Source organism: Monodelphis domestica, chromosome 6, assembly GCF_027887165.1.
Source record: "Monodelphis domestica isolate mMonDom1 chromosome 6, mMonDom1.pri, whole genome shotgun sequence".
Lineage (NCBI taxonomy): Eukaryota > Metazoa > Chordata > Mammalia > Didelphimorphia > Didelphidae > Monodelphis > Monodelphis domestica.
In genome coordinates this window covers 211,643,249-211,715,337 of record NC_077232.1, presented here as the reverse complement: position 1 = coordinate 211,715,337, position 72,089 = coordinate 211,643,249, and the positions used below count along the sequence as shown (strand labels likewise).

The 72,089-nt window shown below is 39.3% G+C and overlaps 1 protein-coding gene and 1 pseudogene across 1 annotated transcript; one reads left to right on the top strand and one right to left on the bottom strand.

The window, feature by feature from the left end:
* Positions 1-21,317: 21,317 nt before the first annotated feature.
* LOC100619317 (probable ATP-dependent RNA helicase DDX5) lies at positions 21,318-23,192 on the bottom strand (annotated as a pseudogene).
* Positions 23,193-28,329: 5,137 nt separating this feature from the next.
* LOC103095610 (tripartite motif-containing protein 12A-like) lies at positions 28,330-69,823 on the top strand. The gene is made up of 6 exons (XM_056803815.1): positions 28,330-28,749; positions 29,058-29,153; positions 29,719-29,949; positions 31,124-31,253; positions 32,992-33,180; positions 69,618-69,823. The coding sequence occupies exons 1-6, from the start codon at positions 28,330-28,332 to the stop codon at positions 69,821-69,823; spliced, it is 1,272 nt and encodes a 423-aa protein (XP_056659793.1).
* The last annotated feature ends 2,266 nt before the right edge of the window (positions 69,824-72,089 follow it).

Sequence of the window (72,089 nt, the reverse complement as noted above, 5' to 3'; positions counted from 1 at the left end):
AGTAAGAAAGGGTCTGAAGGTCATATTTGAACTCAGCTCATCCTGACTCCAGGACTGGCACTCTATCCCCCGAGTCACCTAGCTACCCATTTTTAAAAATCTGTTTTGTAAAATATTTCCCATTTACATTTTCATCTGAGCACACTTGGGAGTGTTATAGGCGATCCACTGGTTGTCTCTTCAACACCTCTGGATAGGGAACTACCAGGTGAAGAAACTCCTTTTGCCAATGTAATTAGGTACCTTCTCTGCAACTTGTAGGGTCAGGGATTCTCAGAGAAAGAGATGGTAGCATGCCTTGACATCCGTAGTCAAGTTAGAAACCTTGAGAAGAAAAAGTTCCAAAAAAAAAAAAAAATATATATATATATAAACATATGTGTCTAAGACTGTTTCAAAATGTGCTAAATAGTCAGGTTTTAGATTCTTTTTTTTTTCTTTTTGAAATGGACTTGTGTGGAAAGGAAACAAGACTGACAGTTAGTGGGGGAAGAAACAATATCAGTAGTAGAACAACCCAGAAATGATTTAAAAGACACTCCCCTGGAACAACCCGACATTGAAATGTATACTGATGGTTCAAGCATGATAGTTAACGGAGAAAGGTATAGTGGAGCAGTAGTAGTGACACTAACAGAGACGTTATGGTATGTGTCCTTACCAAAGCACATGAGCGCTCAAGGGGCAGAGCTAGTTGCTTTATTAAATGCTTTGCAAATTGGTAAAGATAATGGGTCAATATTTACACAGATTACCAGTATGCATTTTCAGTAATTCATGCCACTGCAGAAATTTGGAAATATAGAGGATTTTTGACAAGTGCAGGTAAAGAGATCGCATTTGCCAAAGTAATAATACAACTTCTTGAGGCTGTACAACTTCCCAAGGAAGTGGCAATAATCCACTGTAGATCACACACAGGGGCTAATGATTGTGTGTCTTTAGGAAACCATAGAGCTGACATTACAGCAAAATTTGGAGCTAGAGAAGGTCCTTTTCATGTATTGAATTTCTCAATAGTTGAACAGGACAATCTAACTGATGCCTATAATGAGCAGGAAATTCAATCATGGATAAAGAACTTAGGAGCAAAACAAATAAGAGGAATATGGTTTTCACAACTAGGCAAGCCCATCCTGCCTAAAAATGTATTTTATAACGTGTGCAATGCAATACATGCACAAGGACACTGTGGAACCCAAGCTGTGATCGATTCAGTGAGACGATTTTGGACTGCACCAGGAATATCCTCATATGCCATAAGAATTTGTCAAAAATGTAAAATTTGTATGCAGTTCAATCAGGGAGTTTATAAGACTAAAGGCTTAGGAGGTCGTCCCTTAGCATATACTCCATTTGAATGCATACAGATAGATTTTATCAATATGCCAAAAGACAAAGGGTTTAAGTATTGCCTTGTTATCATAGACAGACTGACTAGATGGCCAGAAGTTTTTCCTGCCAAAAAGAACAATGCAGGATTTGTGGTCAAAATCCTATTAAAAGAAATCATACCTAGATTTGGGATTCCCTCAAAATTGGACTCAGACCGTGGAAGTCACTTTACTCATTCAATATTAAATGAAATTTATAAAAATCTAGGAATGCAAGCAACATACCACACACCATATCATCCCCAAAGTTCAGGGCAAGTGGAAAGATTAGATAAAGACATTAAAACATTGATGGGAAAATTTTGTGCAGAAACACACCAAAAATGGACAAACATTCTGCCATTAGTTCTGTTCCATCTTAGAACATGACCCAGTGGAGATTTACACATCTCTCTATTTGAGATGCTATATGGACATGCAATTTGGCAAGGAAGGACTTGTAAACCAGCTTACATTGCCATGATAGGTGGAGACTGTCAATTAACAAAATATATACAAGCTTTACAGACAAGAATAGCAGAATTGCACGAAATGGGCTTGATACAACAAACGGTACCCCTAGATTACAATTTGCACAACATCAAACCAGGAGACATAGTATACTTAAAGAATTTCAATAGAAAATTGGCTACAGACATAAAATGGACTGGACCACATGAAGTATTGCTTACTAGCCCAACTGTTATAAAAATTGCAGGGAAAGACTCATGGTTTCACTGTTCCCACGTGAAACCAGACAAAGTTCAACAACACTGTAACAGATATCAAAGATAATTAGACAACAGATAGAGCTGAGAAATGGAAACAAAACCTGATTAACATTAAAAGTACACCACAAAGAAATAATAGTGACACATAATGTTCAAGACAACTTCCCAGCCCAGAGGAAAAGCAACCCAGAGGAAAAGCATCCCAGAGGAAAAGCATCCCAGAGGAAAAGCAACCCAGAGGAAAAGATTTTAAACCAGGCCAGAGGAAAAGCATCAAGAAAAGCTGCTAGAGAGAAGAAACAAAGAGGAAAACCTGAAATGGACAGCTAAGACTTTGAACTTTGTAAGTTTGTTTATATAAGAAGAGGACATATCAAAAATGAGACTTATGTGTAAGACAGAGTGTGTTGAAATAATAAAACAAAAGTAATTTCACATATTAGGGAAATAGCATGCATCACTACATAACATGGAAGAAAGAAGAGATCCATCAGTCAACATGAGAAGTGGAAATCTGAAGAAACTTGATAAGTATTAATTCAACACAACACTATTAGACACAAAACACAAAATCACAAACTGGCATATTGAGAGACCTTGTTTATATAAACAAATGTCTAAAATTGTATTTATGCAAAATGAAAATATGTATATAGTTAGTTCCATAAGGTCTTAGGGAAATAGAAAGATCAATAGATATTTCTATTTGACTGACATCATGATGTGGAACAATGTATATTGTTGTATTAGATGTAAATAATTTCTGTAAATAATGTATTAGTTTTAGTTAACGTAGAGCAAGTAGTATTAGCACTAAGATTTAATTTATTTGTATAGTTTTGTTCAACATTTATTGTACTGAATTTATTGTAAAACCCCAAAACTACCCTTACCCAAACCTTCCTGCAAAGAATCCTTAGAGTAGATTTAGTAAATTGGTAACTATAATACAAATAAGTGACCTTGGGAAAGCCACAACAAAAAAGGGGACGATTGTGGAAAGGAAACAAGACTGACAGTTAGTGGGGGAAGGGTCAACTGGGAGTGGCAGTGGGGTCTTGTGACTGGCACTTCCTTCCTGCCATGTGGGGACTTGCTTACTGGTGTTGGAGGAGGTAGGAGCTTGTTCAGCCCAGTCTGGAGTGGCATGCTCTTCTTGGTTCAGCTGGGAGATTCAGGCCCAGTCTCTTCTGAAGGTTAGAACTGTTCTTGTTTGCTTTCTGTCTACTGCTAAGATTCTAAAAAGACAAAACTGGACTGATTAGAGTAGACGTGAGTGGGTGAACCCTACGCCAGCCTCTGGGGTCTGGCCTCAGGTCTGAAGCTGAGAAAAACTCCAATCCAAACTGGTTAATTAAACTTTATATTATTTGAATTCTCAGTCAGATAAGTGGACTATCTTTTCTGGTCATAGAGAGAGCTGAACTTCAGTTCAGTCATTCAAAGAGAAACAGACGTCATTGGACCCCTGCTGTTTCCTCTCAGCAGGGGGCATCTCCCTCCCTTGATTCACCAAGCTATCTACCCTCTCTCCCCTTACCTCCTCCATACCCCATACAAACCTTCCATTTATCCAGCTGTTTTCTAATCCCATTTCCATTCCCAATAAATATTACACTTGTGATTTCATTTGGCCCAAGAAATTCCATATGAAGAAATTTCTTCAACTCATAAGGATAAGCATCTGCTTTCCAACTTAAAGTTGGAGAACTGCCTACAAGTAAGGAGAGAAGCAACTTGCTCCCATAAAGAATACAGAGAACCATAGAGGTTCAGAGCCAGCCAGAGGTAAAACTGGAATCTAGCTTCACTGACTCTTGAGACTTAAAAGCCTATAAGTTCTAGGATCTGTGTTGAAAGCCTGTCAAGGAAAAAGCAAAGATTGTTAAAAAGATGAGAAAAGGAGAGATAAACCTTACCAGCAGGTGGCAGGGTTTCTTTGGGATAAAAAAAAATCCAGTTATTTTGGATTTCAGGGAACAAGCTTCACACACAGGAATAATATGACAGCAAATGTTTCATTCAGAGTGATATCATCTAAGAAAGCCAAATATAGTTCACATTTAGTGGAAATGATGGGGAAGAAACCAATGGTTAACCTCATGGCATAGATCTGCATTTTATGATAGAAATTGACCACATCCAATCACATGTCATCTGGTGATTCATTTAAGTCAAAGAATGCAGCATCAGTATCTACAGGTATCCACAGAAGACATCACTATTGTCATTAGTAATAAGGAATGATTGAGCATCTCCTCTGGATGAGGCACCAATTGCCTCTAGAAGTAGCCTCTCCTTCTTTGAAATTCCTCATGAAATACTGTTTCACCTCTCCTCTGTATTTACCATATGCAAAAGTGAAATCTATTATACTTCTTTGCCTTCTCCTCCTATGATATGATAAGCTCCTTTAAGGCAGATTGTTATTTTTTTCCATCTTTTTATTCCTGAGGCATGTTAGTGTCCTTCACAAAGGGTCACTCAATTGAATTTCTGTGCATCAGTGATACAAAGGCATAGTCTTTCAAATGATCATAGCTGAAAAAGCAAGTTCCTGCAATGAGCTACAGTTTTTCAGTTTAAGACAATATTCTAAATCAAGAATACGGGACAGGTCAAGATGGTGGCATAGAGGCAGTGAAAGTTCAGATCTCTGAAAACCTTTCCTCACAAATTAAAAACAAAATGCTTCTGGGGGACTGAAAACCAAATCTAACAACAGGACAGAGCTAAGGAATCCTCCTGCTGGACTCAACTTAAAAGGTACACTCCCCAAAAGCCTGAATTCCAAAACACTCAAGTTTAAGGGGAAGGAAGAAGAAAGGTACTACAGTACTGAGTCTCTAGCAGTGGCTGGAATCTCTGGGCAGGCAAGGGCACTAGTCCCGAGGGAGTACCTTGCGGGCACAACTGTGCCTGGCTCAGAACTTTGAACACCAACTGCAGAGATGAAGCAGGAGGAGAAGCTCAGAGAAGGCAGTCCAATCACAGACATTCCATATTGCCACCCCTTTCTGAGGTTTTGGCTTCAGGGCACATCAAGCTCTACAAGACCAACTCCACCCTGGCTTAATCTTATCAATAGGGCAGATAAGAAGCCTTCAGAGGGCAGGGAAGCTCCAGCTCCAACTCCCCTACCCCACTGACTACATTGAGAACCTGCTGACTAAACTCCAAGGGTGAAGGCTGCAATTACTATACAATGCCTTAATAACAAGGTGGGAAACCCAGTTTATTTTCAACTTCTGCTGGCAGCTGGGGAAGATCTGACATTGGGGCTCAACTTGACCAATCAGCAGAGCAGAAAAAAAGCTCCTTCAGGACAGAATAGCCCAAACCCACAGATCCAGCAAATAATGAGAGAAGCAAGACTACAGGCAACTACAGGGGGGGGAAAGAAGGGGAAAATAGGAGCAAACAACAGAAAATGAAAAAAGAAATTACAATCTACAGCTTCTATCCAGGCAATGAACAAAGAGCAAATGAAACAGAGGAGAACCAAGGACCATCAAACAAAAACAGAGAAACTCCAGCAAATTAGGCACAGGCTTTGGAAGAACTAAAAATACAATGCAAAAAACAATGAAGACAACTGGGAAAATTACTTACAAAGCAAGAGAAGTCATCTAAAAATAGAAGCACTTGAACTAAAATGAGAAAATAGTGTCTTGAAAGCCAAAATTAACCAGCTTGAAAATGAGGCAAAGAAGATGAAAGTTGACCTCCAACGAAAATCAGACCAGAAGGAGAAGGATGACCAAAAGTCCAGGGATGAAATTCAGTCTTTAAAAACCAGAATACAACAATTAGAATCAAGTAACTACACAAGGTAGCAGGAAACTATAAAACAAAGTAAAAATAATGAAAAAAATTAGGAAAATATTTAACATATCATCCATAAAACAGAAGATTTAGAAAACAGGTCTAGGAGAGACAAATTAAGAATCATTGGGAGACATCCGGTCAAGATGGCGGCTTAGACAGAGCTAAAGTTCAGATCTCCGGAAACCCTTCCTTACCGATCTCAAACTGTATGCTCCTAGGGCACCGAAATTCAAAACAAACAACAGGACAGATCCCGGGAACCCTCCTCCTGGACCTGGATCAAAAGATATGGCCTCCCAAAAGCCAGAACCTTAGATCATTCGGATCTAAGGGGTAGGCAGAAGGAAGGTCCCAGGACCCATCCCCCCCAACCCAGAGCACTGAGTCCGAGGCAACAGCGGCAACCTCAGAGCCAACAAAAGGAACTCAGGGCTGGATATACTGAAGGCCACATCCTGAGAACAACCTGAGCCAGTCGCAAGGGTAACACAGACAGCAGGGAAAGAGAGATAGATGGAGGGAAGCCTGTAGCCCCCTTAGAGCTCCGGGAAGCCAAAGCCCCTCCCCCCTCAGAGTGCAGGGTCTTCTGGCCAGCAAAGCCACTGAGATACCTTGTGGACAGTATGGAGCCAGGCTCAAAGCATGGAAGTAAGTCAGCAAAGAAGCATTGGGCGGGAACTGAGAGCAGTAGCACCCCAAAACCTGGGCTTCCCCGGGAAGACAGACTAGCTGCGGAGGATGGACAATTTGCCTAGGGTTAAAGCTTCTGAACATCAGACAGATATAAGAAGAGCTAGTCCTCCTCATTCAGAGATGGCAAACAGCACAGAAAAGCCTCAAAACACCAAGAAAAAACAAGAAGAAGGGGGCGACTTTGGACAAAGCAAAAATACAAAATACAGAGGAGAGAGAAGAGGAAACACAAGCAAATGCTCCAAAACCTTCCAAAGGAAACAGAAACTCTCCACAAACTCGGGAAGAATTTGAATCAGAAATGATCAAAACGATGGAAGCCATCTGGCAGGAAAAGTGGGAATTAATGCAAAAGGAATTCAAGCATCTACAAAACCAGTTTGACCAAACTGAAAAGGAAAACCAGGCTTTAAAGGTCAGAATCAGGCAACTGGAAGACATCGATCTTGTAAAAGAACAAGAATTAATAAAGCAAAGCCAAAACACCAAGAAATTAGAAGAGAACATAAAATATCTCACTGACAAGGTGACAGATTTGGAAAATAGAGGGAGAAGAGATAATTTAAGAAAAATTGGACTTCCAGAAAAGCCAGAAATAAACAGCAAACTCAACATTGTAATACAAGATATAATCAAAGAAAATTGCCCAGAGATTCTAGAACAAGGGGGTTCTGACAGAGCTCACAGAACACCCTCTACAGTAAATCCCCAAAGGACAACTCCCAGGAATGTAATTGCCAAATTCCAAAGCTTGAAAGTAAAAGAAAAAATTATACAAGAAGCCAGAAAAAGACAATTTAGATATAAAGGAATGCCAATCAGGGTCACACAAGACCTTTCAAGTGCCACTCTGAATGATCATAAGGCATGGAACACGATTTTCAGAAAGGTAAGAGAGCTGGGTCTTCAACCAAGAATCAGCTATCCATCAAAACTGACTATATACTTCCAAGGGAAAGTATGGGCATTCAACAAAATAGAAAATTTCCAAGTTTTTGCCAAGAAAAGACCAGAGCTCTGTGGAAAGTTCGATATCGAAAAACAAAGAGCATGAAATACTTGAAAAGGTAAATATGAAGGAAAGGGAAAAGGAGAAAAATGTTATCTTTTTCTTTTATTCAAACTCTCTTCTATAAGGACTACATTGATACATATATATATATATATATATATATATATATATATATATATATATATATATATATATATGTGTGTGGGCAAAATGTAATGTGTAAATAGGGGGAAAAGAAAAATCAAATAGAATAAACTTTCTCACACAAAGATTCACACAGGAATGGGAGGGGAAGAAAACTCCTATAAGAAGGAGAGGAAGAGAGTTCTTACTTAAACCTTAACCTCAGGGAAATCAACTCTAAGTGGGAAGAACATCCAGATCCATTGGGATCTAGAATTTTATTAACCCAACAAGGGTAGGGAGAAGGGAAAACCAAGGGGGGAAGGGGGGGAGGGAACACAAAAAAGGGATGGAAGGAGACGGGGGAGGGGGAGGAAACAAAAAGGGAGGGGCTAGAAAGAGAAACATATCAAGGGAGGGGACAAGGGGGACTGATTTAAAGTAAATCACTGGATTAAAAGGTTAGAGCTGAAGAAGAAAAGTTAGAATTAGGGAAGGATATCAAAATGCCAGGGAGTCCACAAGTGACTGTCATAACTTTGAACGTGAATGGGATGAACTCACCCATAAAACACAGACAAATAGAAGAATGGATTAGAATCCAAAACCCTACCATATGTTGTCTTCAAGAAACACACATGAGGTGGGTTGACACCCACAAGGTCACAATTAAAGGATGGAGTAAGACTTTCTGGGCCTCAACTGACAGAAAGAAGGCAGGAGTTTCAATCATTATATCTGATAAAGCCAAAGCAAAAATAGACCTGATTAAAAGGAATAGGAAAGGTAATTATATTTTGTTAAAAGGGACTTTAGATAATGAGGAAATATCACTAATCAACATGGATGAACCAAATAATATAGCACCCAAATTCCTAATGAAGAAACTAGGAGAATTGAAGGAAGAAATAGACAGTAAAAACCATATTAGTGGGAGACTTGAACCAACCATTATCAAATTTAGATAAATCAAATCAAAAAAATAAATAAGACAGAGGTAAAAGAAGTGAATGAAATCTTTGAAAAATTAGAATTAATAGACATATGGAGAAAAATAAATAGGGACAAAAAGGAATACACCTTCTTCTCAGCACCACATGGCACATTCACAAAGATTGACCATACACTAGGTCACAGAAATATGGCATACAAATGCAGAAAAGCAGAAATAATAAATGCAGCCTTTTCAGATCACAAGGCATATAAAACAATAATCAGTAATAGTACATGGAAAACCAAATAAAAATTAATTGGAAATTAAATAATAGGATACTCCAAAATCATTTAGTTAGAGAAGAAGTCATAGAAAGAATTCATAATTTCATCGAGGAAAATGACAATGGCAAGACATCCTTTCAAACCTTTTGGGATGCAGCCAAAGCGATAATCAGAGGTAAATTCATATCCCTTAGTGCATATATTAACAAACTAGGGAGAGCAGAGATCAATGAATTGGAAATGCAAATAAAAAATCTCAAAAGCAACCAAATTAAAACCCCCCAGCAGAAAACCAAACTAGAAATCCTAAAAATTAAGGGAGAAATTTAAAAAATCGAAAGTGATAGAACTATTGATTTAATAAATAAGACTAAAAGCTGGTACTTTGAAAAAAAAAAAAATAGACAAAGTACTGGTCAATCTAATTAAAAAAGGAGAGAAGAAAAGCAAATTAACAGCATCAAAGATGAAAAGGGGGACATACCTTCGATGAAGAGGAAATTAAGGCAATCATTAAAAATTACTTTGCCCAATTATATGGCAATAAATACACCAATTTAGGTGATATGGATGAATATATATACAAAAATACAAACTGCCTAGACTAACAGAAGAAGAAATAGAATTCTTAAATAACCCCATATCAGAAAATGAAATCCAACAGGCCATCAAAGAACTCCCTAAGAATAAATCCCCAAGGCCCGACAGATTCACAAGTGAATTCTATCAAACATTCAGAGAATAGTTAATCCCAATACTATACAAACTCTTTAACATAATGAGCAAAGAAGGAGTTCTACCAAACTCCTTTTATGACACAAACATGGTACTGATTCCAAAAACAGGGAGGTCAAAAACAGAGAAAGAAAATTATAGACCAATCTCCCTAATGAATATAGATGCAAAAATCTTAAATAGGATACTAGCAAAAAGACTCTAGCAAGTGATCAGAAGGGTCAGCCACCATGATCAAGTAGGATTTATACCAGGGATGCAGGGCTGGTTCAATATTAGGAAAACCATCCACATAATTGACCACATCAACAAGCAAACCAACAAGAACCACATGATTATCTCAATAGACGCAGAAAAAGCCTTTGATAAAATACAACACCCATTCCTATTAAAAACACTAGAAAACATAGGAATAGAAGGGCCATTCCTAAAAATAACGAACATTATATATATCTAAAACCATCAGCTAATATCATCTGCAATGGGGATAAACTAGATGCATTCCCAATAAGATCAGGAGTGAAACAAAGATGCCCATTATCACCTCTACTATTTGACATTGTACTAGAAACACTAGCAGTAGCAATTAGAGAAGAAAAAGAAATTGAAGGCATCAAAATAGGCAAGGAAGAGACCAAGTTATCGCTCTTTGCAGATGACATGCTGGTCTACTTAAAGAATCCTAGAGATTGAACCAAAAATCTAATTGAAATAGTCAACAACTTTAGCAAAGTTGCAGGATACAAAATAAACCCACATCAGTCATCAGCATTTCTATATAATTCCAACACAGCTCAGCAGCAAGAACTAGAAAGAGAAATCCCATTCAAAATCACCTTAGACAAAATAAAATACCTAGGAATCTATCTCCCAAGACAAACACAGGAACTATATCAACACAACTACAAAACACTCTCCACACAACTAAAACTAGGCTTGAACAATTGGAAAAACATTAGCTGCTCATGGATAGGATGAGCCAATATAATAAAAATGAATATCCTACCCAAACTTATTCATCTATTTAGTGCCATACCCATTTAACTGCCAAAAAATTTCGTTATTGATTTAGAAAAATCCATAACAAAGTTCATTTGGAAGAACAAAGGATAAAGGATATCCAGAGAAATAATGAAAAAAAAAATACAAAGGAAAGGGGCCTTGCAGTCCCAGATCTCAAACTATATTACAAAGCAGCAGTTATTAAAACCATTTGGTACTGGCTAAGAGACAGAAAGGAGGATCAGTGGAATAGACTTGGTGCAAGTGACCTCAGCAAGACAGTATATGATAAACCTAAAGATCCCGGCTTTTGGGACAAAAATCCACTATTCGATAAAAACTGCTGGGAAAATTGGAAGACAGTGTGGGAGAGATTAGGTCTGGATCAACACCTCACACCCTTCACAAAGATAAATTCAAAATGGATGAATGACTTGAACATAAGGAAGGAAACCATAAGTAAATTAGGGAAACACAGAATAGTATACTTGTCAGACCTTTGGGAAGGGAAAGACTTTAAAACCAAGCAAGACATAGAAAGAATAGAGGGGATGTGGCAAAGAAGGGACATTAATTCATTGCTGGTGGAGTTGTGAACTAATCCAACCATTCTGGAGTGCAATTTGGAACTATGCCCAAAGGGTGATAAGAGACTGTCTGCCCTTTGATCCAGCTATAGCACTGCTGGGTCTGTACCCCAAAGAGATAATGGACAAAAAGACTTGTACAAAAATATTCATAGCTGCTCTCTTTGTGGTGGCCAAAAACTGGAAAACGAGGGGATGCCCATCAATTGGGGAATGACTGAACAAATTGTGGTATATGTTGGTGATGGAATATTATTGTGCTAAAAGGAATAATAAAGTGGAGGAATTCCATGGAGACTGGAACAACTTCCAGGAAGTGATGCAGAACGAGAGGAGCAGAACCAGGAGAACATTGTACACAGAGACTAATACACGGTGGTATAATCGAACGTAATGGACTTCTCCATTAGTGGCGGTGTAATGTCCCTGAACAATTTGCAGGAATCTAGGAGAAAAAAAACACTATTCATAAGCAAAGGATAAACTATGGGAGTGGAAACACCGAGGAAAAGCAACTGCCTGAATACAGTGTTTGAGAGGAAAGTGTTAATTTTAAACCCCATAGAAATTGAGGAAACTTGGGGCAGCTGGGTAGCTCAGTGGATTGAGAATCAGACCTAGAGACTGAAGGCCCTAGGTTCAAATCTGACCTCAGACATTTCCCAGCTCTGTGACGTTGGGCAAGTCATTTAACCCCCATTTCCTAGCCCTTACCACTCTTCTGCCTTGGAGCCAATACACAATATTGGTTCCAAGACAGAAGGTAAGGTTGAAAAAAGAAATTGAGGAAATTGAGACCCAAAGAAAGTAAATAATCTACCCAAGGTCACAAAGCTATCTGAAGTATCAGAGCTAGGATTCAAATACACATACCTGACTCCAAAGCCATTGCTCTGCCATGCCTGGATTTGATTCCCTCGATGAGGGAGATCCATATAGAAACAGTGATGGCAAACCTATGGTGCATATGCCAAAAAGGGCACACAGAGCCCTCTTTGTGGGTACACTTGAAGTCACCTGCCAGAGTTTGTTACTAGGAAGCCAGAGGGACTCAGGGTGAGCTGTTCCCCTCCCCCTCTCCATGCACCTGAGAACATTCCTCACTTTACCCACCTCTCTGCCCAGCAGCCAATGGGAGCACTTCCTCCCTCCCCATCTGAACTTCAGGGGATACTGTGGGGCAAGGTGGAGGCAGGGTCCAGCACTCTGTCTCTAAAAGGTTCACCATCACTACTCTAGGCCAACCCTTTCCCTTTGGAATTAAAGAAATATACTAACAAATTAATAAACCCTATTGTGAACTTTATGGACCATTATTATAAAAAAAAGGAAAAGTTGAAAATATTCTTTTTTTTTTTAATATATTTTATTTGATCATTTCCAAGCATTATTCGTTAAAGACATAGATCATTTTCTTTTTCTCCCCCCCTCCCACCCCCCATAGCCGACGCGTAAGTCCACTGGGCATTAGATGTTTTCTTGATTTGAACCCATTGCTTTGTTGATAGTATTTGCATTAGCGTGTTCATTTAGAGTCTATCCTCTGTCATGTCCCCTCAACCTCTGTATTCAGGCAGTTGCTTTTTCTCGGTGTTTCCACTCCCATAGTTTATCCTTTGCTTATGAATGGTGTTTTTTTCTCCTGGGTCCCTGCAAGTTGTTCAGGGACATTACACCACCACCAATGGAGAAGTCCATTACGTTCGATTATACCACAGTGTGTTTGTCTCTGTGTACAATGTTCTCCTGGTTCTGCTCCTCTCGCTCTGCATCACTTCCTGGAGGTTGTTCCAGTCTCCATGGAACTTCTCCACTTTATTATTCCTTTTAGCACAATAGTACTCCATCACCAACATATACCACAGTTTGTTCAGCCATTCCCCAATTGATGGGCATCCCCTCGTTTTCCAGTTTTGGGCCACCACAAAGAGCGCGGCTATGAATATTTTTGTACAAGTCTTTGTGTCCATTATCTCTTTGGGGTACAGACCCAGCAGTGCTATGGCTGGGTCAAAGGGTAGATATTCTTTTAGCACCCTTTGGGCATAGTTCCAAATTGCCCTCCAGAATGGTTGGATCAGTTCACAGCTCCACCAGCATTGAATTAATGTCCCTATTTTGCCACATCCCCTCCAGCATTCATTACTTTCCTTTGCTGTTATGTTAGCCAATCTGCTAGGTGTGAGGTGATACCTCAGAGTTGTTTTGATTTGCATCTCTCTGATTATAAGAGATGTAGAACACTTCTTCATGTGCTTGTTAATAGTTTTGATTTCTTTATCTGAGAACTGCCTATCCATTTCCCTTGCCCATTTATCAATTGGAGAATGGCTTGATTTTTTGTACAATTGATTTAGCTCTTTATAAATATGAGTAATTAAACCTTTGTCAGAGGTTTCTATGAAGATTTTTTCCCAATTTGTTGTTTCCCTTCTGATTTTAGTTATATTGGTTTTGTTTGTACAAAAGCTTTTTAGTTTGATGTAGTCAAAATTATTTATTTTACATTTTGTGATTCTTTCTATATCTTGCTTGGTTTTAAAGCCTTTCCCCTCCCAAAGGTCTGACATGTATACTATTCTGTGTTTACCCAATTTACTTATGGTTTCCTTCTTTATGTTTAAGTCACTCACCCATTTTGAATTTATCTTGGTGTAGGGTGTGAGGTGTTGATCTATTCCTATTCTCTCCCACACTGTCTTCCAATTTTCCCAGCAGTTTTTATCGAATAGTGGATTTTTGTCCCAAAAGCTGGGATCTTTGGGTTTATCGTATACTGTCTTGCTGAGGTCGCTTTCCCCCAGTCTATTCCACTGATCTTCCTTTCTGTTTCTTAGCCAGTACCAAATTGTTTTGATGACTGCTGCTTTGTAATATAGTTTTAGGTCAGGGACTGCAAGGCCCCCATCATATGTGTTTTTTTTTCATTATTTCCCTGGATATCCTTGATCTTTTGTTCTTCCAAATGAAGTTTGTTATGGTTTTTTCTAAATCAGTGAAGAAGTATTTTGGTAGTTCAATGGGTATGGCACTAAATAGATAAATAAGTTTGGGTAGGATGGTCATTTTTATTATATTGGCTCGTCCTATCCATGAGCAGTTAATGTTTTTCCATTTGTTCAAGTCTAGTTTTAGTTGTGTGGCGAGTGTTTTGTAGTTGTGTTGATATAGTTCCTGTGTTTGTCTTGGGAGGTAGATTCCTAGGTATTTTATTTTGTCTAAGGTGATTTTGAATGGGATTTCTCTTTCTAGTTCTTGCTGCTGAGCTGTGTTGGAGATATATAGAAAAGCTGATGATTTATGTGGGTTTATTTTGTATCCTGCAACTTTGCTAAAGTTGTTGATTATTTCAATTAGCTTTTTGGTTGAATCTCTAGGATTCTTTAAGTAGACCATCATGTCATCCGCAAAGAGTGATAACTTGGTCTCCTCCTTGCCTATTTTGATGCCTTCAATTCCTTTATCTTCTCTAATTGCTACTGCTAGTGTTTCTAGTACAATGTCAAATAGTATAGGTGATAATGGGCATCCTTGTTTCACTCCTGATCTTAGACAATAAAACCATATTAGTGGGAGACTTAAACCAACCATTATCAAATTTAGATAAATCAAATCAAAAAATAAATAAGAAAGAGGTAAAAGAAGTGAATGAAATCTTAGAAAAATTAGAATTAATAGACATATGGAGAAAAATAAATAGGGATAAAAAGGAATACACCTTCTTCTCAGCACCACATGGCACATTCACAAAAATTGACCATACATTAGGTCACAGAAACATAGCACACAAATGCAGAAAAGCAGAAATAATGAATGCAGCCTTCTCAGATCACAAGGCAATAAAAATAATGATTAGTAATGGTACATGGAAAACCAAATCTAAAACCAATTGGAAATTAAACAATATGATACTCCAAAACCGTTTAGTTAAAGAAGAAATCATAGAAACAATTAATAATTTCATCGAGGAAAATGACAATGGCGAAACATCCTTTCAAACCTTTTGGGATGCAGCCAAAGCAGTAATCAGAGGTAAATTCATATCCCTGAATGCTTATATTAACAAACAAGGGAGAGCAGAGATCAATCAATTGGAAATGCAAATGAAAAAACTGGAAAGCGATCAAATTAAAAACCCCCAGCAGAAAACCAAATTAGAAATCCTAAAAACTAAGGGAGAAATTAATAAAATCGAAAGTGATAGAACTATTGATTTAATAAATGAGACAAGAAGCTGGTACTTTGAAAAAACAAACAAAATAGACAAGGTACTGGTCAATCTAGTTAAAAAAAGGAAGGAAGAAAAGCAAATTCACAGCATTAAAGATGAAAAGGGGGACAGCACCTCCAATGAGGAGGAAATTAAGGCAATCATTAGAAATTACTTTGCCCAATTATATGGCAATAAATACACCAATTTAGGAGAAATGGATGAATATATACAAAAATACAAACTGCCTAGACTAACAGAAGAGGAAATAGAATCCCTAAATAATCCCATATCAGAAATTGAAATCCAACAAGCCATCAAAGAACTTCCTAAGAAAAAGTCCCCAGGGCCTGATGGATTCACCTGTGAATTCTATCAAACATTCAGAGAACAGAAAATATTCTTATCGATTCTGCATATCTCCCTATTCAGAACCATTTCTTCATGCCTTTCAATGGGGACTAAGACTCCATGAGTGATGATATCACATTTCTAATAGAGACTTATGAGCAGACATTAGGTATTTCCTGTAGCATTGCCATTGAAACACAGATGTGGTTATTCTTTGGTACTGGCAATTCTTCAGTATTCAGTGTCTCTATTATCCTATTAATGTTCCTGTGAGGACACATTGGAATGTTCATCTCATGACACCGTCTTCTAATTCTTTGGTTTTCTTTGGTGCCTTTTTTTTTTTTAAGCCTTAGCTAGTAGAAGGAAGCTGGACTCAGCCAAAGTAGTTCATTCCTTCCTTTTACTCTTAAAAATAGTGATGTCTAGATTGATTTTATAGAACAAGGAGTCAATATGGAGGGTGAGATTGAATATTCATAAGAAATTGTGTGTGTGTTTTGTTTTTTTTTAATTTGGCAATGATTGAACAAGCAAACCATTTGAGAGCAAGTCTAGCAGAAAGGTCAACGGCAGACAAAGAAAGAAGCATTATCTTTCTTTTTGAGAATGAAGGATTGGAAGACATGCTAGGGAAAGAATGGAGGATGTTTAACAGAATATTGGGCTAGAATTGATAGAATTGCTTCTCAGCTCTCTGTTGCTCCTTAGTACTAACGTGAAAAATACCACATTGTTCTCCTATTGCTTAGGCAAACTGTTTGTCTAGCCCCACTGTCCCTGTCTCTCTGCAGCAACATCAATCTCTCAGTCTTATGTAGTGACAGAATTACTATAATGGCCTACTAAATTTTCTTTTTGTTTCTAATTTATCCCTATTTCAATCCATCCTTCCTAAGACTTGCTGATGTACCTTTGATCTGATTCTGATTTCATCATGTTTATTCGCTATGGAATAATTCTTCCCAGTGATCTTCTCATAGTCCATAAAATACAAAAATTGTGAAAGCATCCAAAATGGCAAATGTAATCCTTTACTATCTCTCTTCCTCTTTCTCTCAGCTTCTTTTTACTTTTTCTTCCAGCAATTTCTTTCTTCCTACCTTTCTTCATTTGCTTCCTTTTCTTTCTTTCTTTTTTCCTTTATTTCTTTCTTCTCTTTTTGCCTCCCTCATTTTTCTATTCTTCCTTTCCTTTCTTTCTTTCCTTTCTTTCTTTCCCCTTTTCTTCTTTTTTCTTTTTCTTCTTTCCTTTTTCCCTCTTAGATTTATTTATTTATTTAGATTTATCTCTTAGATTTTTCTCTCTTTTTGAAGTGTACTTTGTTTACTCTTGGTCTCATTTAAATGTGTAATAATTTTACTTTTATTAAGCAGTACATGTCTCAAGTCCCCTCTGATAGATTAGAAGCTCCGTGAAGATAAGGATCTGTTGAAGAACAGAGTAAAGTGTATCCCTTTTGGGGAAATCCCTTGTGAAGAGTGAGTATCAAAAAAAGCTAGTTGCAACAACAATTGAATCTTTGCACTACCACCTGTGTTAGTATACAGTGCAAATGCATTATACCAATATTGGCACCTCTCATACACACTACATACATAACAATGTCTCTGCATTTTTCAAGACCTAACATTCTGCTTGTCTATGGGAAGGTCCCTGAACAATAGCTATGAATTATTCAATGTATGAATGAATGAATGCAGAATTCATGGGGAATACCTTAAAATAGGAATCATGATTGATAAATGACAAGGGACATGAAAAGACAATTTTCAGATAAAGAAATCAAAATTATCAATAAACACATACAAAAATGTTCTAAATCTCTCATAATTAGAGAAATGCAAATCAAAACAATTCTGAGGTACCACTTCACACCTAGCAAATTGGCCAATATGACAGCAAAGGAAAATAATAAATGTTGGAGGGGATGTGGCAAAATTGGTACACTAATGCTCTGCTGGTGGAGTTGTGAATTGGTCCAACCATTCTTCAGGGCAATTTGGAACTATACCCAAAGGACTTTAGAAGACTGCCTGCCCTTTGATCCTGAAATACCACTAGTGGATTTGAACCCCAAAGAGACAACAGGGAAAAATACATGGATAAAAATATTTATAGCTATGCCCTTTGTAGTGGCAAAAAATTGGAAAATAAGGGAGTGTTCATCGATTGGGGAATGGCTGAACAAATTATGGTATTTTATGGTGATGGAATACTATTGAGCTGAAAGGAATGATGAACTGGAGGAATTCCATGTCAACTGGAAAGACCTCCAGGAATTGATGCAGAACAAAAGGAGTAAAACAGGAGAACATTATACACAGAGAATGGTACACTGTGGCACAATAAAACATAATAGACTTCTCTATTAGTAGCAATGCAGTTATCGAGGACAATCCAGAGGAACTTATGAGAAAGAACACTATCCATGTTGAGAGAAAGAACTCTGGGAGTAGAAATGCTGAAGAAAAACACATGATCCATCAGGTGGTTCAATGGCTATATGATTGGGGATTTTGACTTTAAATGATCATTCTATTGTAAATATTAATAACATGGAAATAGTTTTTGAACAATGATACATATATAACCCAGTGGAATTGCTTGTCAGCTCAGGGAGAGGGGAAGGAAAAGGGGAGGGAAAGAACATGAATCATGCAAACTTGGAAAAATATTCTTAATTAATTAAGAAATAGGAATCATGTCACAAATTGGAAGACTCCTCAGAGATCGTCTTGGCAAATATCACCTTTGTCACTGTACCTACGATGAAACTGTTCCAAAGGAAAAATAGGTCACTTATTGACATGAATTTTACAGCTAGGTGAGTCCCTTAGAGAGTTTTTATATAATCCCAATTTAGAGTAAAAATAGTGTCTCATGCCACGAGGTTCTCCCACTTTTCTTTGATATTAATCTCAAGGCTTTGGACCCTACATTTAATTGCCCCTCTTCCTTTTTCTATTGGTGGTATGCCTGAAATCTGCAACAGTAAATCCCTATCTCATTGTGTCTGATGATTTGAAGAGTGGTAAGTCTTTTCCTGCCATGTAGGTCCTGCTTGGAAGCCAAGAGAGATTTGCCTTTTTCTCTCACAGTGGATAACCAGAACTTCACCTAAGGAAAATATTCCTGCGAAGTGGAGGTAGAAGATAAGATAGGGTGATATGGAACATCTATACAGAATCAGTGAGCTAGAAGGGAAACCTCTTCAATTTATCTGAGGATGTATGTCCCCAAAAGAGATTTCAAAGTTGGAAATTATTTCCAATAGCCAAAGCAATTGAATATCACCTAGAAATCCTTTTTTTTTCTGTTTAAGATAAAAACATGCCTATTTCTACATTTTAAAAGTTATTTTGAATCATGTGTGACTCTTCATTGTCCCTTCTTTAGGGCTTTCTTGGTAAAGATACTGGAGCTATTTGGCATTTTGTTCTCCAGCTCATTTTACAGATGATGAAACTGATGCAAACAGGGTTGGGTGACTTGCCCAGGGTCACATGGCTAGCAAGTATGTGAGGGTAGATTTAAACTCAGATATTCTTAACTCCATGCCAGGCATGTTATCTACTATACCACCTAGATGCTCTTGTATATACATAGTCCATGTAAATATTTATATTGAAGTGTATATATATAAAAATGGTCATATTCACAAATATATACTACAAATATAATATAGAATAACACATTGATTCATCACAGAAGACTCTATCCATACACCACCAACTTTCTGATACAGAAAATTGTGAGATTTTATATTTAGCAGCTTTATTTACAAAGAGGTGGAAAGAGTAAAAGTAGGAAAATGTAGAGAAAGAGACAGATTCTAATAAGCCTGCCAGCCCTTCTTCTGAGAAGCCAGGCTCAGCCCCACCAGTGCTTCCCCAAGACTCTGTCTCCACATGGATTCCCTGCTAATCCTCAGCCAGAAGTCCTGGTGGTGTCTTTAGCCAGGGTTCCACCAACACAGCCTCCTCCAAAGCCATGGCAAGATTCTCCAGAAGCAATCTCTTCAGAAGTCAGTAAAGGAATGCCCAGAACCAATCTTTCCAAAAGCCAAAAGGGAAGGCCAGCTACTTACCCAACAAGCCAATGCAGGATCCAGGGAAAGAGACTCCTCCTCCAGTCCAGCTCGCCAATGCAGAACAAGTGACTGAATCCTGTAATAGATGATATTTTGAGGGTATATTTGATGGATATTAGATAACTAATAGATCAGGTAGTTATCTTCCTTTGCTTACCCTTCTTCCTCTATATCTCCCTTCCTCTCCTCTGCTTCCCCTCCCCTTTTCTTTTTCAGCCTCCTTCTAACCTCCTTTTAAGTCACTCAGGGAGAGCTATGAAGTTTCAGAGGAAATACTCTTTTCTCTTCTTTATCTCAAGTAAGGGTTTATTGGGGGAAAACAGGGAAGATGGAGGATAAGGTAAGGGGGATAGGGTTCTCCCTATTATCTACAATGAGTGTTAGGTTGGAGGATATTGAGAGAAATGGCAATTCAGTCACTAGCATGAAACAGAGCCAGTCAGGAGAGAGATATATAAGAACTATTGTCCTTCTTCTGCCTTCACATCAGCCAGGCCACCTCCAATTTGATTATCCCAAGTTCCAGAGATAAAACCAGCTTCTTCCTTCAGGTCAGCCAGAAAGCCACAAAGACCCAGAAAAGTCCAACAGTTAGCTTGGCTTCAAACTGCTTTTCCCAGTCACATTCCAAAAGGAATCTTCATTTGACTGACAGCTGATCCATCTCTAGCTTCTGTCCTTTGCATGCATTTTCTTGTAATTTCTCTCTTCTCCACAATCCTTGAGCTGGCCTTTCATTTTTTTTTTCAGTCTTCAAATATCTTTATTGGAAGGCCAGGCATTGCCTTCATTTACTGTATTTCAAACACTATATATTTACTTTAGTGAAAACACTGCCTGCATTTTCTAGTCCAAAAAAAAAAAAAACTTAAAAATTGTTTCAGGAATGTAGAGAAACATCCAACTTAAATAGTGAAAAAGTGCACCATAATTACTGCTGCACTCCAGTCATTTGTGCATCTCCTATGTTTCTTAAATAACTAGCCTGTCTGATAACACACAATATAAAGAGCAATTATGAAAAACCGAGACATTTACATATACTTCTTTTTTTGACATTGTTTTTTTTTATTTGGTCAATTTCAAACATTATTACTTGGTTACAAAAATAATTTTCTATTTCTCCCACTCCTTCCCCCACCCCTCCCATAACCAAGGTACAATTCCACTGGGTATTACATGTGTCATTAATCAAAACCTATTTCCATGTTGTTGGTGTTTGCACTAGGATGTTCATTTAGAGTCTACATCCCCATTCATATCCCTTCGACCCATGTAACCAAGCAGTTGTTTTTCTTCTGTGTTTATACTTCCACAGTTTTCCTCTGAATGTGGATAGTGTTCTTTCACATAAATCCCTCCAAGTTGTTCAGGATCATTGTGTTGCCACTAATACATATATTTCTAAAGTCTTATTGTGAATATCCTGTTGGCATTGGATAACCTATCATAGGTCCAGCTACAGTAGCAGGATATGCATATGCGTATTGGTTCATGCCATTGTGCATATTTGGGACATTATTTCCATATGACTGTGTACTGTCATAACCATTCTGGTAAGTCCCTATTGGATTACCAGTCCTAAAACTAGTCTATAAAGCAGGCACAAAATTACTTCCAAAACTCCCATGGCTATAGCTTGCAGCACTGTAGGCACCATTCTGAGTTTTTGCCCCCAAAACTCTCTTAAGCAGACTAGAATAACCTGTCATAATTTTCCCTGTCCCTAAAGGTATTAAATCCACCCCTTTTGCCCACAGAGTATCTGTCATGTCAATCGTCCTTCATGCCTCCTCTACCCCTGGAAAGTCCTGAACCTGTCTTCAATCAACTGAAGCAATTTGGGATTGATTGCTTGATTAGCCTTCTGAAGCACAGAGATGAGGTCACCTACTTGTTTTATGTTATTAGGTGTAAAGAATGTCTATGCTGTGCCTGTTTTGGTCCAAGGTGCAGTTCCTCCAATTCGGTGGATGTAATCCTCTGAAGAGTTGGGGTAGTCATAATTGATGACAAATTTCACATCTTCCACATCTAGCCCTCTAGATGCAACATCTGTGGCAATCAGAAGAGGAGCTTTTCCATCTTTGAATTCATTTAGAACCCAGTCTCCCTCCTCCTGACTCTTGGCACCATGGACACCCATTGCAGGCCACCCACCTCTCCTCATTTTTGTGGTAAGTTCATCACATCTTCTTTTGGTTTCCACAAAAACAATCCTCTTATTTTCCCCTTCACTCATGATCTCCTCCATCAATGGGATAAGTTTCTCATCCTTTTCTCCATCATGACAGACATCCACAATTTGAAGAATATTGCGGTTGGCACTCAGTTCCAGAGCACCAATGTTGATCTGAATATAACCTTTCAAAAAGTCTTCAGCAAGCTGCCTCACTTCTTTTGGCCACGTAGCACTCCACAGTAGGGTTTGTCTACCAGGTCTTATTTGACCCACAATTTTCCTGATTTGAGGCTCAAAGCCCATATCAAGCATTCTGTCTGCTTCATCAAGTACAAGGTAAGTAGTTCTCAAATTTGTTTTCCTGCACTCTAAAGAGTCTATCAGTCTTCCAGGTGTGGCCATGCACATTTCTGCCCCTCTTTCCAGGTCCCGTCTTTGTGGTCCCTTTGGAGCACCACCATAAATGCAGGTGGATTTTAGACCACAGGCTCTACTGTATGCAGCAGCTACTCCTTGTACCAGTTGGGCCAGTTCACGAGTTGGCGCCAGCACCAAACAAATAGGCCCATCACCTCTCTCTAGGAATGGCTGGTGATTTACGTGCACGATGGCAGGCAGCAAATAAGACAGCCTTTTCCCTGATCCAGTCTGTGCTACTCCACCAGATGCAGCCCTCTTAGAGCAACAGGACACCCCTGGGCTTGGATAGCAAGAGGTTGGGCAAAGTTCTGTCTTGCAATTACATCCAGGACGTTTGCAGGAAAGTTGGCTTCATAGAAATTTGGAACTGGTTTTGGGGACTTGTGACCTCGAACTGTAATTTCTTTGCTTCTTCGATATGTCTTAACCTCTTGTGCTGTGCTCATCGCCAAATCAGGTGTTCCTGATAGAAATTCTTCTCAAGCTCCTCGGGGTTCCATTTCTTGTGAAGGAGTTTCTCCCCAGCATTTCCAAACTTCTTTCCAGATGGACGTCCTCCTCTACTTCCGCCAAACCGCGGGGCCCCAAAGCCTCGATCCCTGCCGCGCTCTCTGCCACTCTGATGTCCAGACATGGTGTCTGTCAGTGGTTGTGGTTAGAGGGAAGCAATGGGGGACAAGTGGGAAGTCGCAGGGGCAGGGGAAAAGCGGCTTTGGCGGTGGCCAGGCCGAGGGGGGTGGGGGGGGCTCTGGACCCGGGACCCGGGGCTGAGAAGGTGGCTGCAGCTGAAGCCGGTGGAAATCAACCAGGAGGTGATGCTGGGGCCGGGGGCTGGGAAGGGACTGCATCTGAAGCGGGTGGAAATCAAGGAGGAGGTGCTGGCCTTTTAAAAGCAGTTTTCTCCAGTCTTTCAAGTCACTGCCCGAGGTGGAGGGAGTCATCTTTAAGTTATCATGACTAGTAAGTGACTTGGGAACTCTCCTACTTAAAGGTAAGAAGGAGTACTTTGACTTCTTGATTTGATTGGCTCAAAATAGACTCGGGGAGAGTTCATTTGTCTCACAAACATCTTTCAAATCACTGAGAGCTGAAGGCTTAGCCAGCTTGACACTGACCTGAAAACTATGACGTTCCATTCCTTAGAGCCTGAGTCAAGACTTGTCTCTCCTTTCCTGAAAGGAGCTCACTAATAAGAGCGGAAGGAGGTATGCAGGACTAATGCTTTCTTACAGCCCAATTCTTCACATTTCTTTATTTTTTCTTTCCCTGCTGTGGGCATTCCCTCCAAAGTTGCAGATGACAATGCATGACCTTTGTATGTGGTTCTTGTCCATATCTTCCCCATTTCCAATGGAGTGTTTCACCTATCATTCTGGGGGAATTCTTCCAATTCTGTTGAATTTTCAAGGGGGTTACTTTATAATTTATCTTCTTTTTCATACCTGTACTTGCTTGAATCCAGGTTCTCTTTCATAAGTCCTTTTTTTAGGTGTTATGCTTATAGAATGCACACAATGTACTTTTCTATGGTCTCTAGACCTGAATAATTTTCCTTTTAAAATGTATTTTTATTTTTAAATTTTTTTCATGCTTACATGATTCATTTTTTTCTCCTTCCCCTTGTCCTTTCCTCTTCCTGGAGCTGACAAGTTATCACTTGATATTTATTTCTAGATTATTCATTATTGTAACACAGTAAACTTTTAAAACCAAAACCCTAAATCATGTATCCATATATACAAGTGAATGTATTTTTCTTCTGCATTTCTGTTCCCAAAGTTCTTTACCTCAGTGTGGATAGCATTCTTTTTCTAAGTCCCTGGGGATTGTCCTGGATCATTGCATTGCTACTAGTAGCAAAGTCTTTCACACTATTTCAGTTACTATGTACAATGTTCTTTTGGTTCTGCTCATTTCACTCCACATCAGTTCAGGGAGGTTCTTCCAGTACATTTAGAAATCAAGCAGTTCATCATTCCTTATAGCACAATAGTTCCATCATCATCATATACCTCAATTTGTTTAGCCATTTCCCAAATCAAGGAACCTTCCCTCATTTTCCACTTTTTTGCCACCACAAAAAGCATGGCTATGAGTATTTTTGTACAACCCTTTTTTATTATCTCTTTGAGATACAAATCTAATAGTGGTATTGTTGGATCAAAGGACAGGCATTCTTTTAAAGTCATTTGTGCATAATCCCAAATTACCTGTCAGAATTAGACCTTATTATTTTTTAAGGTTACATGCATATTTCCTAGGCATACCCTTGACAAAAGAAAGCATATGGTGGAGGTTCAGGGAAGAGTACCTGGTGACAGAAAATTCCCCAAATGGTGATGTCTCCTTAATGATACAGGATGTCAATGATGAGTTTTTTTAAGCCCTGGAATACTACAGGACTGTTATAACAATATCCTAACAACCGAAATCATTTTACTATGACAATTCATGTGGAAAAAAAAAAGTGAATAAGGAATATGTATTTGGGATAATATATATGCTTATATTGATCAATAGCTATCACTCTATTATCACCTCCTGTTCCCTTTCATTATTCCTCCATTATACTCCTGGATCACGATCCCACATTCCTCCTCTTCTATCCTGTTCTCCATTACTTTCCCTGTTCCTTCCTTTTCCCTTTTCCTCTTCCTTCTCCCTTTTAGAAATTCCTCTTTGCTCTTCCTCAGTCTTTTTTTAATTATCTCTCTTCCCTACATAATACATTTCCTCCTTACCTCTCTTCCCCCTTCTTCTCTGTTTCTGTTCTGAATCTCTGAAGATAGGCTAAATGTCCATAGATCCACATATAAATAAAATGCAAATGAATTTTTCCAGGGAGTTCAGGACAGGCGGAAGGGTCCCAACTGGCAGCAGGAATAAAGCTGGATATTTTTGCTGCTCTCCTGGTTCTATCCTTCCCAGAGAGAAACACATGTTCAACCAGGCCATAGTAAGCCCAAGGCTATCTTCTTTCTAGGCCCCATACTGGAAGAGAATGCCTATAAGTGCAAACACAGATTCTTGGGTTCAATAGATTAGTCTTAGCCTATCCAGAAGGAATGGCTGCCCACGTCCCAGTAAACAATCCAGCAGACAATAGCTGATAGATGACTAGATAACCAGACAGAAACATTAGACAGATAAATAAAAGAATAATAGTTAGAAGAAAAGAGAGTCCAATGATTAAGAAAAGAAATGGTACAGGCTGCTATTTTTTTCCAAAGATACTTTATTTTCCCAATTACAAATAAAAATTTTCAACATGCATTTTTTAAAAGTAAAAGATTCAAATTGTCTCCCTCCCTCTCTTCCTCTACCCCCCTTCAGAAATGATAAGCAATTTGATCTGGGTTATATATGCATTATCATGTAGAACACACTTCCATATTGATCATCGTTGAAGAGAATAATCGTTATAAAACAAATGTGAACACCCCAGATATAAAAAAATCATATTCTCTGATCTGTATTGTCAATCCCAGAGTTCTATCCCTGGAGGAGAATAGCTTTCTTTGTCATAAATCCTGCAGAATTCTCCTGCATCAGCATTTTGCTGAGAGTAGTCAGCTTTCACAGTGGAGCTCCATACAATAGTTCTGTTCCTAGGTACAATGTTCCCATGTTTCTCCTTCCTTCACTCTTCATCAGCTTGTGTAAGTCTTTCCACTGGCTGCTGTTCTCATCCCCAGCTCCAGATCATCTGAGCTGGGGCCAGGACAGGACTGTGATGAAAGGGAGAGCTGGCATTTCTCCCTCTAAATCACTGCAGCCCAAGCTGGGATTAATACTTTTCCTTTTCTTTCCCCAGAGTTGACTGGTCCCAGGACCAAGCCAGGAGCTGCCCATCACTAGACTAGTTCCTTCAGTTTAGAAAACGTCACCATTAGAAAAGCTGATCTGAGATCATCAGGCACTTAGACCACACAATTGAATTAAGACTGTAATGGCTTCCACTCCAAAGGATGTCCTAAGATCCCTTTTAGATCAAAGTACTGCTGGGCCTGAAGTGAGATATTCGCCTACAAGAGGACCACACTGGCCACAAGGATGTTCCACTAAACCAGGTAAAACATTTACCCAAAGCCACTGTGTTAATAAATAGGCTATATTAAATATGGGATGTGCAAGCAAGGAACCAGGAAAATGCCGAGGAAGGAGAGGTAGGAGACTGAGGCATGACAGCTCCCAAGAGGAATTTTATTGACAACTTCTCTTTTTAGACTCCTGTTCTCCTTGTGTAGATCTTTCCTCTCCTTTCCAGGGAGCCATTCAAACAAAGAAGGCATCTAAAAACAAGATTAAATTTCTCAAAATATTCAAAATGAAATTGAACCATTTCTGCCAAGTTCCCAATGACCTGGTGAACTTGGAGCCAAGACAGCTTTGGCCTTGGGTGCCTGAGTGTGAACACCATTGTGAATAATAGCTCATTACTCTAAAAAACAGGTCAGAGGTGAGAACTCAGGCCCATGGCAGAAACTGGAAGCACTGTGAACACAGAGCACTGCTCACCTTTTGTGGGGAGACTAAAGGAAAACCCTTTCCCAGCAGATTTCCCAAAGATTCCAAACAACCCAGTCAAAAAAGTGTGTCTGGTGGAGTTCCAGTGGAAAAGCTAATATTGTCTCTCCCAAGAGGAATATCTGAGAAGGAAGAAATGAGAAGAAAGTTTCCATTTGAACTTAGAGTCCTGAACTTGAGTTTGGAAGAATCTAGGTGTGAACACCACAGTTCTGTGTCAAATTCTGTGTCAAAAGGTGAGAACTCACCCCTAGGGTAGAGAGGTGAAGAACTTACTGAAACACAGGAGTTGTCACCTTTTGTGGGTGGAGTCCAGGAAGGGGCTCATCAAAGGAACTCCTATATAAAAAAAAAAAAAGAAAAACTCAGTTCTTACAACAGCTTAGTTCTAAAATCTTTTGGTGTTGGAGCTCAAGGGAAAGAACAAGCATAATTTACCCTGAGAGGCATACCAGAGGACAGAATCAGAGGCAAATTGCTTTTGGAAAAAAATATCTTTTTCTCTATCTCTAAAAATGGCTTTCTTAGTCTAGTAAATAAATCAGAAATTAAAGAGGCTGAAGGAAAAAAAAATAGCTGAGTTAAGTTCTGAGTTAGGAAGCAAATTGAGGGGTACAGAAATAATGACTTCAGGTTTTCCTTGTCTTACAGCCTTGTTAGACAACCAAAAATGTGATTACACTGAGCCTTTGAAATAAAATCAGTTATTCTTACATTATGGAATAAAGTAAAAAGGTTGGCCAAGCCAGGGACATTTAGTAGTATTTGAGAGGAAGTAAAGATATTTTCTTCAAAAGATGATAACCTTAATTGTGGGAGAAGAGAAGAATAAGGTGAGAGTGAGAAGAAATGAAACAGAGCCCCCATCATCTGCTTCCCTGGAGGAGAGTGCTCAAGTTCAGTCCTGGGGACAAGTTCAGTCCTGGCCCTAGTCAAGAACACATTTCTTTAGTCATTTCAAGATCACCAGGGAGGACACCCTCTGGTAAGATAGGACTCTCCCTTAGCTCACAAAGGATGAGGTCCAGGAATCTTGTTTCCTCTTTTTGTTTAAAGGCAGTCCTGACACTTGGGTTCCCCATGTTCTCTATTGAGGACGTGTGGTAGATATGGGACCATCTCTGTTGAAGTCTCTCCATTCCCTTTGAATCTCTGGAATACACAAAAGTTCTGACATGTCTTGGATGGCACAGGAATCCTCTGGTCTAACTTTTCACTGACTCTTTCTCTCCAGGCTTAGGAACATGGAGGCCAAAGAATTGATTGAAAACCTCAAGGCAGAACTCACTTGCTCCATCTGTCTGGGCTACTTCACAGACCCAGTGACTGCCCTCAAATGTGGGCATACTTTTTGCAAAGACTGTCTCCTCCAGTGCGATGAGCAAGCCGATGCTACACTAACTTGTCCTGAGTGCAAAGCTGTCACTAGATTCAGTGACACTGTGCCCATCAAGAACCTGCAGGATTTTTCCATCACTGGCAAAACTCTCATACAGAAATTATTGTTCAGCCTGCCACTTCTGACCACCTGTGATCAACATGGAGAAAAAGAAAAGCTCTTTTGTGAGCAAGACCAAAAACTAATCTGTGGTTCCTGCTTATTAACCCAAGAGCACAAGGATCACCAGGACCTTCCTTTGCAAATGGCTGCTGACAAGTGCAAGGTAAGATTGTACCAATCCTGGAGTCAAATGGCTTCTGTTCATGGACTTCTTTGGGACCACTTGGGGCCACTGGCATATGGACCCACAGCTTAACCTACAGGGCACAAGGATTATGTAGGGGCCTCACATCTAGGACTTCACTGACACTTACACAACCGATTTATTTTCACTGGTCTTTGCAGATCCTTCTTGGTCTCAGTGTTCTCATTTTAAAATGCTAATAATAAGAAGAGCCCCAATAATCATATAACATGTGGGCCTCTTGACTCCAAAACAGCTTTGACCAAGCCTTTTTTTTTCTCTTGCAGAAGAAACTCCAGGAGACACTGAATGTATTACAGAAAAAGGATGGGGAATTGAAAGCAGAAAACAACGATATGGGAAAACAAGAGGAAAATGCTAAGGTCAGAATCTGCTTTTCTTGGTAAATTATGAGTTAATTGTCCTTTGAAGGTTCATCTCAGTAGTAATATTTGATGATAAAAATAGCAGGAAAAGGGGGAAAAAAAGATCTCTTTTGCAAAGGATTAGATTCATGTTATTGATCAAAGAATGAAAAGTTTTACACTCTTATGATAAAGTAATTCCATGCCTGATGCTAATAAAATAACTCTTTGCATATAAGTTGTTAAAATATACGTATGATCAAACATTTTCTACAAAGGAATTGGGTATTTTGAGAGAAAATTATCTCTCTTTTTGAGGACGTTTCCTTTATAAATGATCACTCTATGATTTCCATCCTTAACTACTTGTTTCACAAAATGACCTGCAAGAAAAAATATTCCTCAAAAACCCTGAAATGGAAAATTTTGGCCCAGCAGCCAGAAAAGCTAGGTCTCGTTTCAGAATTCATGAATCTTCTTAGATGGCAAAAATATGTCATAAAGAGCACAAATGTTGAGTATGCACCTCATTCCATTGTAAAATTTTTGCTTCTTTCCTTTATCCTAATTTCTCTTCGGACAGAAGCATGCAGACCTTTACAAAAAGCTAATTAGATGTGAATACAAAAAAATGCATGAGATTTTATACGATGAAGAAAATGAACACCTGCAAAAACTGAACCAGGACTTAGAGGACAATCTGGCAAAAGTCCAAACAAATAAGGCCATACTGTCCGAACAAATTCAACTCTTCCAACAAATGATACTAGAAATCGAAGAGAGTTTGAATGCGTCCCCTTTCAAAATGCTCCAGGTGAGTGTGTGAAAGTGCCCTGTACTATTGCTATAGAAATGAGGAGCAGGAGGTTCAGGCCCTTTCCAAAGAACATGAAGAAAAGGGTTTCAGAAATATTTGCAAAAATGGACCAGTTCAGATTTTCATCTGATTCCTGAAGTGCCCTTGCTTGTTGAGGAGCAGGGCTGGGGAGTAGTCATATGTAGCACAGAGCTTCTCAAGTGCTCTGTATTTCCCTACCTGCCTCAGGTTGGTTTGAATTTATTCTTGCTTGAATCTACCAATTCTCCCAGAGTGATGACATACCTCATTCCTTGGGAAAAAGTGGGTGGGATACTTCATCCCTTGGAGGCTCTTTTCAGAAGCAATAGTTAATGATTCTATAAAATGAGGATGTGCCTCTTCAGTCTCAGACCCACATGTCCAAGGACTAACCATCAACAAGCTTGGCAACCAGTCTCCCAGACCACCAAATGCTTTCCAACTTCCTCATTTGCTTCTCTCCTTCAGACAAAGCAAAATTTCACTCTGATAGATGAGTTTTCTGTGTGAAGGAAGGAGAGAAGGGCACAATGTTGCTCTTCTCACAATGGAGTTATTTCTCCAAGCTCAGGAGCCAACCAGAAGTATGAGGCCAATCAAAGAGCAACCAGAGATCACTCTCACCAATTCTGCACCAACGTGAATTGTGCCCATATTTTAATGTCCCTGGAAAAGAACTCAAAGGGAGTGACAGAAAAGTGAGGACGTGTGTCTGGGCTCTCTGAGAAAGATAATCTTAAAGAATCAGACCAAGGAGCAAAACACTAACTCTATTTTCTTTCCCCAGGATATGAAAGGCATCCTGGAAAGGTAAGGCTCCCTTCTTTGGTCTACTAAGTCAGAAAATCAAATCTGTGAAGGAGTCTGGCTCTTTGAAGGGGGTAACTAGGGTCCAATGTGCTGGAACATAATGAAGAATTTGATGCAGGAAGTATTTTGGAGACCTTTGTAGAACAAATGTAACTGAGTGCATCCTGTTTCTTAGGAATGAGGAGCTGCGACTTCAAGAAACGCAGACTGTTAACCTCACTTTTACAAGTTCCAGATAAATGGTTTAATAGAACTTCTCAGGAGCTATCAAAGTCAGTCAAAGTATACCTTTCTCAGTTGACATTCAGGCAACTGCCAGAAGCCCCCATATTGTTTCCAGTGTATTTCTGAAGTGTCTGCTATGAGCCAGCCCAAACGACCCCTTCTGCTACACCATAAAGATCATTTCTCCCCTCACATGACTACTGAAGAAGTGATTTCCAGTTTCCCCCTTTGTTATCTCAACAGGCGTGAGTGATCCTCCTTTTTCACTTATTTACTCATTCATTTACCATTTATTGTTGAGAATGTGCATTTGGGGTCACTTTTTAACTTTCTGCTGGTGAAGGGTATTTTGGAAACCTGGAGTGCTCATTCCTTGCTATGAGAATTCTGTAGTACAGTCTCTTTTCCATTCTATTCATTTTCCTATTAGGAAGCTTGTGAACCTTTCTGGAAAAGAACCAACTTTTGGTTCTTGAGCTTTCTCTGATGCTTTATTTCAAGTTCTGAGACCATTCAGGAAAGCCAGGCTGAGTCAAACTTTCACCTACCTGAATTTCCTCTGCAGACTCAGTGGGGAAATAAATGTGTAGGAAAAGGAGCCATTGTGGAAGAATATTCCTGAGAAGAGGCATATTTGCCTCTGAGAATCATAGAAAAAAAGTTTCTTTGATAGAAAGGATTATATTAAAAACAAAAAAACCTCACTCTCAGGCAAGGAAGAAATCCCAGCTTCCTCTGAGACTGAGACTGAATAGATGCAAGAGATGACAGGGGAGGAAAGGGAAATCTTTCACTGGGTATTCCTATGGCGTAATTCCATGACATTTCTTCAACACTAAGATACTTCTCACAAGTATGTCAGTGAGAAATATCCTATTGCTTCCCTATTGGTCAGCTTGTGGCTGAGTCTTGTTCCAGTTCCAGAAGTTCCATCGCCCTCCACCAATACCCCGTCTCCCAAACTGGCATAGTAATTGAACATCTATAATATGTTCCTAAATGTGCTTTGTGTATCTAAGTTGTTCCTGTTCTAATCCATCCTTCCCGAGGATTAATGATGAACCTTGGATCTTATTCCGATGTCACAGGTCATTCTAATGTCCAAAGCCCACACAATGAAGTCTAAACATTTTCACCAAGTCATGCTACCCAGATGCCTTCTTTCCTTGTCACCATTCTCCAACTTCTTGCCTCCAACTCCATTTCTGGGATTTTCAAGTAATCATCCAGTTCTTCATTGACTCCTTCCCTGCCTCCTTTTCTCCCTTCCTCCAGTTCATCTTCCCTCTCACTTTCTTCCTTTGTTTCCTTCCATATTTATCTCCTTCCTATAAATCTTCTTTTATCCAAATTTGTAACTTTTTAATGTGTTTACTAATCTATCTTGATTATGTATCTATGTAGGTCTCAAGTAGCTTCCATTCATCTCTTTGAGGACAGGGATCTCTGGAAGAACTGAAAAGAGTGAATCCCTCTTTTAGCTGATCTTTGTAAAAAGTGATTTGTACAAAAATGTCCTTTTCACCAAGGACCCAATGCTTATATTTCCCATCTGTGTTAGTCCATACTGTCAATGACAATCCCGATACAATAACTCCTTCAGATACTACATATCTTCCAAGGCATGACTTTCTACGCAAACATAGTAACTGCTTAATTAAAAAGTCATTCTATAGTATTTAAAGAATACCTCAAAATATAGATAATTGGTTTTTTAAATGAACTTAGTATTTATTTCATTGTATTCTACCTTCATTTTAATTAGGAAACCAAGGTATTAGATAACTAAGATATTTTTGCCCATAAATGTCAGAGGCAAAGGCAGGACAGTCCCCTCAAGATTTCTTATATAATTGCAAATGGATTTAATGTCCCAAAGTTTGAGATCGTTCAGGATTAGGGATTTTTTTGGGGGTGGGGGAGATGCTTTTAACTCCCAACATCTGACATCCAAGGCTAATAATTCCTTTTCTTTTTTTATAGAGGCTATAACAATGGATCCTGAAACAGACACATTTCAACTTATTATACCTGAAGATTATAAGAGTATAAAGTATCATTTTGACACACTCAAACAGCCTGACAACAAAGAAACACGTGACTATTTTGTTACTGTGTTGGGAACTGAGAGCTTTTCCAGTGGCCAACACTACTGGGAAGTAGATGTGGAAGGTCAGACAGAATGGGTACTTGGAATCTGTGAGGATTCAGTCAGCAAAAATGAGAATGTCTCTATGTTATATGAAGATGTAAAAGCCATAATAGGCTTAAAAGTTAATCAAACACTCTTCTGGAGTTCAGAAAGTTGCTTTTTGTTGATACCTCCATGCAAGTTGGGTATTTTCCTTGACTATGAAAAGGGCAACATTACTTTTTATAATGTTAATGAAAAGAATGTTATCTTTAGTTTTCTAAATTCAACTTTTCGAGGGCCTGTTCGCCCTTTCAGCTCTACTTAGTGTGAGCCCAAACAAATAAAAATGAAATAGAATAACATATCTGAATACCATTAACGGCTATATTAACAAAAAGCTCATGTCAAAATGAGTGTGTGTCTCTGTCTCCATCTCTGCTTTTCTATATATACTTGAAGAAGCATCAAAATGGTTCCTTACTCTCTTCCTTATCACCCTCCTGCCTTCTTTCTTCAACCCTCCTACTCTTCTCTGCATTTCTTCTTGCCACCTAACTTTCTACTTCCTCTTTCCCCTCCCTTTTCATCTTTCCACTCCTCTTCCTAACTGCTGCCCTTCCTACTCCTGCCTCTATCCTGAAGTTACTAAGCAAAGTCAAACACCCCAAAATCTGAATTCAGAATCCTCCCTTCTCCAAGATAAAAACGGAATACAACTAGCTTTTCTCAGAGAAACACGGCTTGGGATGGGGAGGAGCATGAGCTACCCAGCCAGAGGGGAAATCCAGCCTCCTTTTTTCAAGGTCAGAAATATGTATTCAACAAAGCATTAGTGAGCCTCTGGTTATGTTCCTCCTCTGTCCAGCTTTGGAAGACAGTACCTGCAGGTGTGAACACAAATTCCTGATGGACAACAAAATAGTCCTGAGTTCTTCAAAAGGAGGGATCTAATGGGGCACGGACACAATTAAGTTCTAACTGTGTCAGCGAGCAGCCAGACAAAGCTAAATGAAGATCATTCAGGCTTTGAAAAGAATTCCTAAACCAGAGAAGATATTTACAAAGACAACCCTTTTGGTGACTAGATCTTACTAAACCAGAAAATCTCCAAGCAAGGTAATAGGAAAGTACAAAAGAAGGAGACATGTGAGATTTCAGAAAGATGTTTTTCAAAATAAATTTTGGATGGGGCTGACCATTTTTCTTGCTTCTCCAATCCTTCTTTCCTTTCTAGAAAGAAATATTCAGCCTAGCCATGAGGAACATCAATCTGATCTTCTAGGCACCCCAGCCCTCAAAGAGGGGTGCAATAGATTGTTGTCTAATGTCTAATAGAACCAACCTATTTGGTCTTGGCCAGTGAAGGTGAACCCATGGCACAAATTCCATAAAGGGTCCACAAAGTCCTCTGTTTGCCTACCAGAGTTTGTTATTAGAAAGCCAGGACTTGGAGCAGAGCTCCCCCTTTCCAGGTGCCTGAGGACATTCCTCCTGTCAAATGTCCCCCTACTCAGCAGCCCAAGGTGAGGTCTTTCTCCTTCCCTCTCTGGAATAAGGGGGGAGAGAAAGGTCGGGGGGAGGCAGGGCAAGGCATTTGGTCTGACATGGCACTCAATCTCTAAAAGGTTTACCATCACTGAAAGAGAACAATTGATATGACCTCAGGCAAATCATTTCTTTCTCTGGATCTCAGTTTTCTCATCCTTTAAATAAGAAGAGGGTACTCATGCTTTCCAAATTTAAATCTTATGTGAGGTTTACTTTACTCTTCCAAGTTGGATCGTGGTTAAATGTTCTTACTAGTAAATTGTTGAAAATTTACTTGGAAATTATTGAAAATTTATTATTTTTAATAAAAACAATAAGCACTATTTTATTTCTGTGTTAATAGGTGTACACTTATTCAGTTATGCCTCTCTTAAAAAAATTGATATAATTTTTCCATTACTTATACTTCCCCATATGCCTGTATAATCTATTCCTTATATAACTAACAATGATAACAAATAGTTGCATTATATGGTCTTTTAAGGTCTGCAAAGCACTTGACCCCATTTGATCCTTACAACAACCCTGTAAAATAGGTGCTATTATTGTTCCCAGTCTGCAGATGAGGAAACAAGCTGGCAGATGTTAATTGAGTTGCCCAGGATCACACAGCTTTGAAAGGTCTGAAGTAGGATTTGAGTTCAGGTCTTCCTGAGTCTAAGCCCCAAATTCTTTCCACTGTGTCATTTAGTTGTTAGTAAAAAAGGAAAAAAAATTGAGCAAAAGTAACCTGCAATAAAGGGGAGGAAGTATGCTCTTTGATCCTTAGGTGGGAGGGAGAGGACTATTTATTCATTATACTCCTAACATTCAGTTTCAATGACTTTGCTCTTACTCATTCCTTGCATAGTCAGAGTCATTGCATGTATTGCTTTCCTTTTTTCTACTTGCTTCACTTGCCACCATACTAGTTCATATAAGTCATCCTCTGGTTCTCTGTATTTCTTATATCTATTTCTTAAAGCACATACATGTACCATGACTCATTTTGCCATTCCTTCCATTGAACGGCACCTACTCTGTTTCCAGTTCTTTGTCACTACAAAAAGTAGTGTTAGAAATTTTGGGCATATATGGGGGTAGTTGACCTCATTGGTGTATATGCCTAGCAGTGGGATCTGTTGATCAAAAAACATTTTTGTCACTTTCTTCATATAATTCCAATTGTTTTCCTGAACAGTTGGATGACTTCACATCTCCACAAATAACATATAGTATATCTGTCTTTCCACAATCTCTCTATGGATTAAGAAGGCTCTGTTTTCTTCTTGTCTTGAATGACTTAAGGGAATTCACTTTCCTCCTAAGTGAAAAGGAGAGGGTTGGGGGTAGGTAGGTGGCTCAGTGGGCACTTCCCAACTATGCCACAACCCCAGTTGGCTAGCCCTTCTCACTCTTCTGCCTTGGAATTAATACTTACAATTAATTCTTTAATTTTTTTTCATGCAATTAACTCATGATTTCCAAGAGTTGGGACTAAAGGAATCCATTGAATATCTCTCTTTAAAAAAAATTAATTTATTTATTCAAATAAGAACATTATTCCTTGGTTACAATAATCACATTATTTCCCTCCCTCTCTTCCACCCACCATTCCAGCAGTCGATGCACAATTTCATTGGGTATTACTTGTGTCCTTGATCAGAACCTATTTCCATGTTGTTGGTGTTTGCACTAGGATGTTGTTCATTTAGAGTTTACATCCCCAGCCATATCCCTTTGACCCATGTAACCAAGCAGTTGTTTTTCTTTGGTGTTTCTACTCTGACAGTTTTCGTCTGAATGTGGATAGTGTTCTTTCTCATAGATCCTTTCGGGTTGTACAGGATCACTGCATTGCCACTAATAGAAAAGTCCATTATGTTTCATTGTACCACAGTGTATCAGTCTCTGTGTACAATGACCTCCTGGTTCTGCTCCTCTCACTCTGCAAAATTTGTAACTTTATTGATTAAAAACCTATTAAAAGTTTCTAAATGATTTCTATAGGATGATGTATTTTTTTTTACTAAATATTCCCCACATCTCCTTGGTAAGTAGGAGCCCCTTTTTTATCCAGATCTCTCCTTTTATTGTTTTTTTATTATTCTTTTTAAAAAACCCTTATTTTCTAAGACTTGTACAAGAATATTAATAGCTATGTTCTTTGTGATGGCAAAAAAAAGGGGCTCCTACTTACCAAGGAGATGTGGGGAATATTTAGTAAAAAAAAATATCACTGCATTGCCACTAATAGAAAAGTCCATTATGTTTCATTGTACCACAGTGTATCAGTCTCTGTGTACAATGACCTCCTGGTTCTGCTCCTCTCACTCTGCATTAATTCCTGGAGGTTGTTCCAGTCCCCATGGAATTCCTCCAGTTTATTATTCCTTTGAGCACAATAGTATTCCATCACCAACATATACCACATTTTATTCAGCCATTCCCCAACTAAAGGGCGTCCCCTCATTTTCCAATTTTTTTTTGCCATCACAAAGAACATAGCTATTAATATTCTTGTACAAGTCTTAGAAAATAAGGGTTTTTTAAAAAGAATAATAAAAAAACAATAAAAGGAGAGATCTGGATAAAAAAGGGGCTCCTACTTACCAAGGAGATGTGGGGAATATTTAGTAAAAAAAAATACATCATCCTATAGAAATCATTTAGAAACTTTTAATAGGTTTTTAATCAATAAAGTTACAAATTTTGGATATACCTTTTGAGAAAAAAATGAATCTTTTATTTCTCATGGGCACATGCAGGGTAACTGGAATTCATTTCCTTTAATATTGCATAGGAGATAGGGGAAGATTTGCCAAGAAGCCAAGGAGTATAGGAAACAAAAAAGATCTAGTCTGCAAATTATGATCTATAAACCAAATCCAGTCCCAGTCTGTTTTTGTACAGCTGGTGACCTAAGTCTCTACAAATTTATTTAAATACAGTTTTACTTAAAAGTGTACAACTTTATTTACAAATGTAAAGACTGTTAACTCTCAGGCCTCCTAAAAAAAATAGACAGCACATAGTATTTGCCCTGCTGGCCATAGATTGCTAACTGTTGGTCTAGATGACCTACAAATTCTCTTTGAGCTCTAATATTTTATTGTTAGAAATAGAACAGGATGTCAGGATGAGGATAAATTACACAGTAGTAGAAAGACCCAAGGAAGATTCAGAAAAGAAGAATCATTTGAGTTGAGCCTTGAAGATTTTGGGCAAATAAATAAGTGTGAGGTATTACAGGTTTAAATAGAAACAAGAGGCTGGAAAATAATGCACAGATGAAAGACAGTCTTTCTGATTTCTCCTTTTAAATGTTGTTTTTCCAATGGGTTCACGACTGTTCCACGCCTTGCCCATCAGACACATATCCATAAATTGCATGACCTCTCCTTACCATCATATATTGGGTGTGCTATGTACTTAAAGGAGAAGGAAAAGCAAATAAACACATGGCATCCTAGAGTCATTCATTCTCCACATGTATCCAGTTATTTGGAACTTTATAGCATCAAGTATTGTTTCATTCGGGTAGGCTGACTGCATTCCCAAACATCTTTGGTCATTCTCTTTTGCCATCTAATATTAATTATGACTCATGGGTGAAGCTATTGAAATTGTGCCAGAAGCTTGCTGAGGTAACATATCTAGGTTTTACAGCCACAAAGAAGGTTAGTCACTACCATTTCTCTGTAAATCTTTGCACAGTCCTGGAGTGCAGAATCTTCACACTCATTTGACAGCCAGGTTCCCAAAGATATAGATGGGCCTTTTCAATTCACTTTTCATCTTCCTGAATCACGTGACAGCACACACTGTCTTAGGTAGAAGATTTCAGTGGTGTCCTAAAGTATTTCCATGAAAAATATAATGAATGGGGTTGGTGTCTCTGGTGAATCAAAACACATGAACTTCTGGTCAAGATGGCGGCTTAGAGGCAGCGAAAGTTCAGACCTCTGAAAACCCTTCCTTACCAATCACAAACTGAATGCTCCCAGGACACCAAAATTCAAACTGAACAACAAGACAGACCCAGGGAACCCTCCTCCTGGACCTGGATCAAAAGGTATGGCCCCCCAAAAGCCAGAAACCTAGATCAATAGGATCTAAGGGGTAGGCAGAAGAAAGTTCCCCGGACCCATCCCCCCCTAACCCAGAGTGCTAAGCCCACAACCCAGCAAAAGGGCCTCAGGGCTGGCTATTCTGAAGGACTCACCATGAAAGCAACCTGAGCCAGACTCCGGGGAGCCCACCACATATGGCAAGGAAACAGAGAGAGAAGGGGGAAGCCTGTAGCCCCCTGGCTGGGTCCTTCCATCTGAGTCTCAAGGGAGGTTTCAACTTTAGGGTACCATCTGAACCCAATCCCGTCAGGACCCCTCAGAGCTTCTGAAAGGACAGAAACCTCAGGGCCAGCAAAGGGGTTACACCGAAGGGCTTAACTTGAGAGCAACCTGGGCCAGTCTCTGGGCATTCAACACAGATTGTGGAGGAGGAGGTGTTTTGGTTCGGGGATCATTTGGCCCACACCAGCTGAACTTAATCCCATCAGGAGCCCTCAGAGTCCAGGGAGACCATGACGCCTCCCCCCCCCCCTAAAGAGCAGGGTCTTCTATAAGAACAGAAAACTAGAGGAAGAGTCAAGATGGCAGCCCAGAAGTATTATAGACCTGGCAGCCTGGCCAGAACTTTGGAGATCCTCCATATTTGCTCCAGCCTTCTAAGAAGTTTAAAACTCAGAGTAAACCCAGCCCAACCAAGCTGAACTCAATCCCATCAAAAGTCTCCAGAATGCAGGGAAGCCCAGGCTCCCCATCCATCCTCATTGACTGCTGGACTTTAAGCCAATCAAAAGCCTCCAGAGAACAGGGAAGCTCAAACCCCCAACAACCCTCCCCCAGAGGCTACACCAACAGATCTTCTGTTAAAGCTCCAAGAGGGGAGACTGATAGAAGTCCCCAAAAAACAAAAAAAATGAGAGGAACAAGAGCACAGACAAATAAGGGGAGTAAAGAAGTGGTGAATTTAAGGAAACAACAAAAAAAGAAAAAAGAAACTACAATAGATAGCTACTACTCAGCAAATGGAACAGAGGGGGAGAGATCAGCAAACGATAAACCAGAAATCCCAGCAAATTAGATACAGGCTGTGGAAGAACTCAAAACACATCTAAGAGAGGCTGAAGACAATTGGGAAAAGAACTTAAAAATTAAGATAAGTTATCTGGAAACAGAGGCACTTGAAGTAAAACGAGAAAATAGTGCTTTGAAAGCCAAAACCAACCAGTTGGAAGACGAGGCAAAGAGGATGAAAGAAAGACAAGGCAAAAAGGATGAAAGAAAGATGAGGCAAAGAGGATGAAAGAAAGATGAGGCAAAAAGGATGAAAGAAAGATGAGGCAAAGAGGATGAAAGAAAGACGAGGCAAAGAGGATGAAAGAAAGACGAGGCAAAGAGGATGAAAGAAAGATGAGGCAAAGAGGATGAAAGAAGATCTTCAAAGAAAATCAGGCCAGACCAGAAGGAAAAGGATGACCAAAAAGCCAGAGATGAAATCCAATCTTTAAGAACCAGAACACAACAGCTGGAATTAAGTGAACTCAGAAGGAAGTAGGACACTATAAAAACAAAAAGAATGAAAAAATTAAGGAAAATGTGAAGCATCTCATTAACAAAACAGATGATTTAGAAAATCGTTCAAGAAGAGACAATTTAAGAATAATTGGACTACCAGAAGACCATGACAAAAGAAAAAGCCTGGACATAATACTAGAGGAAATTATCCAGGAAAACTGTCCCGAGATCCTAGAACAAGAGGGGAAAGTGGAGATTGAAAGAATCCACAGATCACCCCCTGTATTTAATCCCCAACTGACAAGACCAAGAAATGTTATAGCCAAATTCAAAAACAATCAGATGAAAGAAAAGATATTACAAGCTGACAAGAAGAAGCCATTCAGATACCATGGAAACACGGTGAGGTTAACACAGGATCTGGCTGCATCCACACTGAAGGACCAAAAGGCATGGAATACTATATTCCGGAAAGCAAGGGAACTAGGTCTACAACCAAGAATAAAATACCCATCAAACCTGACTATATTCTTACAGGGGAAAGTATGGTCATTCTACACAACAGAAGAGTTCCAAGCATTCATAAATAAAAGACCAGACCTGAACAGAAAATTTGAAGTCCAACCACAGAACTCAAAAGAATCATTAAAAGGTAATTTAAAAAGAAGGGAAAAAAACAAACAAAACAACAACAAAAATTTTGTAAGAGACTCAATAAGTTAAAATATGTATCCCTATAAGAAAAAAGGTCATTGGTAACTCTTAAAAACTGTTGCTGTCACCTGAACAGCTAGAAGAACTACACTCAGAGGGAACAGTGACAAACTGTATAGGATGAAAGGACAAGACATAAATAGGTATGTAGATATATGCATGCATAAATGCATATACATGTGTAGGTATATATATACACACACACATGACTAGAGCTAAAAAAAGAGGTTATGATTAAAAGAAATGGGAAGAGAAACAAATGGGGGTACATTTATATGTCAAAAAGAAGCTCATGGCGGGAGGGGGGAGAACATTGATACACTGGAAGGGTAAAGAGTTTGGAGATAGGAAATACTCAACTCTTACGTACTTTGAAACTGACCCAAAGAGGGAAGAACAACCCAATCCATTGGGGAAGAGAATAGATTTGCATCCTATAGGGGAGTAAAAAGTAAGAAATGGACTGGTGGGGAGGGAAGCAGTACAAGGGAGGGAGAGGGTGTGGGGGGGGATTTTAAAAAGACTACAGATGAAAATAAGGGAGGGAATAAGAAGGGAGGGTGTAGAAAGGGAAGTAAAATAATGGGGGGGGGGGGCCTAGGGGGACTGACTAAACAAACATTGGTGTAGAAGGAAATAGTGAAAGAAGAAAAGGCAGGAGCAGGAGTAGAAATCAAAATGCTGGGAAATACACAGCTAGTAATCATAACTCTGAATGTGAATGGAATGAACTCACCCATAAAATTCAAGTGAATAACAGAGTGGATTAGACTCCAAAACCCTACCATATGCTGTCTGCAAAAAACACACATGAAGATAGATACGCATGGGGTGAAAGTAAGAGGATGGAGCCAAATCTATTGGGCATCAAATGATAAAATGAAGGCAGGAGTAGCAATCTGATATTGGACAACGCCAAAGTAAAAATAAATCTAGTTAAAAGAAATAGGGAAAGTAATTACATCCTGAGAAAAGGCAGTATAGACAACGAAGAAATATCTGTACTCAATATGGATGCACCAAATGGCAGAGCATCAAAATTTTTAAAGGAGAAACAAGAGGAGCTCAAGGATGAAATAGATAGAAAAACTATACTAGTGGGAGATTTTAACCTTCCCCTATCCGAACCAGATAAATCAAATAAAAAAATAAATAAGAGGTAAGAGAAGCAAATGAAATCTTAGAAAAATTAGAGTTAGTAGACATATGGAGAAAAATAAATAGGGATAAAAAGGAATACACCTTCTTTTCAGCAGAACATGGTACATTCACAAAAATTGACCATGTAACAGGGCACAAAATCATTGCAAACAACTGCAAAAGGGTAGAAATAATAAATGCAACCTTCTCAGACCACAATGATAAAAATAATAATTAGTGAGGGTACATGGAGAGATAAATCAAAAATTAATTGGAAATTAAACAATATGATTCTCCAAAACCAGCTAGTTAAAGAACAAATTGTAGAAACTATTAATAACTTCATTGAAGAAAATGACAATGGTGAGACATCTTTTCAAAACCTATGGTATGCAGCCAAAGCAGTACTGAGGGGGAAATTTATATCCTTGAGTTCATATATAAACAAATTAAGAAGGGCAAAGGTCAATGAATTGGGCATGCAAATTAAAAAAACTAGAAAGTGAACAAATTAAGAATCCTCAGATGAAGACTAAATTAGAAATTCTAAAAATCAAAGGAGAAATTAATAAAATGGAAAGTCAAAGAACTATTGATTTAATAAATACGACTAGAAGCTGGTACTTTGAAAAAACAAATAAAATTGACAAAGTACTAGTCAGTCTAATTAAAAAAAGGAAAGAAAAAAAAACAAAATTGGCAGTATCCCAGATGAAAAGGGAGACCTCACCTCTAATGAAGAGGAAATCAAGGCAATCAATAAAAACTACTATGCCCAATTAAATGGCAAAAAATATGGCAATCTAAGTGATATGGATGAATACTTACAAAAATATAAATTGCCTAGACTAAAAGAAGAAGAAATAAATTACCTAAACAATCCCATATCAGAAAAAGAAATTGAACAAGCCATCAAAGAACTCCCTAAGAAAAAATCCCCAGGTCTAGATAGATTCAAAAATGAATTCTATCAAACATTCAAAAAATAGATAACCCCAGTACTATACAAACTATTTGACAGAATAAGCCAAGAAGGGATTCTACCAAATTCTTTTTATGATACAAACATGGTACTGATCCCAAAGCCAGGTAGGTTAAAACAGAGAAAGAAAACTATAGGCCAATCTCCCTAATGAATATAGATGCAAAAATCTTAAATAGGATACTAGCAAAAAGACTCCAGCAAGTCATCACAAGGGTTATCCAGTACGATCAGGTAGGATTCATACCAGGAATGCAAAGATGGTTCAATATTAGGAAAGCTGTCCACATAATTGACCATATAAACAAGCAAACTGACAAAAATCACATGATTATCTCAATAGATGCAGAAAAAGCCTTTGACAAAATACAACACCCATTCCTATTGAAAACACTAGAAAGTATAGGAATAGAAGGGCCTTTCCTAAAAATAATAAACAATATATATCTTAAACCATCAGCAAACATCATCTGCAATGGGAAAAAACTCAAAGCCTTCCCAATAAGATCAGGAGTCAAACAAGCATGCCCATTATCACCTTTCTTATTTAATATTGTACTAGAAACACTAGCAGTAGCAATTAGAGAAGAAAAAGAAATTGAAGGAATTAAAATTGGCAATGAGGAGACCAAGCTGTCACTCTTTGTGGATGATACGATGATTTACTTAAAGAATCCTAGGGAATCAACCAAAAAGCTAATCGAAATAATCAACAACTTTAGCAAAGTTGCAGGATACAAAATAAACCCACAGAAGTCATCAGCATTTCTGTATATCTCGAACCCAGTTCAGCAGCAAGAATTAGAAAGAGAAATTCCATTTAAAGTCACCCAAGCCAATATAAAATACTTAGGAATCTATCTCCCAAGACAAACACAGGAACTACATGAACACAACTACAAAACACTCTCCACACAATTAAAACTAGATCTAAACAATTGGAAAAACATTGATTGCTCATGGGTGGGACGAGCTAACATAATAAAAATGACCATCCTACCCAAACTCATCTATCTATTTAGCACCATACCCATCGAACTACCAAAAAACATTTTACTGAATTAGAGAAAACCATAACAAAGTTCATTTGGAAGAATAAAGGATCAAGGATATCCAGGGAAATAATGAAAAAAATATATACAAAGGAAGGTGGCCTTGCAATCCCAGATCTCAAAATATATTACAAAGCAGTGGTCATCAAAACAATTTGGTACTGGCTAAGAGACAGAAAGGAGGATCAGTGGAATAGACTTGGGGTAAATAACTTCAGCAAGACAGTCTATGACAAACCCAAAGACCCCAGCTTTTGGGACAAAAATCCAGTATTTGATAAAAACTGCTGGGAAAATTGGAAGACAGTGTGGGAGAGATTAGGTTTGGTTCAACACCTCACACCCTACACCAAGATAAACTCAGAATGGGTGAATGACTTGAATATAAAGAAGGAAACTATAAGTAAATTAGGTGAACACAGAATAGTATACATGTCAGACCTTTGGGAAGGGAAAGATTTTAAAACCAAGAAAGACTTAGAAAGAGTCACAAACTGCAAAATAAATAATTTTGACTACATCAAATTAAAAAGGTTTTGTACAAACAAAACCAATGTAACTAAAATTAGAAGGAAAGCAGCAAATTGGGAAATAATCTTCATAACAAAAACCTCTGACAAAGGTCTAATTACTCAAATCTATAAAGAGCTAAACCAGTTGTACAAAAAAATCAAGCCATTCTCCAATTGATAAATCGGCAAGGGACATGAATAGGCAATTTTCAGTTAAAGAAATCAAAATTATTAATAAGCACATGAAAAAGTGTTCTAAATCTCTTATAATCAGAGAGATGCAAATCAAAACAACTATGAGGTATCACCTCACACCTAGCAGATTGGCTAACATGACAGCAAAGGAAAGTAATGAATGCTGGAGGGGATGTGGCAAAGTAGGGACATTAATGCATTGCTGGTAGAGTTGTGGATTGATCCAACCATTCTGGAGGGCAATTTGGAACTATGCCCAAGGGCAAAAAAAGACTGTCTGCCCTTTGATCCAGCTATAGCACTGCTGAGTTTGTACCCCAAAGAGACAATAAGTAAAAAGACTTGTACAAGAATATTCATAGCTGCACTCTTTGTGGTGGCCAAAAATTGGAAAATGAGGGGATGCCCTTCAATTGGGGAATGGCTGAACAAATTGTGGTATATGTTGGTGATGGAATACTATTGTGCTCAAAGGAATAATAAAGTGGAGGAATTCCATGGAGACTGGAACAACCTCCAGGAAGTGATGCAGAGATGAGAGGAGCAGAACCAGGAGAACATTGTACACAGAGACTGACACATTGTGGTACAATCGAACGTAAAGGACTTCTCCAGTAATGGCTTTACAATGTCCCTGAACAATCTGCAGGGATCTACGAGAAAAAAACTATCCTCAAGCAGAGGACAAACTGAGGGAGTAAAAACACAGAGGAAAAGCAACTGCTTGACTACAGAGGTTGAGGGGACATGATCAAGGAGAGACGCTAAATGAACACCCTAATGCAAATACCAACGACAAGGAAATGGGTTCAGAGCAAGGACACATGTGATACCCAGACATATCGAGTGTTGGCTAGGGAAGGGGTGGCGGGGGGTTTGGGGAGGAGGAAAAGAAAACGATCTGTTTCCAATGAATAATGTATGAAAATGATCAAATAAAATAATGTTTTAAGAACTAAAAAAAAAAACACATGGCCTCCATCTTTTTCAGACATCTCAGCAGCCTAGACAGTGTAATATCGTTCAAATTCAAATTCTAACCATATAGCTCAATGGCACAATATTAGCGATGGGCAGGACTTCATACGACATCTATTCCAAACCTATACCCAAGACAGAATTCTGCTGCAACACCAAAAAGTGATCACCAAAAGAGAAACTCACTGTTCCCTCATGTAAACCCGTCTACACTTGGACAGCTCTAGTTATTAAGAAGTTGTTTTGTTTACACCAAACATAGGTCTGCTCTAATACTTGGTACATAGTCGATTTATGCTCCTCATCAACATTCTTATTCTAGAGTGTCTGTCTTTAAAACAACTTCATGTGCTACAAATCATAAATTGTGTCTCATGTGTCTCATCTCTCCTGGGTGTCTCTCCTTTTTGAAGCAGAATAATCAGAAATGAACATAATATATGGATTCTTCCCTTCTGACTAGTCAAAGAAACACAGCAAAGGAGAACACTGGAAGATTCTTGTTTTCAGCTCCTTATTCTTCTGGCCATGCTTCATTAAGACATCCTCAGTCACAAAATACAATCCTCTGCTGAGAAAAAGAACTTTATGAAAAATATCCCCAAGAGATAGTTTCCTGTTGTGTCTTCTTGCCCTGTCCTTTGTACATTCTCTGAAAACATTGGAACTTACTGGAAATAAAAGGGAGCATTTTGAGAGTCCAGTGCACACTGGGAAAAATAGGAATGAAAGAATACAGAAGCAAAGAGGAATAAAAATGAACCATGCCAACTGTATACATATTCATTTGCTTTTCTTTGAGGAGAGAAATACAGATCCACGAGACTGAAGAATGGTTCTGCTATATAAGAAACTTCTATAATGGAGGTTGGAGGAGGGGAGGGAGAATAGAAATGGGAGGCAAAACAGGAGAAAAACATAAACAAAGGAGAATAAAATAGAATTTGCCCAAGGAGAAAGAATAGCTATTACTCAGCATCATCCCCTTTTTCATGAGGCAGCTATATAAAAGAACCAGGGCTCTTATATCAAAAAAGACAGTGTCCTCTCTCTGAGAAGTTTCCTGAATTTAAGCCATGTGTTATAAAACTTCAAGTCTCTCTAAAAGAAATATTATTTATTATATTTAACCAGCAATTCTATGGGTACCATTTAAATCTAAGAGGAATACAAACAATGAATGAACAACCTATGCTAAAGAGCTTGGCTTCACGTTAAAAGCAAACAAAATGGGTTGGTCCTTTGTTCTAGTTTATTTTACCAGTTCATTGCAAATGTTAGCCCCTTTTTAAATCCTCATTCTCCACTGAAGCTGATGGTGAATACATAGGGAGAGAGAGAAGACAGGTTAAAGATTGATTATGACGGATGGGATTGAATTTCTGGAGTGATATTTCATGCCAGCAAGTCCAAGTTTTCATGTTCCATCCCTCCTTCTTGATATTCTAATAACATCTACAATAGAGATTATTACAGACATATATGCTGACCCTTGTGTTCATACATGCACACACACATACCAAACAGAGAGCACTCATATCAGTAAAGAGTATACCAGAAAATAGCTGCTCATGAATGGCAGCCCCAATCATACTGATGTGCAGACCATCACACGTGGGATCCTACTTTCCCCTCTTTTTATTCCATTGCAGTTGTTCCCAACAATCCCTAAGAATTTTTTTTCTCTCTCTCATATAGAGTCCCAAGTCCCTTTAACAACCATCTAGGGATTTCTCCAGCCCTTTCTGCATACAGTTGAGGAGAACCCTTTAAATCAAGAGTTCTTGTCCTTTTCTATGCCATAGACCTTGTTACCAGGGCGGCTTTGCTCACCCAGCATGTGAAGACTGCTTTGGCTGAACAGACGGAAGAAACCAACAAGAAGGTTCAACAGCTGAGATGGCGACACAGCAAAGCACTGTGGAGTGCTTAGGGCGTGTTGGAGCACAAAGGACAACAGGGCCATCCAATGCAGCTGAGGAAGTCTCCAGGTGTAACGACCTTTCGTGCCACTGGACCCAGATCCAATGCCGAGAGAGTGGGACTGTCTCTGTGCATCGACTCTTCCACACAAGTGTCTTTGTGCACACTCATTTATCCATAGATGAAAACGCACAAAGACAATTGTCATTCTCGATTACCGAGAGACTACTACTAACTAGACCTTGTTAGCAGTCTGGTAAAACCTATGGAACTCCTTCTCTGAATACAACTTTTAAATGCATAAAGAAAAATAAATGAGATTACAAAGCAAACCAATTATATGGATCTATTTCTAAAATTATCATTATTATTTGCTAGTTTGTTTATTTTACTATTTAATTACTTATTTTTGAATTATTTTTTACCAAGTTCATAGATGTCCCTATTAAGAACCTCAAGCTTTGCATGCTCATTCTGGCAACAGGTGTCCATATAACCTTCCATCTTTTGGGCCTCTCCTTAAGAGTATAGCCAGCAGCATGTGTTATATACAATGCAGCCCCATGAACTAAGCTGAAGTCCTTACTGGGTTCTTTGGGATGCCCATGGATAACTACCAAAAAGTGCATTTTGTTGGAATGAAAGTCAGGCTTTTGATACTCAGAAATGATGGATTTCTGGTATGGACCCAGAGGTTAGAGAGAGAGAGAGAGAGAGTGAGAAAGGGGAGAGAAGGGAATAGGGCTTAAATACCCCCTCTGTTTAGGCTGGGCCAAAGGCCCAAGCCCTTAGATAGCTGACACAAAGAAAAGAGATCAGTCCCTATCATTCACATGACCAAAATGGAGAAACAGTCTCAGGGGCCTCCACCTCCAGCCTCCTTCAGAGCAAGCCCTCCTCTCAGACCTCTCCAGGAGCTCTCCCTCCAGGACCTCTCTCCTCTCAGACTCCTTCAGAGCAAAACCTCTCAGAGCAAAACCTCTCAGAGCAAAAAACTCCTCCCCTCCTCAGACCCTGCTATCTTTAAGGACACCAACTAAGTCCCCTCCCATCAGTTCTCACATCTACCAATCACTGTCGATGTCTCCCCTGTGCCAATGGTGGCTCTAGCTTAACCCAGGACAGCCCAGAGGTTTGTTTCCTTTGCACATGTCTGTTGAAGGTCATATTCTTAAATAATTAAATCTTGATCTTTGCTGCAGCCCTTCCTAAATCCTGTTAGACTGAGTAGGTTGGAGATTGTAAGTTCCAAGACCTGGTTCTGTCATTCCAAGTATCTCTATTGTATCAAATCTAAAATCAATCATGATTCAAAGAACTTCCTGTTCTATGCTTAAGCATAGGTCAAAGCCCTTTCCATTGTTTAGCAAAAGGTTTCTGTCCTAAAGTAGTCTTAGGTAGGGAGGAGAAGGACCCTCCCATACCAAGGGTTTTCACATTCCAATAGAGTTCTTACTATCAGTAGGAATTTTTTCAAGTATGAAATTTCCCAATGGGGAAATTTCCAACATTCATAAGTGTAAGAAATTTTAAGGTTCACAGCTCTCACAGACTCGGTCCATACCTAAGGACTTATCCCCAAAAGGGCCATTATCTCTCCTTGGCATTTTGCCTACATGTGGAGTTTCTCCAGGAAAATCTCTAAATATAACTTAGGTCTGGCTCACATCTAGGTTTTCCCAATTGTGGATAACAAAGTCTAAGCTTACAGGGACTCAATGTAGCAGTGCATATGGGTAGGACAGATTTTCTCTTACCCCACTGAAAACGCAGGAAGTGTGAAAGACTCACAGGAGCCTGTATTCAGAGACACCTAGAGAACTCAAATGGTCCACTGGCTCCCCTCACAAGGGTCCTGAACTTGGGGTTGTCATTGGGAAATCATTTTGATATTCTTATCTTTAGACTTCCTATGGAGTCCTACATAGTTTCTGCCACACTAGCACAACCGCCCTGTAGTCTGGTTTCCTCCAGAAGGCAAACATACTTCACTAAAACCCTTTCTTCTCAAACTTGTGCTGTACAAATAACTCAGCAGATTTTTTTTCTCCAAGGAAGATGCTATACAAGTACTTGGGGAGCAGATTTCTAATTTCTCCAAGGAGCATACATAAAGAATTAGGAAATGTCCTTCTCTCTGTAAAAGGCTTCATTCCCAAAGTCTCAAATTTGGGAAATTGAGGTTGTCTACCAGCATCCCCTAGTGCTGGGACTTTCCTCTGTGAAAGAGAATTCTTTACTCTATTGTCTATCCTGAGTTAACACTAACTTAAGTACCTCACTAGAGAGTGAAGACAGGATTAACTCTCCTTTGTCTTCCTTTTGATTGAATCAACACAAGCTTGAACTAGGTGGAGGAGCTCAGGAAAACCAATTAGTGAATTCACACCCTACTTAGTGCTAGGTGAGAAGCCAGAAAGATACTTGAAGAGCTCCACCCTTTTTTTCTAACTCAGACAGAAACTTTTGAAATGTTTTCAGAGTTCACACCCTCAGAAACTGTGAACCCTTTCAATGAGTATTCACCCCCTCCAGAAGGTGTGAACTGATTTCCACAAACATGGCCCCATAGGCAGTGTTAGACTATTTGGAAGCTGTGATTGGCCCCTGTAAAGAGGGGCAGAGACAAGGAGTCACCATAAAAGCAAACCCTGAACTCAGTGGGGGAAGGGGAGGGAGATGGTGTTGGAGAAGATTGTCTGAAGAGATTACCTTCTGCAGATAGTCTTCTAACTGGGAGAGTCTTCAAGGGAGCTTGCTGGAGACTGCAGCTTGGATAGTGGGCTTGGAGCTTTGCTTTCACTTAGACTCTGACTCCTGGACTACTTCATTGGGTGAGTGAAAGGCTAACTACTTTTCTAGTTTCCTAAGAGACTAGCTACCATCTTGGAGGAGGCCTTGTAGTTACTCACTATCGGCCCTCCTGGCTGAGAATGAGTATATGTATTTTCTCTAACCTCCTTCACATTTCTCTACTTCATTGTTTCCCCTCTATTTTGTTAAATAAATTTCTGAGTCAAGATATAATAAATATTGGCAACTACATAATTTCATAAAATGATTGTCCAACCATTAAATTTAGCCCTTACACCTCTCAGGCTAAGTGGGTATACTCATGTCTGATTTTTGCCACATGCTTCTGAAGGAAATTGTTTGACACCCTAGCTGCTACCCTTTCACAAGCTGGAAAAGTCCACTGTTAAGGTCTCTTCTATCTCATACCATTTTCAAGTATATCTATCTCCCACAGACCTCTGCAATGAGGCAATCATTTCTAGTTCTGGGGTAAAGGAGACCATTCATGTGTACAGATCTTCATCTTCCCAAAACACAGGTCAGCTCTGCATTCTAGTCTGTCTCCTAAATAGAGGAAAGCAAAAAGGAAGTCCAGAAGAAGGAATGAGCTGGTCTGTCAGCTCCCTTTTATAGACCACATTGAGGGATGACTTCTCAGACAAGGGTCCATTTCCTTGAATGTCAGGCCATCAATCATCTAAGAGGCAGTCTTAGTCACTGGGAACCAAACAGGAATTCCATGTCTTTTCAGCAAAGTGTTGTTCCAATCCATCTTCCATTCAGTTACTAAAGGGATTTTCCTAAAACACAGGTTCAATCATGCTATTATTCCCCCACTTCCACACCCACACATACTCAAAAAACTCTAATGGCTTCCTATTGCCTCCAGGAGCAAATGCAAAATATTCTGGTTAGCATTCAAAGTCCTCCCCTACCTTGTCCTCTCCTAAAATTCCATTTCTTATTATACCTTATTCCCCAACATGTCCTCTTTGATCCAATGACACTGACCTCCTGGATGTTCCATTTATCTCTAGGCATTTCCTCTGACTGACATTCTATGCCTTGAACATTGTCCCTCCTCTGATCCAAATGTAACCTCCCTGGCTTTCTTTAGGTCCTAATGAAAATTTCCCCTTCTACAGGAAGCCTTCCTCGATCCTTAATTCCAGTGCCTCCTCTCTTTTAATTACATCTTATCTACCTTTGTCTATATTTGTTGGCATGTTGTCTCATCCATTAGATTGTAAGCTCCTTGAGGATAGGGACTGTCTTTTGCTTTGTTTGTGATCCCAACACTTAGCACAGGGTCTGGAACATAGTTGTTTTTTCAGTCATGTGCAATTCATCGTAACTCCATTTGGGGTTTATTTGGCAAAGATACTGGAGTGGTTTGCCATTTTCATCCCCAGTTCATTTTATAGATGAGGAAACTGAGACAAAGAGAGTTAAATAACTTGCTTAGAGTCACACAGCTAGTATAAGAGGCCGAAGCAGAATTTGAACTTGTCTTCCTGACTCTAAGCCTGGAGCTCTATTCACTGTACCACCTGAATATTAATTGATAATCTCATCTCATCAAATTCATATGGGATTGTCTCACCCCTACTAATGGTACAATGCTAGGTCTAGGTACAGGGAAAAGCTAAGACAAGAAAAAAAGTATCCAGAAGAAAACAGTCAATAGGCACAAGCAGCAAGGTCAAGAAGGATGCTAAGGAAAGACTACTAGACTTAGCAATTACAGGGTCATTGGTGACCTTTCAGAGTGAAATTTCATGAGAGTAATAGGGTCATCAATCAGACTAGAAGAAACTGAGGAGGGAATGAGTGGTAAAAAAAAGTAGAAGGGAGAAGTGAGCAGGGAGAGCCACCACAAAGGTGCAGAGATGGATAATAGAGCATAAATGTATAAAGAAAAGCAAATCGGCCAGTGGAACTAGAACCTAGTGTGTGTAGAAGAGAATAAGTACCAGAAAACTAGAAAGCAAACAGATTGTGAGGAGCTTTAAGTGCTAAAGGGAGGAGTTTCTATTTGATCTTAGAAGTAATAGGGAGCCACTAGAATTTATTGAGTAGGGAGGTAGCATTAGGAAAATCACTTTGGCAGCTGAGTGGAGGATAGATTAAAGTGGAAAGAGAATTGTGGCTTGTAGATCAAATAAGAGGCTATTGCAATAATTCAGGCAAACAATAATGAGAGCCTGAAGTCAAGTTGTGTCAGAGATATATTCAAGAGAGTTTATGGAGTAGAAATGACAAACTTTCACAACTGACTGGATATGTGAGATAAGTAGGAGGAATTGAGGATGATCATAAAGTTGTAAATCTGGGTGTTTAGAAGAATGGTGATGTTGCTGGACAACAATTGGAAAGTTTAAAGGAGAGATGAATTAAGGAGAAAAGGTAATGAGTTCTCTTGGACATGTTAAGTTTGAGATGTCTATGAAAAATCCAGTTGGAAATGTTCACTAGCATATCAATTGCTTGCCTTTTCAAGAAGGAGGTGAGAGAAGGAAAAACTATGGAACTGATTGTTGTTTTCAAAAGAATGTTTAAAAATGCTTACATGTAATTGAGAGAAAAATAAAATAAAAAGTTAATGTAAAAAAAATTCCATGGGGTAATCTTTTGCAAAAAAAGATTGGTGAGAAAAATTCATTTTGCTGGCAACTATAATTTCCCTGTGCTGAAATCCATAGCTTTAGAATGTATATAAATTCCATCCCCACTTCCTCTTTTGCCTTTTGAATTCAGTATCTATTATACTCTGGTTTGACCTATCATGGTCATGACTTGGACCATTCCCCCTCCCCAGTCTCTTATATCCAGGAGGGTAATTAAAGGAAGCCAAAGGGAAAATGCATACATCATTCCTATTTCCTCCAGGGTGCATCATCTCTTTAAGATGATGGTGCCTTCCCCTACACACACACACACACACACACACACACACATTCACACAGAAATTTCTAAGAAATATGAACTAATACCGAGTGAGATGAGCAGAACTAGGAGAACAAACCACATGACAACAGTACCACAAAGACAACCCCCAAAGTCTGATCAGTTCAGGACTAATCATACCTCCAGGAGACCCATGATGAAGCATGCTACCAACCTGCTTACAGAAAGGGACTGTGTATGGAGAGAAAAAAATTAATTTGTTCTTCTCGGGGTGGGATTCCATTAGAGAAGGAAAACCTGTTTAGAAATTCAGAACAACAACTCAAGAACATTTTGTTATTGCCATAGTTGCAGTGGGTTGAGAGATCTCTCATTTCAAAGAAAGCAAACCATTAGGCTATCCTACTTCCTTATCTCCCCTGACCTTTAGAAGTCAGAAGAGCCACTCCAAAGGATAGAACTACCTCCCATTGAAAATCGTGATGAAGCCCATGCTGTGATGGGGTTCCTGCTGTGTAACCTATCATTTTCTAATTGACTAGACTTTCCAACCTAGATTGTAAGTTCGGACCCCAGACAATTGTGAATTTTAGATTTAGTCTGTTTAGTCTTTAGTGTTTAGTGTTTAGACTATTTAGACTTTAGAATTTTAGCAACCAGGAATGTATACACCCCCACTTAAGGATTAAGTGCAGGAGAGGATGGTCTGTAACCTGCATGTGCTAGCAAGTGACAAATCGGAGACTACTAACTGACCCCCTGGGCTGTCCTAAGCCAAGTTTAAGCCACCATTGGTACATGTGAGACACAGGAAGTGATGTAAAAAACTGCCTTTATATTTTGCATCACTTTCTGTGAGAGGAACTTGGGCGGCTTTTGCGGTGGTTCTTGACTTGGAGGGCTGGAGCATGGAGACCTGAGACTGCTTCTCTTAGGCAACCACGTGGTGAGTGTTAAGGCTGAATCCTCTTTCCCTGGTTTTCTGAAGGCACCAGCTTCCAAGGAGGCCCCTCATCTTGGAGGAAGCCTGGTGGCTAGAATCCAAGTTAGATTTAATCTTCTGGGAAGGCCCCTTGACTGAGGCTTCTGAACTATGCCTGGCTAAGGTCAGGCTAAAGTAGATCCTCTACCCTTTTCTCTCTTTCTCCCTCATTTTTAATTTCTTCCTTCTATTGAAAATAAACCCCCATAAATTTCTATTCTGACGTGAGTATTTCATTGGGATTTAGAATTTAAATCCCTGGTGACCATTAAATAATATATTCAGTCTCAACCCTAAAAATTTACCCTTAACATCATGGGGTATCAAACAGAGTGGGTGGGGGTTTGTGTCAGGAATCTATAAAATGCTCATATGTTTACCCATATGCTTTCAGCGTCGCCATTAGGGCATGACCCCTTCTCATGAGAAAGATTAAACCCTGCTTCTGTTTACTTAAATGGTCTCTATTTTTTTAAAGCCATATCCTCTCATATAGAGTGGTCCCAAGATGTAGTGAGAGACACACATTTTTGGACATGGCCATCATGTTGCTGTTTTCTTGAATATGCTGATGTAGCTCTCGAGAGTTCTGAGGAGTCTTATCCCAACCCCTACTCTCATAGATGAGTCAGGGCTCTAGATTCAGAGCAAAGCCACAAACGATAGACTTTTGAATCCATTCTAAACACAGGACTCTATAAAGAAAAATAACAGCTTATCTTTGAATAGAACTTCAGGGTTTTCAGAATTTTTCCCTCCCAACACTCCAAAGAAGCAGGTAAAGATTGCAAAAGTTATTATCCTCATTTTGCTATGAAGTTGCTGAAGCAAAGATTAAGTGACTGTATTTAAGGTCACAAAACCAGTAAATGTCAGAGCTGAGATCTGGTCTTCTATCATCAAACCCAGTGCTCTCTTTCTATTACATCACACTGCTTCAGTTTATAAGTCAGTGAACTTAATGAGGTGGGGTCAAGGATGTAAAATAATATATTCTTCATTTTTTATTGTCACAGATGGATTTGGCTTTTTCTTTTCTTTTTTTTTTTTTGGTTGCAGAAGTCACATCACTGAAACTTCATACATCATTTTTAATTTTTTTAAATTTCCACTGGTAAATAAGTCATAGAAGAAGGGTCACTGACTAATTTGCTTTCTCATAAAAACTCTGCACCCTAGTCTTTTCATAAATAAAGTGTCACGACAAATTATAGGATGTTTCTAAAATTGTTTGGCAGGTCTGGCACATTTCTTTATAATAAATTAAACTATATTTATTAGTCTTGATTTCCCCTCATTCACAATATGGGCTTCACTGATCCAAGTTAATGCATTAAATCCATCCTCAAATGAATTATTTGGCCAATTTCTATCAATAACATCAAAACCAAATTGTACTGAAGGTCATGCACCCTGCTTGGTTTGCCATTCATTTGCATATATGGGAGTAATTGATTGTGTCTTAGATTTGTTTCTGTGGTGACATTACTTGATTCTTACTAAATGCAACCTCCTTATCTAAAAGCCATATCAATACCAATTTATTTAATTAAGGTGCCAATTTCTTTGAAAAAAAACCTCTTCTCAAAATTCTATCTCTAAATACTCTTCCAACAAGCTTGTTTGTCCTTGGAGCTGAGCCCCTAGTTTGATGAGGGTTGTACTTTGGGGGATGGGAAGTAGGGGAGAGGTTATTCTTATAGGGCAGGGGTCCCCAAACTTTTTACACAGGAGCCCAGTTCACTGTCCCTCAGAGTGTTGGAGGGCCAGACTATAAAAAACTAACCTTAACCCCAACCCTAACTGGGCAGCAATATACACAGTGCAGAATCCCCTCCCCCAGATTGTCATTCACCATGCTGACATATTCCATTGTGCAGCCACATAATCCTTTGTGTTCCTTGTTCTAAAGTGCTATGCAAAGGATTATGTCCCTAGAAGTAGTACTGTACCTGAGTGATGCCACACTTTGTGGTGTCACCACATACAGTGCTCCTCTCACTGACTATCAGTTAAAGAGGTGCCCCTTCTGGATGTTCAGTGGGGGCCAGATACATGGCCTCAGGGGGCCCCATGTGGCCCTCAGGCTGTAGTTTGGGGACCCCTGTTGGGGAATCTATGCTATGCCTTATAAAAGAGAATTCTTTGTTCTTTCTGAGTTTACACTTGTGAAATGAAATCCTTTATTCCCTTTGTCCATTTTGAGTTAACACTTTGGTTAACAATAACATAAATACCCCTACTTAGTACCTCACCAGATTGTGAAGAGAGGATTAACAAAAGCTTGCACACCCTACTTAACACTAGTTGGAGGAACTCTCCACCTTTTCAACTCAATCAGCCAGGAAATAAGAATTCACACCTCAGTCAGCCAAGAATCTGTGAACTTTTTTGATGAGTATTCACCTCTCTAGAAGGTGAGAAGTAGTTCCCACAAACACTTCCCCTTGGGCAGTGCTGGGCAATTTGGAAGCTGTGATTGGCCCTTGTGAAAAGGGAAAGGATCAAGAAGTCAATATAAAGGGTCCTGAATTTCTGGAACTAGAGAGTTGGCTTCAAGAAGGAGGTCAAGGAAGAAAATTGGCCTCAGGAGTCATCTTCAGCTCAAGTCTGGTCTCTTGGATGGAACTTGGGTGAGTAGATAGCTGGCTTTCCCTTCTAATCTTCAGGTGAGGATTCATTTCTGGTTGAAGGTCAACAAGTCCTGGCTAAGTCAAGCACTGGAGCATTATAGCATTATTTAGTTAGAGAGACTAATGTTTTCTTTACCCTTTTGTATTTCACTGCTTTCACTCTTTCTACCTCTTTTGTAAATAAAAGCTATTAAAGTAATTTCGACTTTGAGCACTATTACTTTGAATTGGCAACCACCATTATTATTTATAATCTTCATATATTTTAGTCAAACCATTAAAATTTAATTCCTTCACTGGTTAAAGAAAGCTGCGTATAAAATCAGAAGACACATATTTGACTCCTGGCTCTGCCCACATGTGTGCAACAAGGAAAGTTACTTTATCCCTCTGGTCCTCAGTAAAGATTGACTAGAAGAATCCTGTAGTCCTTTCTAGTCCTATAACTCATGATCCAATGATTTAGTGACTTCTATGGTCCTTTTCGTCTCTACAATCTATGTTATTAGGGGATTCTGAATGAGAGCATTGCTGGACATTGCATCTAGGAAACACCCACAGGAATTCCAACTACCCATAGTGGGGCTGAAACAAATATATCTTATGACACAGCAGCAACCAGGGGTGACCAGGGACAATGTTGTAATTTCTTGACTCCATGCTGCAGGGAAGAATTTGGAGACAGGACAATAGCAAGCCCGTTCTCTATTCTCTGATTGTCAATGAACTACATCTTTTCATAACTCTTAATCAGGACAAATGAGCATTTTTTTACCTATTTCTTAAACATGATATGTATGCATGGGAGGACTTGGACAATCAGTTAGTCATCAAGCATTTGGCATAAGATGGGCAGACCTGGATGGTTTGCAATCTGCATCATGGAATGGAACTCCTAAGCAGATTAATGCTATGATATTGAATGATTAGAATTGAGTTTGAATATGAAAGTTAACTCAGAGGAAAAGGCAATAGGATACAGAGTAAACAAAAAAAAAAGTCCTCCTGCAGAAAGTGGGATTGAGGCTGAGATTTGGAAGAAACATGAATTCCAAGAGACTAAGGTAAGAAAGGGGAGCATTTTAGGCATGAGGACATCCAGTGTAAAGGCCTTAGGGTGACCTTGCTCATTGTTCTGAAGTGATGCTAAGTCTGAGCAGCCAAGACTTAGAGGAAACAGGACAAGGAGGCTTTCTGCAGATCCTGGAGGAAATTATTTTTCTTCCTTTTCTAGAAGAGATTGGGGAGGGGAGTCTATGTAGCTAAAAAACCATGTTACCCCTTCTCTTCTCTGAAGAGGATTTCATTGCATTAAAAGCTGGAGATAATGAAGACTACTGTAGATCAACCATTTCCAGGGAATGTATAGCTGGTTGAGCAGCATCCAGCAGAGACTATGAGGTCAGTGATGCCATGATGAGAAATGGAGATTAGGAGTCCATTGGAGAGTCCAGTGGAGAGCAGAGAAACACAAAGATATCACTGAAAGATATCCACTGCCCTCAAAAATTGGAATTACATATTGGTATTCTTCCACATGTTCCATGCCCATATATGTCCCATGTACCACTCTATATATATCCACTCCTCTAAATAATGTTGGGTCTCTATAGTCAGGTATGCCCCACTATTATAGGGCAAATTTCTTGTTGCTATTTTTCTTACTATGTTATTTAACTCAATACCTATGCTTGAACTAGTTGTGTCCTTAAGCAGACTACAAAGGGTAGACTCAGTGATGGAGCCATGAGGTTACTTAGTCCCACATAGTCTTGAACCTACAAATTGGAATTGGTGAGTTCTCTCTCCCTCCTCCATATCTCTCTCTCTCTCTCTCTCTCTCTCTCTCTCTCTCTCTCTCTCTCTCTCTCTCTCTCTCTCTCTCTCTCTCTCTGTCTCTTCACATAGAGATTCTAACTAATCTTCATAATAATACAGTAAAGTAGATAGTATAAGTATTATCCTCACTATAACAAAAAGAAAGTTAGCCAAGTTAGGTGACTTGTCCAAAGTAACACAAATACTAAGTGTTGGAGGGCAGAGTTCAAACTTGGGTCTTTGGATCAGTACTCTTTTCATGACAATGTGCTCCTTCTCAAATAAAATAAAACTCATGCTCATAAATCCAAATATTTGGGCAAGTAGTCTTTGGATATAGATGTTTTTCCAAATATTGGTAATAATGTTATAGATGGGATATATGGTCTGGGCCTATACTTTCTGGCATGTTGGTATCAATTGCCTTTGTTTTAAATTTCCTTCCTTCTTATCCTTCTCATCAATGAAAATTAAACCATTATTGAAGGTTGCCAGAATATTGCCAGAAAAGTAAATCTGCTTAATGTTCAATACTGTGGTCAAAATTATAAAGTAAGTGATAATATATGGAAACAGATATGCATATGCATGTATATATTACATATACATGTTTCCACACACATACACACTAGTGCTTGTGGTTATTTGGTTGCTTGGCGATGGAGATGTCTACAATGACCACCATTCAGTACCTAATTTAGCTTCAACAACTGCTTTGTTCTTATTATTGATCTTAAAGAATAAAAAGCAATTTCCTAATTCTTTTGTTTGCCTTCAGTTAATACTTTTCTATGACTTGCAAAAATTTCAGCCCCAACCTCTTCACAACCACTTCTCTCCCCCTCAAAACATTTTTAAGAAGAATTTGTGGGAGCTTGATGAAGTCCATTCAGATGTACAGGATGGGAACTACTTCACCCTTCATCGGAAAAATATTTCATTCTTTGTAAAAATAAGTCTAGTATCTGGAGAGAGTAGATAAACCATTTGTTTTCCTTTCTTCCTCTTTTACAAGGCCATTACCATAAATAAATACTGTACCTAGAACATTTCTCTGACCTTTAAGTGAAAACTTTTTATGGACCTTTTGTCATAGGAAAATAATGAATATTTGGTCCTCTCCAAATATTAAAAAAACAAAAACAAAAAAGAAAGGCAGTGGGGAAGTTTTAAAAATCAGAGTGAAGTCATATTTAGTCTCAGTTTCAAAGTCCTTTGGTCCCTTCTACCATTTCTACTAAGGGGATAAATGATTGAGGCTTTGTTGTCAAGTTGCCTACATTTACGTAATCATTTTATTTCAATATTTAGAAGATTGTCGCTTTACAGTTTAAGACAAAAGCACTGCCTTCAAGAAAAGTAGATGACTATTCCATATCTTCTAGTTAATCTTGGTGGCTAACGCTATAAACCAAAGAGAAATGTTCTTTTTTTAAATGATGATGTTAAAAGTTCATTCCATTTTTGTCTTAAAATGAAGTAGAGACCAGGGTGATTAACTATTTTCTAAATGGAAAAGTTGGTATGAAAAATGGTTTCATTTGTTTCCTGAGGGGGAAAAGAGTATAAAGAATATAGACAACCATCTCTAGGTATTTATTATATAGGTGCCACTTAATTTAAGATTAAGATATATTTTTAGTTGGCTCTATAAGACTTTTTTCCATGATTTTGATTTCATGAAAATTGCAACCAATCTGTTTCTTAGCTATCCTTATCCGTGTCTTTCCATAAGTCCTCCATAAAAGACCTACCTAGTGATTAGGAGATCTTTTTCTGTTTTTTTTAACATTTCAAAGAAATGGGGCAGCCAGGTGGCCCACTGGATAGAGCACTGAGCCTGGAGCCAGGTGGACCTAGATTCAAATCTGGCCTCTGCTATGTGACCTTGGGGCAAGTCACTTTCACCCCACTTGCTCACCATTGCCCTTCTGTCTTAGAGTTGTCACTGACAGAAAGTAAGGTTCAAAAAAAGTAAAACCACACATTTCAGGGACCCATGCACAGTCTAGCCTCCCAGTCTCTTAACCCTTCTGAGAACTAGGGAACCAACCCCATAGCCTTTTCAGCTCATATTTTGAATGATGTATTTTACAATCCTCCTTAAGAGCAAGTTGTCAATGATTCCTGAGGTTGGTCATCTTTCTGTTGTCCTTCGGGTCACTTAGCAGTGATAAAACTAAGTGAGTTATTTATATTATATTATATTTATTATATAGTTTTATTTATTTATTATTTATGAATATTTTTATTTATTATTTATATGGTATATGTTATTATTTATATTATTTATTTATATTTTATTATATTATTTATTATTAAATTTATTTATCATAATTATATAATATTATAAAATTAAGATAAAATTAAGGGTTCCCTGATCTGTTCTGATCAAAGTTCCAAGTCTTCTGTCTGGCATTCAAGGTCTCTCACCATCTGTGGCCACCATGTATCTCCAGATATCTCCACTTCACACTCTTTATGGTCCAGTCAAAGCACACAACTCAAAATCCCTTAAATGTACATAATTCAGTGTCTTTGCTCAGGGTGATCAAAGGAGCCCACATCTAGAACTAGGAGGAACTTCAGAGACATCTAGAACAAACTCTCTGCTGGCCTGCACTCTCACAGCTCCAAGTGCCTATTAGACATCTTGAACTGAATCAGTAAATGCAACATCTCCAAAGTGGAATTCTCTTTCCTCCAAAATTTCGCTCCCCTCCTCTCTTCCCTGTTACCACCAAGGGCAAAGCCACATGCCCAGTCCCTCGGGCCCACCCTAGGTCTCATCCTTGAATCCTCACCATCTCTCACCCCACACACACACACATCTGTGGCCAAGGTTTCTAGATTTCACTTGACAGCATCTCTCCTCCGACACTGCCATCACTCTGATGCACTCCCATCATCTCACACCTGGATTCCTGAAATAGCTTGCTTCAAGTCTCTGTCCTTTCCAATCCAGCCTCTACTATTTTTGTGAAGCCCAAGTTAAATCCAACAATGTTAACCCCTACTCATTAAACTTAAATGGTCCCCTGTCCCCTCCAGGATCAAATATAAAATACTATGTTTAGCCTTCAATGGACTTGGTAACTAGTTCTTCCCTACTGTTCTAGAATCTTATACCTCATTCTCTGTCTCTGAAACAGTGATGCTAACCTTTTCTATATTTTTCTATATTCCTCTGCACCAAGATACTCCTGACATTTTTCTCCTTGTCTCTACCTCTTGGCTTCAAGTCCCAACTAATATCTCATCTTCTAGAGGATGCCTTTTCCAACCTCTCCTGATTCTAGTGCCTTCTCTTCTAGAATGATTTTCTATATTTCCTATCTTTTCCTTGTTTGTTGCCTCCTCCATTAGATTGTAAATTCCTTAAGAGCAGAAACTGTTTTTTGCCTCTTTTTGTATTGCCAAGACTTAGCACAGTCCCTGGTGCATAGTAGGTACTTCATAAATAGTTTTTGATTGTCTGACTGATTATTACCCTACTAACTAGTCAGCAACTTGAGTGAAGGAATGGTATCTTGTCTAAGCTTTGTATTTAATTTGTTTTTCACACACTTAATAAATACAAAGAAACCTAGCATCCCTCTCTCCTGATCCTCCAGTTCCCCATCACTAAATGCCTCCTAAACATCTCAGCTTGTAGGTCTATGTGTGGGTATTTTATATATATATACTGTCTTAATTCCTGCATCAGAGCCCTGGATAAGGAAGGTCCCAATCAATTCCTATATATTGGAGAGACTTACTGTGTATTTCTGTGCCTGGGTTCTGGGTCAAAGATTCTATCTATTCTGTGGCTTTTTGTACTTTCTTTGTCCTTACAATCCCAAAGAATATTTTCCTTTCAGCAGAATTTGGCTAATAAATGAAGGAGACCAGGGTTCTTTTCCCATGACATAGGGATGGGGAAGGGCTGCGAATCTGATGGACTACCTCCCAATTAGCTATTTAACAATTAGAGGTGTCTTAGGATTCAAGGAAGGAGATGAATAATGAGCTCCTCAAAATATGTATAGTTACCTGCTCTGGGTCATTAGGCATCCTTGGTCGGTGACAGGGCCAATGAACTATGCCAATTTATTGGTTATGATGCTGGCCTAATCAATAAGTTGACATTCTTATCCCAAAATTGGTCTCTTGAAATAATTTTAATCATAACACAAACTCAACATGTAAAAAAACTCAACCTCCATGTCTCTCCCATACTTAGCCATCTTCTTAATTTTATAATCATCTTCCTAATTTCCTTTTTTATGAATAGGGCAGAACAATCCTTCCAGTTACCCAGGTCCATAACTTGGGAATCGTCTTAACTCCTCTTTCTCCATCACCCTCCTTATTTGATTAGATGCTGCGTCTCATCAACCTTGCTTTCAGAGCATCTCTCACAAATGTCAATTCACACCACAGTCAGGTCCTCATTGCTTTTTACTAAGACTACAGCAAAAACCTCCTCATTGATCTCTCTGTCTCCTTTTCCAATCCATTCTGCACATAACTGTCAAAGCAGATTTTCCTAAATCGCAAATCCAAGTATGACCCTCCCTTGCTCAAGAAACTCTGGTCTCTCCCTACTGCCTCTAGGAAAATAACTCTCTTATGTTTGGCATTGAAACCTTCATAACCTGTCTCCACAAGCCTCTTTCTACATCGATTCTACAATATTCTCTCTCCATGTCTTCCCAGCTGACGGGGCTACCTGCTATTCTGTATACATGACATTCTAATCTTCTGCCTCCTGGACTTTGTGGTTTGTCTCTGTATCATCTTTTTCTCTGTATATGGAAATATCTGTTTAGTTTGGTTTGGTAAAATCTGGAATAAAGAACTAAAATACAAATTTTATATTTTATTATATTAATTAAAATTATATTAAATACAAAAAAAGGAAGGCAATACTAGCAGTGTTATAGCAGTTGGACACGGGAGAGATTTATCTGTACTGTATGGGCAGGAACGTCTAAAAAAGGCTTTTGGCTCTAAACGATCACCCTGGTGCAAATATTAATAATATGGAAATAGATCTTGATCAATGACACATGTAAAACCCAGTAGAATGCATGTTGGCTATAGGAGGGGGATAGGAGGAGGGGAGGGAAAGACAATGATTCATGTAACCATGGAAAAATATTCTAAATTAATTAATTAAATATAGAAATATTTTAAGACTTAAAAAAAAGGGGAGGAAGCAGAACTTGGCCTGAGGACTACTAGAGCTAGGTGAAAGAGACATGATCAGCTGCTTACCCCCAAGTAGGGCAAATCTTTTACTGAGTCTGGGACCTCATTTCTAGTCCTACCAAACCCTACAAACCACAGGGAAAAGAGGCACAATCTAGCGGAATTATTTGAAAATAGCTCATAATTCAGATTTCCAAGATTGCACTTTAATCACCTCCAAAGAGAGAGCTCTAAAATCTCTCTATATTTATACATTTAAATCGTAAATCTCAGCTGTAAAAATGTTCTTGGGAGGTGAAGGAAAGGCAAAGAAACTCCCATGCTCAGATCCAGGGTGGCAGGAAGAGGAGATGACATTTGTTGGAAAGAGGTCATTTCCATGAGTATTTCAGCTCCAGGGAACAAATACCTAGAGAAGTCAGCTTAAAGAATGCCTTGAGGGGGCAGCTGGGTAGCTCAGTGTGTTGAGAGCTAGGCCTAGAGACGGGAGGTCCTAGGTTCAAATCTGACCTCAGACACTTCCCAGTTGTGTGACCCTGGGCAAGTCACTTGACCCCCATTGCCTAGCCCTTACCACTCTTCTGCCTTGGAGCCAATACACAGTATGACTCCAAGACGGAAGGTAAGGGTTTAAAAAAAAAAAAGAATGCCTTGAATTAGTCTATCAAAGTAGGAGCCAAGGTGAAGGAGGCTCAGGTCCTCAGTACTTTCCTCACAAAAAAATCCTCTCAGGTAAGTAGAGCAAGAATGAACCTCCAGGGAAGGAGCCTGAGACCCAAAGAATGTGTTGAGGAAGGTCTTAGAGTCCATGTCCCTCTTCTTTTGGGCCGCTAGGTGGTGCAGAGACTAGAGCACTGGGCCTGAGTTCAAATCTAGCCTCAGATATTTACTAGCTGTATGACCCTGGGCAAAAGACTTAACCTTGTTGTCCTTAGTTTTCTCATCTGTAAAATGAGCTGGAAAAAGAAATGGCAAATCACTTCAGTATCTCTACCAGATGAAGTCACCAGAAGAGTCCAACAACCAACAGATAGCATAAAATAGCATAAAAATAGCATAAAATAATAGCAATAGCATAAAAAAACTTACGTATACTTTGATAGCTATATTTTTTGAACTAGTCAGTAAATTTAACAAACATTATTTTTTTCCTATAAAGAGCTCCAGTCCTAATTATTACAAGTTCTAAATGAGAAGGTTCTAATAAAATGTCTTCATATATGTTTGCAAATTTAAGGCTTAAGAGTTTCTGACTCACACTGGATACAGTTCTGAAAAACAATTCATAACCAAAAAGGGTATCTGGAGATATGAGTCTTCGAGTCTGCTGGGAAATAGAGCAATCGATACCTATGATCATGATTTAATAACTTTATTTCACAATTTAAACCCAAGCTCCTTTAAAGGAACGAATAACCATTAGTAAAACTTTGACTTATCTCTTAAAGAGGAAGCTCCAGGAAGTAGAAGGTACAAAGGAGTGGGGGGTGCGGATAACTGTGGAATACGAATGCCAGATACAAATTTTGTATACTTTGTTATTTTGTCCAAGGTCTTAGGGTCCAGTGTATTACCCTGGTATCTCTGGTGACATGCCTTTGGAGAGAGCACCACAGCATGTAAAACAGATCTGTGTATTCCTTTTCCCCTTCCATTTCTAAATCAAAGACTTCCCACTGGACATTTCCACCTGGATGTCTCAAAGGCATCTCAAACCACAGAAATCATCCCTACACCCCCCAACTGTGCTATTTCTAAGGGAAGGCACCAATATTCATCCATTCACCCAGATTTGCAATGGAGGACTCATCTCCAGCACTTCCCTCTCACCCCTCATCCCCTATATTCAATCATTTGCCAAATCTACTTCTGTGACATCTCTCCTAAAGGTTCCCATCCCTCTCTCCTTCTGGTCCTCTGAACAGTACCACAAACAGGAATTCCCCTTGGGGTGTCCCTGTCTTCTTTCTCCTCACCACTGCCAAATGGATATTTTCAAAAGTACATGTCTGGCAGGTCACTCATCTTGTCAGGAAGGTTCAGTAGCTCCCTATGCCTCCATTTAGCAATAAGATCCAGGTAAGTTTTACATCACTACTCACAACCTCTCTGATCCAGCCCAACTGGACTGCTTGCTGTACATCATCGAAGGTTCTGTCCCTCATGGTAGCAACATCCTCCCTCCTCCTTTCCACCTCTTAGAACTCCCTTCAGAGTTCTGTGTACTCAAGTGCCACTCACTATAGTGTAGATTTTCTGGATTCCCTTTATTACATTATATTTATTTTTTAAATATTTTATTTAAATATTTAGCTAATATTTAGATGTTTTAAAATAATAGCATAAATGACATGTTCATTATAATTGTTAGTGTCCGCTTCCCCCTGTCAACTAGAAAAAACACAGAACTATTAAATAGTCAAAATCACTCTTTAATCAAGGGAAAAGGGGTTAGCGCTGCTACTACGACAACAGAGCTGATTTCCAAGACTGCACCGGAGTCAAGACGCTCTGGTCACCAGCCCCTGGGAGTGCCACTGACTCAGGATGGACTCCGAGGAACAAAAGAACTTAGAGAACCTATATACCACTCTAGATGACCTGGGGGCTTTAGGATTAGAGGGACAGTTGATTGACTTTACAATGGTAAGAAAGGAAAATGAAGAGTTCCAGACAGGAATAATAGTGAGGGGCTGGGGCCCTACAATGGACACAAAAGGGAAAGACTCAGCCTAGGGCTGGGTCACCTTGGTCATGGACTTTAGCCTAGGGGGAAGAAACCATTGGGACAAAAGGGATGTTTAATATTGGATGGGATTAGCTGTTCCCACCCAAACTACCAGGAAGTTCACTGTCTGGTGAAGAGGGACCTTCCCTCAGGGGGAAACTCTCCTGTGACAAGGTCAAAACCTGGGGTTTCTATACTTAAACTAAATAAACTGGGGATCTCCAGATTTCCATGTTGACACCCCCTTCTGAAATGAGTTTGTGTATATCTTGTATTTACTTGTCAGTGAACATGTATTGTAATAAAATAGATAATCTGTGTTAAACTATTTCTTGTTGCTATAACTGGTATATATACTCTGGCTTGGGACTAGAGGGCTGCTTAGTTACAATGGGGATAGAAGTACTTTGAGAGACACTGAGAGATGCTGTTATAGGGGAATGCCCTGGGGTTTGCCTACTGATCACTATTTGATGGCTAATGGATCAATATTTTTCTCCTAACCTCTTCCTCCCTCCCTCCCTCCCTTAACCACCCACTTCTGGAAGCCTTTGGCTTCCTCCCTCTCCAACCCCCCCCCCCCAGTGGACTATAAAGATACTTTTTTTTTCTTTCTCAGGTAAGGGGTTTATTGAGAAACAACAGGATGGGAAACTGAGGTAAGAGGGATGAGGGTTTCCCTAATCTATAACGAGGGATAGGAGGAATTTGGGAAATCAGTCCAGTCACAGCTGTGACTCTAAGACAGAGATGGAGGATAACTATTAAGTCTTCTTTTCTTCTTTCAATTCATAAAACCACCAAGGTCTCTCAGCCTAATTCCAGAAGCCCCCCCAGGGTCCTTCAGACAGAAGCTACAAGAATCAGTTCAGCTTCTTCCCCCTTCAGCCAAAAAGCCCAGAGAGCCAAAATCTCCTTTCTTTGTCAGTCACTCCCAGAGAGAGAGAATCAGATCCTCTCCCTGGTCAGCTTCAACTGCCTCCTCCTCCTGGGGACATTCCCTTTAGAATCTTCATCTTGATTGCCAGACAGGTCCCCAGCCTTGTTTCTTGCATGATCTGGCTTGCAAGTCCTCTCTCTCTCTGTGCTTCTTCCACAGTATTTTCCTGAGTAGACTGTACACTCCTTGAGGGCAAGGACTCTTTTTGCATTTATATTCTCAATGTTTGGTTCCTAGAAGATGCTTAAGAAATGCTTGTTGATTGGCTCCACAAATACTGGATGATACCCAAATGTGTGTGTGGGGAGACAGAGGGCAGGGTGGGAAGATGGGGACAGAATAGATAATAAACAATTCCAGCCCTAACAGAGTTATACATCTATACACACAGAATAGGAAAGGAAAATGAAATGAGAAGCAATTTTAGTAGAGGAAGAAAAAAGTCCCACTTGGGTGAGCAAGGAAGGCTTCTTGGAGGACGTATCATTAAGGGGTCAGTGTTCTGGAACAGGAGAAGGAGAGATGTAACTTTAAACTTTGAACAAGAACAAGGATATGGAGCTGGAGAAAGGCAGGAAGTGTTTGGGGAGCAGGTAAATCCAGTTTGGCTGGTGCACAGGACCCATGAATTTGTTAGTGTGAGGTGAGATTGCAAAGATAAGCAAGCTAAGGTTATATTTTGGAGAGTCCTGAATGCCCCCCACATCTACTAAGTATGAATTTTATTCTGTTGGTGATGGGGAGCCATTGAAGGTTTGTGAGTGATGTCTGTGGTCAGGGCTATGCTTTGGGAAGACTAATTGGTTATTAATTACTATGTAGGATGGATTGAAAGGGAGAAAAAAGACTTCAGGAGTTGAGCTAAGAAGCTACTGCAAATGATCTAGTAAGAAATAAAGAAGACTGTTCTAAGGTGGTAGTGGTGAAGATGGAAGAGACGGAATTGTTGAAAATTTACATGAAAATTATTGAAAATTAATATTTTTAATAAAATCAATAAGCACAGCATTTTCCCTGATCCAGTCTGTGCTACTCCCACCAGATGCAGTCCTCTTAGAGCAACAGGCCACCCGTGGGCTTGGATAGCAGTAGGTTGGCAAAGTTCTGTCTTGCAATTACATCCATGAAGTTTGCAGGAAAGTTTGCTTCATAGAATTTATTCTAAATTAGAAATAAATTCTAAATAAAAACCAATTGTACAGTTTTGGGCCGTTGTGACCTCGAACTGTAATTTCTTTGCTTCTTCCATATGTCTTAACCTCTTGTGCTGTGCGCCTCGACAAATCAGGTGTTCCTGATGTCAACATGCAAATCTAGAGATCCCCAGTTTATTTAGTTTGAGTGTAGAAACCCCAGGTTTTGACCTTGTCACAAGAGAGGTTTCCCCCTGAGGGAAGGTCCCTCTTCACCAGACAGTGAACTTCCTGGTAGTTTGGGTGAGAACAGCTAATCCCATTCAATATTAAGCATCCCTTTTGTCCCAATGGTTTCTCCCCCCAAGGCTAAGGTCCATGACCAAGGTGACCCAGCCCTGGGCTGAGTCTTTCCCTTTTGTGTCCATTGTAGGGCCCCAGCCCCTCACTATTATTCCTGTCTGGAACTCTTCATTTTCCTTTCTCACCATTGTAAAGTCAATCAACTGTCCCTCTAATCCTAAAGCCCCCAGGTCATCTAGAGTGGTATATAGGTTCCCCAAGTTCTTTTGTTCCTCAGAGTCCATCCTGAGTCAGTGGCACTCCCAGGGGCTGGTGACCAGGGCGTCTTGACTCTGTGCAGTCTTGGAAATCAGCTCTGTTGTCGTAGTAGAGCTAACCCCTTTTCCCTTGATTAAAGAGTGATTTTTGACTATTTAATAGTTCTGTGTTTTTTCTAGTTGACACTGAGAACATTCTTCTCAAATGTGGGCAGCTCCTCCAGGTTCCATTTCTTGTGAAGGAGTTTCTCCCCAGCATTTCCAAACTTCTTTACAGATGGGCGTCCTCCTCTACTTCCGCCAAACCTCGGGGCCCCAAAGCCTCGATCCCTGCCGTGCTCTCTGCCACTCCCATGTCCAGATATGGCGTCAGTGGTTGTGGTTAGAGGGAAGCAACAGAGGAGAAGTGGGAAGTCGCAGGGACAGGGGAAAAGTGGCTTTGGCGGTGGCCAGGCCGTGGGGGGGGGGGGGGGGGGAGCGGTGGACCCGGGGCTGAGAAGGAGGATGCAGCTGAAGCGGGTGGAAATCAATGAGGAGGCGATGGCCTTTTAAAAAGCAGTTTTCTCGCAGTCTTTCAAGTCACTGCCTGAGGTGGAGGGAGTTATCACTTACTCTAGACTAGTAAGGGACTTCGGAGTTGTTCTACTTAAAGGTAAGAAGGAGTACTTTGACTTCTTGATTTGATTGGCTCAAAATAGACTCGGGGAGAGTGCATCTGTCTCACAAACATCTTTCAAATCACTGAAGAGCTGAAGGCTTAGCCAGCTTGACACTGACCTGAAAACTATGACGTTCCATTCCTTAGATCCTGCATCCAGACTTCTCTCTCCTTTCCTGAAAGGAGCTCACTAATAAGAGCGGAAGGAGGTATGCAGAACTAATGCTTTCTTGCAGCCCAATTCTTCACCTTTCTTTATTTTTTGTTTCCCTGCTGTGGGCATTCCCTCCAAAGTTGCAGATGACAATGCATGACTTTTGTATGTGGTTCTTGTCCATATCTTCCCCATTTCCAATGGAGTGTTTCACCTATCATACTAGGGGAATTCTTCCAATTCTGTTGTATTTTCGAGGGGGTGACTTTACAATTTATCTTCTTTTTCATACCTGAACTTGCTTGAATCCAGGTTCTCTTTCATAAGTCCTTTTTTTAGGTGTTATGCTTATAGAATGCACATAATATACCTATCTATGGCATCTGGACCTTATTAATTTTCTTTTTAAATTTTCTTTTTTCTTCTTTTAATATTTTTCATGGTAACATGATTCATTTTTTCTCCTTCCCCTTGTCCTTTCCCTTTCCTGAAGCTGACAAGTTATCACTTGATACTTATTTCTAGATTATTCATTTTTGTAACACAGTAATCTTTTAAAGCCAAAACGCTAAATCATATATCCATACAAACAGGTGATACATCACGTATTTTTCTTCTGCATTTCTGTTCCCAAAGTTCTTTACTTCAGTGTGGATACCATTCTTTTTTCTAAGTCCCTGGGGATTGTCCTGGATCATTGCATTGCTACTAGTAGCAAAGTCTTTCACACTATTTCAGTTACTGTGTTCAATGTTCTTTTGGTTCTGCTCATTTCACTCCACATCAGTTCAGGGAGCTTCTTCCAGTTCATTTAGAAATCAAGCAGTTCTTGGCCACCACAAAGAGCGCAGCTATGAATATTTTTGTACAAGTCTTTTTGTATATTATCTCTGGGGTTCAGACCTAGAAGTGCTATGGCTGGATCAAAGGGTAGACATTCTTTTATCGCCCTTTGGGCATAGTTCCAAATTGCCCTCCAGAATGGTTGGATCAGTTCACAACTCCACCAGCAATGCATTAATGTCCCTACTTTGCCATGTCCCCTCCAGCATTCATTGCTTTCCTTTGCTGTCATGTTAGCCAATCTGCTAGGTGTGAGGTGATAACCTCAGAGTTGTTTTGATTTGCATCTCTCTGATTATAAGAGATGTAGAGCACTTTTTCATGTGCTTATTAATAGTTTTGATTTCTTTGGCTGCAAACTGCCTGTTCATGTCCCTTGCCCATTTATCAATTGGAGAATGGCTTGGTTTTTTGTACAATTGATTTAGCTCTTTCTTTCCCCTCCCAAAGGTCTGACATGTATACTATTCTGTGTTTACCCAATTTACTTATGGTTTCCTTCTTTATGTTTAAGTCATTCACCCATTTTGAATTTATCTTGGTGCAGGGTGTGAGGTGTTGATCTATTCCTAATGTCTCCCATACTGTCTTCCAATTTTCCCAGCAGTTTTTATCGAATAGTGGATTTTTGTCCCAAAAGCTGGGATCTTTGGGTTTATCCTATACTGTCTTGCTGAGGTCGCTCCTCCTCAATTTTAGGAGCCACTGGATATAACAAAATTTAAAAAGAAACACCTATTGGGTCAGGAACTTACTAACCTTTATGAGCTTCAATCCCTGCTCGATCTTGCCTCACATTCCCCCTAGCCTGGAGCAGATCACTTTACAATAAACACCAAACTTTTTTGTTGGTGTGTCCACTACCCAGCCTAGCCAGCTCCATGATGGGAGAGCTCCCATCTCTGTGCCTTTACACTGGTTATTCCTCTTTCCTGGAGCATACTCTCTCCTCACCTCTGCCTCTTCAGAATTTCTGATTTCCTTAAAGGCTCATCTC

Bases quoted from the DNA above. Each gene is read 5' to 3' on its own strand.
- LOC103095610 (XM_056803815.1), top strand. From the start codon at position 28,330: ATGGAGGCCAAAGAATTGATTGAAAACCTCAAGGCAGAACTCACTTGC. The intron at 29,950-31,123 runs GTGAGTGTGTGA...TATTGTTTCCAG, and splicing joins CCCCTTTCAAAATGCTCCAG to TGTATTTCTGAAGTGTCTGC. The intron at 31,254-32,991 runs GTGAGTGATCCT...CTTTTTTTATAG, and splicing joins CCTTTGTTATCTCAACAGGC to AGGCTATAACAATGGATCCT.